General features: G+C 41.8%; 1 protein-coding gene and 1 long non-coding RNA gene across 7 annotated transcripts; one reads left to right on the forward strand and one right to left on the reverse strand.

Annotated features, from left to right (window-relative positions):
* Positions 1–535: 535 nt before the first annotated feature.
* Gcnt4 (glucosaminyl (N-acetyl) transferase 4) lies at positions 536–23,946 on the forward strand. 5 transcript variants are annotated; one of them, XM_087203168.1, is made up of 3 exons: positions 967–1,171; positions 2,440–2,527; positions 19,462–23,946. In XM_087203168.1, the coding sequence occupies exons 2-3, from the start codon at positions 2,523–2,525 to the stop codon at positions 20,828–20,830; spliced, it is 1,374 nt and encodes a 457-aa protein (XP_087059294.1). In that variant the 5' UTR covers positions 967–1,171; positions 2,440–2,522; the 3' UTR covers positions 20,831–23,946. The 5 variants fall into 5 exon arrangements, with proteins under 5 accessions (XP_004875119.1, XP_004875118.1, XP_087059294.1 ...); XM_004875062.4 differs by lacking the exons at positions 967–1,171; positions 2,440–2,527 and adding an exon at positions 536–686; XM_004875061.4 differs by lacking the exons at positions 967–1,171; positions 2,440–2,527 and adding an exon at positions 736–863.
* Positions 23,947–24,840: 894 nt separating this feature from the next.
* On the reverse strand, positions 24,841–42,316 carry LOC101714547 (uncharacterized). 2 transcript variants are annotated; one of them, XR_015448057.1, is made up of 4 exons: positions 42,147–42,316; positions 33,558–33,708; positions 27,177–29,085; positions 24,841–25,225 (listed from the first exon to the last, which is right to left on the reverse strand). It is a non-coding gene; the product is annotated as an uncharacterized LOC101714547 (long non-coding RNA). The 2 variants fall into 2 exon arrangements; XR_015448058.1 differs by lacking the exon at positions 33,558–33,708 and having other exon boundaries at positions 42,147–42,298.
* Between the last annotated feature and the right edge of the window lie 29,773 nt (positions 42,317–72,089).

Here is a 72,089-nt window from a genome sequence, read left to right on the forward strand (position 1 = left end):
TTAATCTGCATAAATGGGTTAGAACTTTAAGCTAAAGGGGCTACCAGAACCTTAGTTCTCTTCTTCCTTCTCTGGAGGGAGACCTAGAAAAGTAACCTTACTGACTCCTCCCGAAAGAAGAGGTCCCCTGGGAGAAGGGGGATGAGGGCAAAGCGGGCTGTCGGCTTCAAAATAAGTCAGTAAAATGGATATGAAAACATGTGCACCCGAGCAGGAGAGTTCTTTTAAAAAGGCAGGGTTGACTGAGAGTCCCGACTGATGTGGGCTGACTCCAGGTACCCGGAGTAAAGGACACATGGGTCCCACTTGAGGCTCCCTCTTTAGGATTCGCTGGGTCCTACCTAGCTCCCCATCAACCGGCCGGGCATACGGCTGTCCCTGAACCCAAGGATGGAAGGAGGAGGTAATGAACCAGCAGGACTGACTCACCTGGTGCACCGCGACCCTGGAGTCCCAGGAGATTCCAGGAGGCGAGGAAGAAGCAAGCACAGCAAGGATCCCCACTTTAGAAGTCAGCCAGTTACAAGCGCCCCCTGAGAAGGTCCTGGGTCAGATTCTGCCCGGCTGGGAACGTGCGCCTTCTCTCGGGCCGGGCCAGAACTCGGCGAGCCGAGTGGGGCTGGATACCACGCCCGCCCTGCCTCCCTCACCCCCGCTTTGGGGTAAAGAGGAAGCCCAGGTGGCAGGTAGGCACTGATTGAAAAACAACTTTGTACCCTTTTTATTGGCCAAAAGGCTCCACCTTCCCACGCTGTTGATAACACTCCGCCCGGCTGCGCAGGGCAGTCGGGGTCTCAGCGCCGACACCCTAGGTGCCCGAGCCGCGCGCAACCTGGCCCTCAGGGCGCAGCCGAGCCGCAGAAGTGAGTCCGTCTTCCCCCTGCCTCTCCGGACCCCGGGTCTCTCGGCTGTGGAACGGGGAGGGAATCGAACCCGGTGGCACTCGGGCAGCGGCTGGGACTGGGGGCTCTGCCGAGCGCACAACTTGCGGTGGGCGCGGCGGGACAGGGCAGGGCGGGAGCTCCTCCTGCCCACGTCACAGACCGGCCGCTCTCCCACCCCGGCCGCGGGCGAGCAGCTCCCGGCAGTGCGCGGGCCGAGGAGGAGGACGCGAGTGGGCCGCGGGGCCGGGAGCTCAGCCCGCAGCCGCGGAGACCCCGCCGTTCCCTTCGTGAGTCGCCGCGGCCGCGCAGGCCCGGGGAGCGGGGGGCCCGCACGGCCTGGGGTGGGCCGGACCCGACCCTTCCCGCTCGAGACTTTCACTTTCCCGCAGGGAAGGCGGGGGCGCCGCGTGCGTCGTCCCTCCCAGGGTGGGGGCCGGGGTCTCCGCCTGTTCCGGACCTGGCTTCGCCCCGCAGCCAGCGGGCCCGGAGGGCGGGGAGGCCTCGGAGCGCCCCGCGGCACCGCTGCAACTTCGGGCCGGCGCGGGAAGTTCCCGAGGCCGCGCTGGGAGACTCCGCGCTCTCCCGGGCCCCCGGCACGCTGGGAACGCGGCTCCTGAGCGCGCGCCTCGTCAGAGCGGGGCCCGACGGTTTGGACCCCGGTGTCCGAGGGCCACCCCCCCCCCCCCCCGTGGGCTTCGGGGCGACGCGGGGAGCTCGGAGCAGGAGTCTCCTCGCAGTTCCCAATGTCCGCGCGTCATGGGGCGCGCACCCCACAGGGTCATTTTCCTGCCGCAGAGCGAGCCCGACCGACCCCTCTCCAGAGGGCCGGGAATGCCGGGGATCCGCGCGGGGCGCTCCGAACTTGCCTTTACCGCCTTTACGTGGGCGAACGGGCCAAGTGGGTGGGGGCTGTTTTGTAAGTGGAACAGCCAACTTTTCCCGGATGGGGCAGCCTGGAAATGATGCGCAGGGGCCTCCTGCCTGGAGAACCCAGTGATGTTGGCCCTGGGGCGCTCCTACACTTTTTCTTATTTCTAGATCGGAAGAGTAACAAACTAGAAGACTGAGGGGGTGGGGATAGTGTCAGTTGTTTAGAGCTCTCTTTTTGATCTTATGTATAAAACATGTCCTGATTATTAAACCATGTATATCAGCCTAAGACGATTTAGAAACTGATAGTCCATTTTGGCAGTTTCTGTTGAATGTCTTGAGGAAGTAAAATCTTTAAAAGTGAATTATTGCAGAGAGCTGATCTTAGGTTGCACTTTCTGAGGATCCAGTTCTATGCGAGAAATAACCAATTAAGCTTTTGAATTATTATTGCCAATAATCTCCCTCAAAATATTCCCCCTCTTCACACACACTCATCCCATCATCCTTGCCCCTTTCTGAAGCAGTTCTGGAAGTCCTCTTTCATGAGTCTCTTTACAAGGTGCGATCACAAATGCAGTGAATGTTCCTACCAAGTAACATCCAATGGAAAGGCACCATGTAACTTCTGCTTCTTCCCCAAAGTCAAAATGACCATGAAAAGCAAATATTTTGAATGATTTAGGACATTGAGGCAGCCCCCACAATGCAACCAAAGACATTCATGGAAGAGGACTTTGAGAACTGCTTTGGCAAACAGCAAGAACAATGGGGTAAGTGTGTTCAAAACAAGAGGAGGGGTTGCGGATATTAGCAGCAATGTATCTTTTACTATAATTAAAAAATTTAAACAGTCACCGTATTTGCTGATCACACCTCAGATGCATCACACGGATGCAATGCGTGCGTCATGTGTGCCTTGTATCTGACATAGCAAGTGCTCAGAAGCCTTGCCCCTGCTTGTGTTCTTACAATGAGGTTGTTTCCGTGATGTCATACCTGTCATTTCCAGTCGCAGCATCTGATCCCTGAGGAATTCCGAGACTTGTCCAAGGCCATAGAGCCAGAGTAGTAAATAAAGGCCAGGATCCCTCTCACCCCACCTCAAGAGTGTCAGCAAGTGTTAGGTGCTAGATGCCGTAAGAGATCAGCTCAGATGAAGGGTTGAGTGTCTGCTCGTCAAAGTGCAGTGAAACGAAGCAGATAACATCAGCAGCAATGCTTCCAGACTTTACCGGAGCAGTTTCAAGATGTATGTTGATATTCATTTGCATTGCTTTGCATGTCATTTTATACGCATTCTCATATGCTAATAAGGCTGAAGATTCAAGTATAGGAGAGAAAATCAATCAAAAGTTGAATAATGCGGCTGTGGGGATGTTGAACTTATTATGGGCTTTGGGGGTAAAGGATCCTACTTTGAAAGGGGCTGGGGAGCCAGATATCATTTGATGAAAGCAGGTCACATCTTAATATGTCATGAAGCTTGATGTGTTGAATGTAATAAAAAAAATACTGGAAAAAAGGGAAAAAGACTAGAGAGCAACATATAAAAAGCCAGAAAATGAAGCAATAGCAGAAACAAGAGTCTGCTTGATGAAGGTGAACAAACAAGAAATACTAAGGATCAGAAAGTAAAGGTTGAATTTCTGCTAAGCAATATGAGGTTTTAGAAAGAACATAATCTTAAATACAAATGTGTAAAGCTTCACAACCAGTAAATTCATCTTAATTTGGATTTATTAGGAAACTTCCCATTGTGTCTTAAAAAAAATCTTAGGAATGCAGAGTATCAAAAAAAAAACAAAACAAAGACACAAACTATAGATTTGTTATTTAGATCAGTGATGCTCAAAACATGGTCACTGGGCCAGCTATATCAGTTTCACCTGGGATTTGTAAGAAATGCAGATTCTAGCTGGGTGTGGTATAATTCCAGAACCCTGGGAGGCTGAGGCAGGAGAATCACAAGTTCAAACCCAGCATGGACATGATAGTGACTTAACAAGACCCTGTGTCAAAATAAAAGAAAAAAGCTGGGCGTGGTGGTGCATGCCTATAATCCCAGCACTCGGGAGGGTGAGGCAGGAGGATCTCTGCAAGTTCCAAGGCCAGCCTGGGCTACATAGCGAATTCAAAACCAGTCTGGACTACATAAGAGACCCTGTCTCAAAAAAAAAAAAAGGGTTCAATCCTCAGTACTGTGAGGTGGGAGGATCACATTCTGAGGTCACCGAGATCTCCTGAATGAGAACCTCTGGAAATGGGGCCCAGCAATCTGTCTTTTTAAAATATTTTATTTTATTTTATCTTTCTATTAGTTCATGTTTGTAGGACAGAATGGTTACGTTCCTTGGGAGGTGGTCCATGTACATAACACATCTTAATTCTTTCTTCACCCCCCCCCCCCCCGCCCAGTCTGTGTCTTAATAAATTCTTTAAATATGCAGCTTCCATCCCTCTGGATTCTAGCTTCTTTGCCATTAATCTTCCTGTTGCTCTCATCCTGGCTTCTCACTGTGCTTCTGTACTGACCTCAGGGAGACATCCTGTTCACCCTGTTCCTCTGCATGTCTACTCAGGACAGAGGAGAGCAGGGCGACTCTTCCCTCCCTCTATCCCTAGGTCTAAATGGAGCTATGCAAGAGGTTCTCCAAGTTCCCATTGGGCTTCAGCTGCTCCGCTGTTCTCACCCTGTCTTGGGCTGTGTTGGTTTTGTTTTTCCACCTTTTTCCTCTTTGGCAGTCTCATTCCAAACACTGTGCCTGGGCTACTAATGGAGTTCAAGTCCAGCTTGAATGCACAGTCAGCTTCAGTGCCGTCCCACTTTCCACAGATACTGCTTCGAAGCCACGTTCCTCCAGCTCACGTGAGTGAGTGAAGTTCTTGGGCCTAAGTGTGCATCTTTGCGTTTATCTTTGTTGAATGTCGTCTTACTAGATCCTAGTATGGCACCATCTGCTAGGGTCCTGTTTCTGTCAGCTCACCTATTGGCTGAGCCTCACCTTTGTGTCCTCTGCCAGTGCAGCTGCGAGGTCTTGCCAGGAATCAATACAATGTGGGTATTTTTGTTAGAGGCTGCCTCACAGCTGGTGAGGAGGCATCATTACCATGGCCTCATTTGCAGTTCAGTGAAGTTGCAGCAGGAGGACAGGAGTCCCCACACCCAGTGTCCTTTGCACTGGAGCTACTCTTACCCTAAAGACCTCTTTTGTTTAGCATGAGAGGCCATCTTGGCATCTGTCACAGCACAGCCATTGCTGGCATGTGGTCTGTGACCATGAAGGTGGCTTCCTGTCCCCTCCCTTGTTTAGAGGATTGGCTTAGGGTCTCTGTTTTAGTAGACCACATAAAGGTGGGTTTCTGCTTGCTTATAGTCAGATTAAGATGCATTCTAAAATTTAAGAAGTAAAGGTTTGTGTCTTGGAATTTCTCTGTTTTATGCAATAGAACTCAACTTTAATGTCTAAATTTAGCCAGGAAATACAGGTTATCTAATTTTTTTAAATGTGAAAATTTTTAAATACAAAATTTCTGTTCATAAATTACTCTTAAAGGAGTACAATTAGATAATGTCATTGCAGAAAAAAGGTATCAAAGGCAGAAAGCAGAACATTATGACAAGAATGCTTTGAAGAGGTTGCTAGAGCATGAAAAAGTACCTGGATCCTACACTGCTGCAGCAGGAGCCTTATCCAGCCCTAGCCCAGCCTCTTGCAGTGGAATTCCCACTGTAAAGCAGAGTTTAGGATCCCTAAATCCAAGCTTGTTTTCCTCCTATGAGGTACTAGTATGACCTTCTTACTGTTCTTCTGCTGGTGCTGGGAATTAAACCCAGGACCTTGTGAATGCTAAGCATGCGCTCTTACCACTAAGCCACACCATCAGTCTGTTCCTTACTATGGTCTCCCTTACTATGAAAAGAAGAAAGTGCCTGCTGGTAATGAAGTTCTCCATAATCTCAAGTAAATCTCTGTGGGGGGGGGCACATTTTACCTCTGTCCTCTTAGGGTTTTTTGGCCAGCCCTCAGAATTGAATTGACAGAAGATCAACAGAAAAGCATGCAGATGTATTTAATATGAGTCTCATGTGACAGGGAAGAAGATCAAGAGAGGCACTCACTGCACACTTAGCTCCTGGATTGGACAGATAGTGATAAATTATGAAAATGAGAAAAACCGAGGAGACTGGGTGAACTGGGTGGAGAAATGACCAGGAAGATGAGGGTTGGCATAACAAGGAGGGCCTCAACTTTCTGTCCGAAGCGATAATTGTGTCACATGAAAATTTCATCTCCTACTTTTAAGACACAATAGGAAGGTCAGAGTGATCACGCCCTCTCTCTGTTTTAAGTCAGAGTACTCCTGCACATGAACACTCTGTACTTCTGCTTCTTTCATTGCTTCTTTCATTGCTCCAATCCTCTCTTTTGGTTTGCTATTGTTTTTGCTAATCTAGTAAAGAGAAATTAGATGAGGTTGTCCCTTTGGGGAAGGGCCTCTTGACTGTGCTTGGGCTTGTCCACTCAGTGTCTGTTCTTGGGAGGGTAGACCTGTTTCTGAAGTCTGTCAGCCAGCATTTTTCCTGGGGACCAGAAGATCCAGACAGGGGAGGGAGCAGCTCTGGAGACCTGGGGGGGGGGGCTGCCCAGACTCCAGGTCCAGGAAGAACAGCTCCCAGCACAGCTCCTGTATGGCGGGGCCTCCTTTTCCTCTTCCTTCTGCCCCTCTGTGCCCGGCAGCATATATAAAGTATATGTGGCAGCCACATCCCCACATCCCCACATTTCATCTTGGGTGATCAGGAGGGGCTGGCTCTGCCCAGCCACCAGTTTCTACCAGGTTCCCTCTGCTTTTAGCCTTTCCAGTACCTTCCTGCCGTGCACAATTCAGAAGGGTCAGGAGACAGACATGGATGATAACAAGTGGAGACAAATTAAGCTGGAAAGACAAACATAAAAAAGCATTAATAGAATGGTGAGGAGTTTGTGGGGCTGTAGGAAGGGATGTGGAACTGGAGAGGAGAGTCAAAGAGGGAGGAACAGAGGCATTTCCAAATGGTAGCTAGTGAGTCATCTTTTCTGGAAATGCTCTCCGTATAAACAAATTCAAATATAACAAAACAACTAGGAATTTTTAAAAAAATTTGTGCTACCAAGACACCCAGGAGTTCCCTGTTTATTGCCTTGTGCTCTTGAGGCAACACAGTGTCTTGATTCTTCCCAGAAGCTAGCACAGAGCCTGCCTGGCACTTGTACAATAAGCACACAGTACACGCTTATTAGATGGGTGGGTAGCCAATTGAAGTGGGATGGAAACAGGATAGAGGAGAATATAAGGTGTATGCTCAGAAGCAGTGAAGGCATGAACTCGCACAGGTATTGGTTCACCCATGTTCACTGAAGCATTAGTCACCACAGCCAGAGGTGGAGGCAACCCAGTTGTCCATGGACAGATGCATGGACGAGTGAAATGTGGCCATATACACACAACACCGTATTATTCCGCCTTAGAAAAGAAGGAAATCTCAGCATGTGCCACAACAGGGATGAACCTTGAAGACATTATGTTAAGTGACATATACCAGTCAAACATTGGACAAATGTTGTATGACTCCTGCTGTACACATTCCTAGAATCTTTCAATTCATAGATATGGAAAAGTAAAATTGTGGCTGCCAGGGCTGGAGATAGGGGAGAATGCAGAGCCAGTGATTAGTGGGTACAGAGCCTCAGCTGGAAAAGAGGGAAATGTGGGTGGGTGCTCATGGTTGCACAACATGAAGTTACTTAACATCACAGAGCTGCTCACTTAGCAATGGTTACACTGATCAGTGTACGCTATGTGTGTGTAAAAATCCCGTGGAACACCATTGATGTGCACAATCAATACATGGTAATAATTCCTAAAATCCTTAAATTGGTAAATTTTACATTATGTTTTACTACCATAATAAAATATTTTTGTCATCATCAAGTCATAAATATAGAACAGAAAAGTTATTTTTAAAACAAAGATGTGAAAGTGTAGATTATAGGAAGAAGGCAGCAATAATACTAGGCTTACAATTTGGCCACCAAAAATGTGTTGTTTAGATCTTAACACAGGGCAGGGACTTTCAAAGAGTTTTAATTCTGTCCACTCTCCATTATCCCTATGATTCTCTCAAAAAAACAAAGAACTTGTTATTTCGAAAAACATCAAACCTGCAGGCAAGTCAGAACAGCACTGTGGCTGCCCACCCATCCAGCTGTGAGAAGTGTGGACACCTCTGGTGTGGCCCTGACACCAGCCTGTCCCATGGTACTCCATGGCTATCACCCCATGGGAATGGTTTCTGAGTGCTAAGTTGGGGAGGCACAGTGAGCATGAAGCCTGTCAGTGTTACCCCACTGGTTTACATAAATGCCTTTGATCCTGACCATGCTGCCATGTGGAGGTCTAGTTTCCCACCAGAACCTACCCAATGCAGTAGCTTGTCAGTCAAATCGGGAGCCTGTGATGCAGTGAGTGTCCTTGTTCCTGCCTCACTGATGAGGCAGAGGCTAACTGGATTGGTGACATCTTGTGGTTGGCTGAGGCATCAGTTCAGAGCCATTCCTTTAAGTTACAAACCTGTATGTAGGATGAGGATATGGGTAAAGCAGGAGGGTCAGACAGAGCGGATGAGTATGTGGGCAGGAGAAGAGGAGTCAGATCAGGAGGAAGGGAGGGAAGGGAGACATGCACAGCTCAGAACTGCTCAGCCTGTTTTGAGTAGGTATCTGACATCTTTTTACATATGTGTGATGGTGCTAACATCTTTTGCTTGAAAACCAGGCTCTAAAACCCCTGCCATGTAAGAAGCTCTCAAGAAGATAGCCCACCTGCATGGTGACCTTCAGGGACCATGTGGGCTGCCCCCACTGTGACTAGAAGCCACATACCCAGAAGGTTTACCATATGTCCAAAGGGGTGCTTAACCGAGGTGGGGTGAGCCGGCTGCCATGCTTGCAGCATGGGAATTAATTTGGTGAATTGCAGGCTGCCTTCAGATGTTTACCTAGAGCTTCTGTCTTCCTCCAGATATAGACAATGAGAAGTTCAGCATATTTGAGACTCATTTTCCACTTGGCTATATACAGGATTGTACTGCTGTACAAGTAGACACTTTAATCTGATTTAAATTTAAGTTTGCTCTTTGGGGTGTTGTGTGTGTGCATGTGTTAAGCATTATCCTTTTCCTTTGGGCATCTTTCAAAGTGCAAGTAGCCTAGCATATAAGGACTCAGTTTTTTTAGGTAGCAGGAATTCAAGAGTGGATGCCTGCTGCTGCTGGCTTGGTGGCTTGAGGACTTGGGGACCGAGGTCTCCAACAATATCTTTGTCTGTACCTCATGGTTCTGCATCATAGAGTTGCAGTGGGAGAAAGGGGGAAGGGGACAAAATGGCATACTTCCCACCCCAAAATCAAGCTCCTTCTAAAATCTCTCCCAAAATATCCCACATATAATTCATTGACTGTTCCTCTACAATGGAAGTTGAGAAAGTCTTTCTAGAGGCACATTTCTGCCACCAGCAGTACAGCAGTGCCCTTAGTAAAGAAGAAAGGGAACACAGGCGTTGGAAGGCAAATGGGGGAGGGGGCGGGGAGTTCCCCAGAATCAGACCTGTGGGTCTGTGTCTGAATCTGTCTGTTCTGGCACCGAAGCACTGTTTTAATATCATAATCCACTGGAAAATTTGGGTCTGGGTTTTCCTTCGAGTTCTCTACAGTGGGTATATAAGCTTGTTTAGATGGCTAATAAGCAAAGCCATCTTTTTGCTCCTCTGTTACACTGCCTACATGTTGAAAGCTGCTGCTTCATCAAAGCCCATGCCAAAAGGCATCCTCATAGGAGGTACCAGCTACAGGGCCTCCTGCAAGCATTTCTACAAGGACTTTCAGGAAGATGAAGTCTCTGCTTTTGAAATTCCTAGTGTGGCAAAATGTACCCAACCATCACATACTTTTATTTCTTTTACTCCTTGGTTTAATTTTGAATTCCTGGGTCTTAACTTTCTTGTATCTAAGAACTGAAAGGAATATGTAAAATTTAAACCAAGAAACACAGATTGTGGCCAAATGATGAAGTCATGCCAGAGTAGCCAGTCTTGGGTTTTTTTGGGAGAATGCAGAAGCATATTGAACTCTTGGGCTGGGTTCCCATCGTATTGGCAGAACCCAGAAATAAATGAATGAGCTCTTCTGCTGATGTGAGACCCAATATGTCTGATCCATTCATGAGCAGCTTGGCCTGGCCTTGGGCCGTTTCTGATGTTGGTACTCTTGACTCACATGTTTGTCCCTATGCTGCTTCTGTAATGTAGGTATCTAAGGACATTAAAGATCCTACTTCAAATGCACATACATGCTAAGTGAAATAAATCAGACACACAGGCTTAACTATCACATGGCTTCTCTTATATGAGATCCTCAAAGTATAAATAATTTAAAGAACACAATAAAAGATATATAGTAAGAAACAGAGAAGTAGGTTTTTTGTGTGTTTTTTTTGGTACCAGGGATCAAACTCAGGACCTTGCGCTTAAAAGGCAGGTGGCAGCACCACAGAGCTAAATCCCCGGCCCAGAAATAGATCTTTTATAAATGGGAAGGGATGAAGGGAGGTGAGAAGGAGGGAAGAGGAAGGAGATGTAAAAAAAATTGAGACATGTTATGCACATGTACATTTCCCCCACAATGAATGAACGGTAATCATTATGTACCACAAATGTGTAGTAATATAAATAAATAAACACACATACGGAAAGCAGGTACTCATACCTCTTCAGCTGGCCAAAGAACCATTGAGGAATTAATTGTGGCCAGGATAAAATATGGAATTAGCTGTATAATATCAAATTACATTCTGCCAGAGATTTCTGGGAAGGAAAGAAAAATTCATACCTTTATAATTTAGGTGGGGGAAGTTACTTTCTTTCTAATACAATAAAGATACATTTAAAAATAGTTATAAATGTTTATGCATTCAGTATTTATAATTTGTAGAAATCCCAAATATGCTCAACTTGCATTTTAAATGTAGAATACAAAATTTAAAATCTGTTTCAATTTGTTATTGTTCCTAAGGTGGATGAGAAGGACAGAGAAGGGGAAGCTGAAAAGGAGAGAAACAAAGTAGCCGCTTCTAGTGAGTTTAAATCACTGCACTGCTACAGCCCTGTTTGAGGGTGTTTTGTGTATTCACATTGCTGGCAAATCCTCAGTACTGCTTTGTAGGGTACATGGACCTTACAGTTGACTTTGCCAAACAGGCATCAAAAGTGAGTTACTGAAGTTTTGCAATGCTTAGAGGAGAATTGCTCCTAAAAGATTTTGAACTTGGGAAAGAAATTTATAGCTTCCCCAATCCAGAGCACTACAAACATTTTGCAGTTCTGCACGGAACAGGTTATGTATGCCCTTGGGTGTTGTTTAAGGAAAATTCTTTGGCTATCAATCTCTCCACAAACATTGAGCACTCTGGGGAAAAAAACCAACTCTAAAGATTAACTAAAATAACTATCTTCCTTTGGCTCAGAATCTGACACAGGTGTATGTACATAATTCTGAAACTCCAGAAACAATTTTGAAACTTCATTAAAAAAAAAAAAGAATGCTGTCATATAATGAAAAACAAAGTGTGGTAAAAGTGTCAGAATGAAGGGAATAATAATGGATGTGCCATTTTAGAAAAATAAAACTAAAAATAAATTGACTCATGGAGTTTTCCAAGAAATCACTCCTGTTTTTACAGGGTCTCATTTTGTAATTCAGGCTGGCCTTGGAGTCACTATGTAGCCCAGGCTGGTCTTAAATTCTTGGCAACCTCCTGCTTCAGCCTCCCAAGTGCTGGGATTGCAGGTGTGCACCACCACGCCCGGCCAATCACTCCTCCTGTGTATCTGCCATATGTATACCAACATCTGTTTTCCTATAGCTCCTTTCTGTGAATCAGGGGTGTCCAACCTTGGTTAGGAACTGGGTTGCACAGCAGGAGGTCAGTGTCCGGTGAGCAAGGGAAGCTACTTCTGTGTTTATAGCGGATCCCTTCCCTTCACTAGCATGACCACATGAGCTCTGCCTCCTGTCAGGTCAGCACAGTGTTACATTCTCGCAGGAGCATGAACCCTCCTGTGAACTTCGAGTGCACATGTGCGATCCTTGTAAGCATCTAATGCCTGATGACCTGAAATGGAGCTGACAGCAGAATGCTAGGGCTGAGGAATGTAATTATTGTGTATCACAAACCTATACTAATAATAAAAAAAAGAAACCAAACAAGAAATAAATAATTTTTTTATACCCCACTCTCACTAGTCCATGGAAGAATTATCCTCCTTAAAACCAGTCCCTGGTGCCAAAAAGATCAGAGACTGACTTCACATAGCATTGTGGGACAGAAAAATCATTATCTCATGTAACACATGGGAAATAAAGATTTCCAAGCTTAGCAACTTGCTAGGGTCCCTTGTGTTTTTGATGACAGAGCCCAGACTACAGCAAAAGTCTTCTGCCTCTGTCCCGTCGAGCAGCTGCACCATGCCAGGTATGGATGTCCTTGGTACAGGAAGTGAGTAGTGAATTAAGGCTTTGAGGGCCTTATGTTCTTATCTGGGAGACAGATAATAAATGAGGACAGAGAGATGACTGCTTATGTCAAGTGCTCAGAAGAAAACAAGCATGTGATAGCAGAGATTTGGGACGGATAATCAGAGATCACCTGAAGAAAGGATTATCTTCTCTAAAAAAATGAGGACCTAAGCAGGCCAGAGTTCAGAACAAAGTGTTTTAGATTCAAACACAGTAAGTGCAGAGTCTACAAGGCTACACATAGATGGATGCCCTAGGGATCTTTAGAAGGCTGGTGTTACTTAGAGCTTCTTGAGAAAAAGTAGAGTTAGATGAACTTGTAGAGAGAAACAGGCCTGGAAACTGCAGGGCCTTTCTGGCTATAGAGGATTCCTGATTTTATTCTCAGTGAAGTGAAATCCCAGTAAAGGGTTTTACATGTAGGAAGTGGGGTAGGGAAGGAGGATGATGTGATTTATGTATTTGTACATCACTTTGACTACAGCACAGAGAATGAGAGGCCAGTTAGGAGGTCACTTCATACACTGGCAAGGCCTGGCTTGAATTAGAGTGAATTCCTCTGATTGGGATGCTCTGAAATTCATTTTGGGTGTAGAACCGGAAGAGTTCTATTATGGCCTCAAGTTGTGGTTCATAGTGAAGGCTGTGCGATTGGACCATAGTTTAAAATCCTGGTTCCTCTACTTACTAGCTATATGATCTAAGGTAAATTATATGTTTTCTGTGACTCATTTTCTCAGTCTAATAAACATAGATAAGGATAGTATTTACCACACAGATTCATTGAACAGACTAAGTAAATGCACATCACTAGGAAGAAACTGGCATGTGTCCATGGACTCTGGCGACATGAAGACTTTGGCCAGTGCAGTGTTGGTGGAAAAGAATGAGGAGTCAACTTGGACTGATTGGCTACATGAGAAGCCTGGATGGAGAGGTTGGAAGTCCTTCCTCTTTCCAGTCTCTTGCTGGGGAGCTGTTGGATGAGCACATTGTTCAGTGGTCTGAATGTGTCTTCCCAGAATTCAGCAGTGGCAACTTAATTGCCAGCGCAGTGATACTCAGAAGTGGGGCCTTTAGGAGGTGATTAGCCATGAGTGTGGGGCCATGATGAATGGAGTTAGTGACCTTATAAAAGAGGTGTGAGAGAGCTGCTTCCCCATTCCACTCTCATCCTTGTACCCTCCACCAAGTGGGGACATGGAAACCAAGTACCATCTTGGAGGCAGAATGTGTGCCCTCACCAGACACAGATGTGCATTTTGATCTTGGATTTTCCAGCGTCCAGGACTGTGAGAAATTTGTTTCTTATAATGCAATGGGGGAAATGTGTTTCCAGTGTCCCAAGAACAGGGTTAAGTGGTGGGTAGATAACTTTAGAGAAGGAGGAATTTAGACTCAGTTATCTTTAAAGTTCTTTTCAGTTTTAGAATTTTGCTTGTAGACTTCTTCAAGAACTATGGTTTTATTAATTAAACATTAATGGAGAAAAATAAATTACTTAGGTATTTTTAGTTTTTTCCTATTGAAAAGTATATTTACCTCTGTTAGAAATTGTTTACCATCTAAGAATTTACAGACCAGTTTAAGGTAGGGCTCATTCACAGTATATTGTGAAATGAAAGAAACAGATAGGATAGTGCCTACATAGTGTGAAAAAAGAAAGCAAACCAAAAGGGGGAAAAAGGTGTTTATTAAAAACACTCTGGAGGAACAAGCTGTCCACACAATGTCATTGCCAGGTGATGGTCACTGGTGAGCTTTATTTTCTTCTACAGACTTTTCTGACTTCCTTAGTTTTATAAAATGAAAGCGTTTACTTTTGTAAATGAAGAATGGAAAACTTTTTTTCTTTTCCTTGTAGAGACTAGCCTTCTGTTATTTACTTGTATTAATGATCCCGTCATGCATGGCCTTCTTGCATTTTGTATAGTTGCTGTTTACCCACTCCCACTGTAATAATTATTTGCCTTTGCAGTCTTATCCTTGAGAACAATGAGGATGTAAGGTCATCAAGAAACTTGTCTTTCTACACTTTGCACAACTCTTGGGGTGCTGTGGGGGTGTCGAGGAAATGTCTCTGGGCTGAGTCATCCTCCTACCTAATGGTTTTAGTCCAAAATTTCCTCCACGATTGGTGATCAGCAAGTCATCAAGGGGAGAACAGGTGACCTCACTGAAATTAAGGCACTACAGTAGAAGGATCTTAGCGTTTTCTGCCAGATCAGGCTTTTGGGGTGCGTGCGTGCGTGCGTGCGTGTGTGTGTTTTAATGAGTTTGTTTTCTTATTTTCTCAAGTGCTACTTCTTCGTAAGACTTTAGAAAGAAACAAAATCATGGCATTTCTGAATGAATAAGCTCTTTTTTTCAAGCTGTCATATAATAAAACAAAATTTAAGAACTTTAAGATTGCCCTTAGAGGGAAAAGACTCCAGAGAGAAATTTCACCAAGGAAATTTTAAAAAAATAATTGGTAATTCTCAGACAGCCCAAACTATGTCACAGATAACTACAAGAAGAAATGACTCAGTAAGTCACTGATGACAAATTAGGAGACAGATGTCACCGAGGGTAGAATCTTCTACAGTGAGCTTGCTCACCTTCCTACTGGCTGTTCCCAGGGCTTGGAGACGGATTCATTTCCTCATTGGCTCACTGGCTGCCCCAGCCTCTGGCTGCAGGCAAAGATGTGACTCATCGCCCAGCTTCCCACCAAGCTTGCTCCCCATGTCAATTCTCTCCTCACTGGGTGGAAGGTCTCAGGGCCTCCCATGGTGGGAAGTTCACTTTTGTTTCTGCTTCAGCACAGTTTGATAAGATACAGAGTGAGAAAAAGTAGTCAAGGGCTAAACTATGGCAGAAAATATGGGGAATTTTTTCTTTATATTCCAAGAGACAGTGCTTCACAGAGGGCTAAGTGTGTCTGCAACAAGACTCTGTGTTCAAATTCCAATGGAAGCACTTTCCACATATGTAACCTTAGGCAGTTTCTAATTGCCTTATGCACCTCAGCTTCCTTTCTCATAAAAAAGGATTTTACCAGTGCTTACCTCTTTATTATGAGTGGAATACTTAAGACAATGCCCCTAGGAACTCATCTTTAATGAATGATTCTACATTAATAATAACATTAAGTTATAAAGAGTAGGCTGCAGATTTAGCTCAGTGGTTCTGCCACCTGCCTTGAAAGCTCAAAGTCCCAAGTTCAATCCCGGGTACCCTGCCCCCCCCCCCCCCCAAAAAAAAGTTATAAAGAGCATGGGATAGAAATAGTCAAGCAGTAATTCTAAAATACTGAATTTATGTTGAGACTTTTGGGGGAAGTAGGAGGTAGATTAAAAAATAGGCTATTGAAAACTAGGCTGGGGATGTAGCTTAATGGTAGAGCACTTGCCTAGCACAAATGAGGCCCTGGGTTCACTCTCCAGTACCACACATACACACACAAAAGCAAAAACAAAAGGCACTAAGCCCTAGGTGTGGGTAGGATTTGTTGATGAGTAGGAGTAGTAAGGTGGTTTGAGAAATAGTGGGAATGGGGTTGAGGAAGGCACAGCTAGCATCCCCCAGGGGGCCTGGTCTGTGCTCAAGAGCTTTGTAAGCATTACCTCATCTAACCTTCAGAATTGTTTCTCCCAGGCAATGCAGAGTTGTGGAGTGGTTGAGGGCCCTGTCTGAGGTCCAGGTGCTGGACAGGCCAGCCCTGAACTGAGTACAGGGCTTCCTTTGGGCTGAAGGACCTGTTGCTTGGCCAGGACAGGTCATGGTAGGAGCAAGTGCAGCCTCCTCTTTTCCTGCTCAGCATCCGAGCAAGGTCTTGGTTCTCAGCAGCTTTGTCCTTCTTTACTGCCACCTCCTACTCAGCTCTGAGGAGCCAAGGGCTGTCATTATTCCTTAATCAGTCTGCATCAGACTGTCTCAAGGGTTCTTTTCTTTGAAAAATAAGCTCAGCACGCCATGTCTAGTGTACAGGAGAGCCCCAAGAGTCGAATCAGATGAGCTAGGCACTGAAAAATAGGCCCCTTAGATGTGCTGAGCTTCAGTCCTGCAGATAGGGGATATGCTTTCCATTCTTGTTTTGAAAAAAGAAAACTGGTCTTTTGAGAGGTTCCCTTGTTTAATCAAAGTCCTAGAGCTACAAAGTACTCCTCCAGAAGCTCAAGCCCAGGTCTGTGGCATCCTGAAGCCTAGCTTTCTTCTCTTTCCCCAGTGCCCCACAACCTATGAGGTACTGGAAAGAATTCCAGGTGTGCTATTCTTGGTGCCTACTCTAAAACATAGTACTTTTCTTCTCAATCTCCCTTCTGCCCCCATTTTTCCTCCACTACTGAGTATTGAACCCAGGACCTTTGCACCAAGCTACAGTCCCAGACCTTTTTATTTTTTATTCTTTTAGTATTGAGATACGGTTTCTCTAAGTTGCTAATTTTCCAGGCTGGATTTGAACTTGCCATCCTCCTGCTTCAGCCTTCCAGAGTGCCGGGGTTACAGGTGTGCCACTGCCCCAGGCTTCCTTCTGCCCATTCTCCATTTACCATTTCCCTTCCCTTCAAAAGGAAGCAACTTATTTCACTGACAGTCTTGGCCGTTAAAATTGCTAGCTGAGGAAGAGCTCGTTGGAAAGCTGCTGATGGCTGTAGCCTTTTAGCCCCAAATGGAATTACTGGCACTTAGCTGCTGGGGCTCTCTGTGCTCCTGCTCCCTTGGAGGCTCCAAGCCTGGGAGAGCTGGGGAAAACGGTGGATTGGAGAAAAGCTTTATGCAACATCCCTGTTGGGACTGCAGTGAGCAGCAGGGGGTTTTTTGGTACTGGGGATCGAACTCTGGTCCTTGCTCTTGCAAGGCAGGCGGCGGAACCACCGAGCTAAATCCCCAGCCCCAAAGCAGCATCCACCTTATTTTCACCTGAGCTGTCAGTCCTGCAAACCTTGCTCTCATTTTCTTTCTTCAGTTGTCTTATCTTTGGGGATTTGTGTGTTGATGGCAATAAAACCCTCAGGTCAGCTTCCTTGTCTGGCTGAGGAGGAGGGAGGGGAATCCTTTTCTTCCAAGGGAAGTTGCTGGTAAGGTAACCGTGAGAGCACAGCCCCTGGGAGGGCCAGACCAGCCTGGTCTCCCGGGAGCCCGGCCAGCTGGAGGACTAGCCCAGCCCGGGAGTCTCCGCAGGCCTGGCAGGCGGCAGGCGGGGGGCGGGGCCATGGCGGCTCCGCCCCCACCCCAGTGCCCTTCCCGATGCGAGAACCCTGCAGCACCAGGCGCTCCCTGCAGAGCCCACCCCAAGGTGCCACACGGGGTCCTTTTCCAGGAAAGTCCCAGCCAAAGCAAGGTTGGGAGTTTGGTCCTCTTGTCTCCTGCCGGGGGCGGCCTTTTGGATGATCGCTCAGTGCCGAGGCTGAGACGCGGACTTCTCACCTCAGCTGGAGAAAGGCCAACAGCCCCAGAGCAGGATTGAGAGAAAGAAGTGCTTTTTCAGTGAAAGGACTTTCTGGCCATGGTAAGCAGGTGAAAGGTGTTATTTTGTCTTGGAACAGACAGTACTGCAGGACGGATCCTTTCAAAGCACTGCAAAGGCTGACCCCAGGAGAGGCACAGATGACCTGTGGAGAGGGGAGTGGTTCAGAATGGCAGGTGCAGGGCTGCTCCGGGCGTCCCCTTCTGCCTCCGAAATGCACCCTCGTCCCTGCCTTCTCAGTCTCCCTTCTTCTCCTGCCCAACTCAGATTCCCCAGGATCCAGCCAGTCTGGGAAGTGAGAGCCCAGCCTTTCTAGCGGGAAGGGCAGGTGCGGGAGGGTGCGGCCCTTGGGCAGGAGCTGGCCTCGCCTCTGTATGTAAGGGCGAAGGTATCAGTTAAATGACCACTCTGGGAGACTTTGCAACCCTCTTTTCATTTTACGGGGTGTGGGGGGGGGATTCACTTATGCTCATTAGAGATTCCCCAAACCAATAGAGAAAAGAAAAAAACAAAAGTTTACTTTGTGTAAGAAAGCCCTTTATGTAAGCTGCTTCCTATTTATGCCTACTTAGCATGAGTAGGACAATGCACACAACTCTGTTGGGAATTGATTGGGCGTTCTCTTGTCACACCCCCTCATTCCACCTGTGTGCCCAGTCTTCTGGAACCTCGCCTTGGTGACCTTGAGCCATGCTGCCAAATCCTGTTCTGGCAGCCACACCTAGCCTCTCGTCTGAGGTGGACCCGGGCTCTTTCCCAGCTCACTGCTCTGGTCATGCATACTGGCCTCCCTCTCTCTGGACTTCAGCTTCCACACTTTCAATGCCAACGCCTTTCCCTCCAGTCCTCACTTCTCACCAAGTTTCAGAGGTGACAGTCGAGCTGGCTGTGGTCATCTCCCCTTGGACATCCTGTAGGCGCTCAGCCTCGAGGAGGCCAGAACTGGGCACACATTCTCTGCTTTACTGGGTTTCTGTCTGTACATGGTGAGACCATCCACTTACCTCCTCAGCTTGAAACTCAAGAGTGGTCTCTGTTCTCTTCCTCACACCCACATTTGCAGAACACTTCATAAATATGCCTCAGATCCATCCTGTCTTCTCCACCCCACTGTCAGGCCCAGACAGCATCTGTGGTAAATGAACAGCTGGGTTGAGGGATTCCCAGCCAGCTTAGGGTTCTTGGTCCCCTCCGAGTCCCAACTTTCTGGTCTTCCTAGATACATCCAATAGGGTTCTGTCCACTGGATCTCAATGTCAAGGTTCCCACCCCAAGTTACAAAGCTATGGAAACTGATCCCTGAAGGACAAGGCAACATGTCACTCCAAGGCCAAAATTAGGTACAGTTGGGCTGGGGATTTACCTCAGCGGTGCTGGCACCTGCCTCGAAAGTGCAAGGTCCCAAGTTCGATCCCCGGAACAAAAAAAAAAATTAAGTACAGTTAATACAGATTATCACAAAATACTACTGCTCCACATATCCCTATCTCTTATTACTGAGTTCTTTCAAAGGCAAAAACTCTATTTGTCTTTGGACAGCATTCTGATGGCCATGTGGAATATATCCAATAAATTTTAGAGTAACTGATTTTCTCTTAACACTTAATATTCCTTAATTAATTTTTACTTTTTTCTCACAGAATGAAGATATTCAAATGTTGTTTTAAATACATCCTCCAGCAGAAAGTTTTCATCCTGTTTTTAACCCTATGGCTGTTCTCCTTGTTAAAGCTTCTGAATGTGGGAAGGCTCCTCTTTCCTCAGAGAGGTATTTACTTGGTTGAGTACTCCTTAAGCACCTCGCCTTTTGTAAGAAACAGGTACACCCACATTAACGATGAAGTCAGGTGTGAAGTTAACTGTTCTGGGATCTATGAGCAGGAGCCTTTGGAAATTGGCAAGAGTCTGGAGATACGGAAACGAGATATCATTGACTTGGAGGATGATGACGTTGTGGCAATGACCAGTGATTGTGACATTTATCAGACTTTAAGAAGGTACCATCATAAGCTCGTGTCAAGGGAGGAGAAGAGCTTCCCCATAGCTTATTCTTTGGTTGTCCACAAAGATGCGATTATGGTTGAAAGGCTCATCCATGCTATATACAACCAGCACAATATCTACTGCATCCATTATGACCTTAAGTCACCTGATAGCTTCAAAGTGGCCATGAACAACTTAGCTAAGTGCTTCTCTAATATTTTCATTGCTTCCAAGTTAGAAGCTGTGGAATATGCCCACATTTCCAGGCTCCAAGCTGATTTAAATTGCTTATCAGACCTTCTGAGGTCCTCGGTTCCATGGAAATACGTCATCAACTTATGTGGGCAAGATTTTCCCCTGAAGTCAAATTTTGAATTAGTGTCAGAGTTGAAGAAACTCAATGGAGCAAACATGTTAGAGACAGTGAAACCCCCTCACAGTAAGATGGAAAGATTTACTTATCACCATGAGCTCAGACGAGTGCCTTATGACTATGTGAAGCTACCAATAAGGACGAACATCTCCAAGGAAGCACCCCCTCATAACATTGAGATATTTGTGGGGAGTGCCTATTTCATTTTGAGCCAAACATTTATTAAATATATTTTCAACAACTCTCTCATTGAAGACTTTTTTGCCTGGTCTAAGGATACATACTCCCCTGATGAGCACTTCTGGGCTACTTTAATCAGGGTACCAGGAATACCTGGGGAGATTTCCAGGTCAGCCCACGATGTGTCTGACCTACAGAGTAAGGCCCGCCTTGTCAAATGGAATTATTACGAAGGCTTTTTTTATCCCAGTTGTACTGGCACTCATCTTCGAAGTGTGTGTATTTATGGAGCTGCGGAATTGAGGTGGCTTATAAAAGATGGACATTGGTTTGCTAATAAATTTGATTCTAGGGTGGATCCTATCTTGATTAAATGCTTGGCAGAAAAGCTTGAAGAACAACAGAGAGAGTGGATTGCTTTGTCTTCAGAAAGGGTATTTGTGGATAAAAATCCCTCAACCACATCTTCATAGTAAAATGATGAAAATATGAGGATCTGTGGTACATGGGAGTTAATATTAGAAGTGTTTACTATGCTATGTCCAATACCATTTGAACTTAATCTTCTCATAGTTTGAAAGTTGTCTCAAAATCCATGCACTGAAGAAAGCCTTCTAGACTTTCATGTTATGAGCTTGGAGTTGATTGGTTCTTTTAATGCTTTGTTTTTGCTTGTAATCTTGGTGAACTAAATCAGAGGTCTTAAATATTCAGTCAGTTAGCAAATATTTATTGAGCACCTACTGTGCACCAGGCACTTTTTTAGAAAACATTCAGGAATTAAATCTAAATTGTAATGACTTGCACATTGCCATCAGGAAGCCATGGCTTACCCTCATCACATGGTGATCTCGATATCTTCTCCATGTAACAATGAGGATTCTGCTCAAGACACGTATGGAGTATGTGGTGAACCTGGGTGAAACCGCCCAGTTCACAACAGTGTGTAGGTTTGGTGCCAGCATTCTGCTTGTCTCTTAGTTCAGCTCTGTAGATGTTTCTTAACTATTAAAATTTTAGGAAGAGAGACTCCACTACCTCAGCAAAGCTCAAAGAATTGTCCGATTGCCTGCTTGCCAAAGCTTCATTCACCTTTTGGGGCCTCACTTGTTCAGTTCAGGGTTGAGAGGACTGTGCCGATGTGGTATTTACAGGATGTGGGTGGCAGGTACAGTGGTGGGACTGGTTGTGATGGGGGGTCGGGATGGGTGTGCCTGAGGAGGAAAACAGAGTTTATTCAGCTTTTGGACCCTGTCATACATTGTCGTTAAAGGCTTCTTTTTTTAACTCAACTGTTTCAACACATTTACTGACAAAAAAATAAGAACTGATAAAAGAGTTGAAAGGGTCACACACCAGAACCTTAAACGTGTGTCACCCATTTCATAGGTTAGCATTCTAGGTAATGATGGAACACTCCCTATGGAATTAGTCCCACTTACAGAACCATCAAGTCATCAACGCATCTTGAAAAGGTTGTATGAACTGTGACCGCATTCTGGCTAATCATTATGTTCATTTAAAAATTTTTCTTTTCTGACCTTTGCCTAAGTGGAGTGCAAATTTCAGATGACAGAAGCTCTAAGTTTACTGTGGTCTTCTTCACAACTTAGATTCAAAGAGAAAAAGGTAAATTTCCCTAAGGACACAGCAAGAATATTTATTAATGCTATATTGTGAAACCCACACCTAAGATAATAATGTTGAGTGTGTATATAAATGAAATACACAGTATAATATCTATAGTATGTATTAGTATATACAATATAAACTAATATGTTAGCATATATACTACATGTTGTATATGTATCAATGGCTTAACACACATATATATACTAATATATACTAATACTATATGACTTTATTTACACACATAAACACATGCATGCATGAGTGTCTGCACACAATGACTATATTGTGCTGGAACAGGGTCCTGAAAATAGACAGTAATTTTTTTCACCAGTCTCTGGGAAATTGTAGAACTCATATAAAGATGCTTACGTTTTGAAGTCACCCTCAGGAGCTACTTAGAGATGTACTCATTAGTCAAGGCCAAAATAAGACTATTTAGAAGACTGAAGAATCTAAATATTTTTAAAATTCTTTATTCTCCATGTAAAATGCACTTTGCTTGTTTAAGAAGTTTGACACTAACTGCCAAGTGGCACCATTTTGTTTCTCCCATCTCTTTCACTTGTTTTCCACTTTTTAAATTCCCTTCAAGTTGCTTCCTTCTTCAGGAAACAAGTCTTACCAAGCCCATTCTTAAGCAGAAGCTGGCTTTTTCAAGAGGGGGTTCTGCAGAGGCCCTGAGCCAGTTCTTCGGTGTGTAAGGCACCAGACAAGCTAAGTTCCCTTGGTCTCTGTGAGCCTCAGGTCTGGTCTTTGTCATAAGCACTTGGGTGCCTATCCTGGCTAGGATCCTCACAAGTATTGTTTTGTTTTGTTTTTGTGTGAGAATCAGTTGAAAATGGCATATGAAGTGGTTTGAAAATGAGGACATACATTTTGAAATATGAGACTGTAGTAAGTATAAGGCAAACATAGAACCAGCTCCATTGTGGGACTTGGACAGTTACCTTTCTAAGGGAAATTCCATAGAACGGAGCCCACAGTTGTGATGCAACTTCTGTCACCAATTCTGTCAGGATCGGAGAAAAGCCCCATTCCCCACATTTGGGGTTTCTTTTGAAGCCAGTATGATTAGCAACTTGGTCCAGTGGCTTAGCTTGGGAGTGGGGGCAGAAATATTTTGCCCACCATCCACGATGTAATACACAGACAGGGTCCTGTTGAAACGTTACTTTTTATGCCTTTGGGCTTCAGAGTAGATGTAATGCTAACAAACAAGTGTCAGCCTGCTGGCCCAGTGTCTTGTCTTCTGGTGAAAAATGATTCTATCCCCAGGTCTTATGTAGTGTCCAGGGTGCTCATCATTTTACTGCTACATCAAATGGAAGAGGAAAAGACGCAGAGGTGGCAGTGCCTCCTTCCCCTCTGACACCTCTCCCTGCACTCAGTTCCTTACATTTCAGGGAGCTTTTCAGACCATGGTCTTTTGCCTTGCGGACCCTGCTGTTTCCCAGAGGCCTTCAAACCTTGTTTCTTCCCTAAAACCTTGAGGTATGATTCCCTCTGTCCAGAAATGTTGTGCAGTCTGTGGTGCAGAATTATTCTTTGTATAGTATTTATTTGATCTAGACTCCTAAATTATTAAGAGATGAGACCAGGACCTTCAGTTTGTAAATTAGATGTGGATATTAGATAACATTAGTAATGGAAGAGCTACCAAAATATATCTATATTATGTGAACAATCTACTGTAATATGTATTTAAAGACCAGTATTGCTCTTTTTAATGTTTTGCTTATTTTAAATGAAATATATACGTTTAAATTTGAAGGTTTCTTTTGCCTTCCAGAATGTGAGGATATATGTGAGTTGTATATGAGCGAGAGAAAGAGACATATTTCATGAAAAAAAAATGAAAATCTGTTTTGGGAATGTAAAGTGAATGTGTCCCTATGTTGCTACTACTATTTTTGTTTGTGTTAATGATAATAAAATGAGAATTTTGATTTTTTTCAAATATTTTCATCAAGTGGTCTCTAAAGTTTGTTTTTGTTACCATTTTAGAAATAAATTTCCCATTATATGAGTTTTAAATAGATTGAGGATTCATTTTTGTATTATGCTGCTAGTACATGTTAATTTTCTGGTATTGTCAAATAAAATCTGCTCCCAAGACCAATCCCCTGGAATTTATGAGCTTTCCTTTCTCTGGTTGTGCTGGGTCCCTATACAGATTCTTTCAGTTTATGGCACTTGCCCAATAGTGAAGAGCAGAGTTAATTTTGCCTCATTCTAAAAGAAACTCAATGTGTATTACATAGAGAATATAAGCACAGGAGTGTAAATTGTTTATTTTGAAAAAGTCTCACAGAATCTTCCAGGATTTACCTGTATCCATTTTTCACTAAGGCTAATTATCTGGGAAATATTCTAGTTTGCTTGATTACTTGGTGGGAGTTAGTTCTCAACACTGTAGGTCGAGCTCAACTCCCTCAATTGCTAGAAAATTAAAAGACTTTTCTTGGTTGAAAGGATTCCTGCCTAGATTTTAAGCCCATGGCCCACTGGGACCCACCTGTACCAGAGGCCCCTGGCCTTGCTGAGAGTCAAATACCTTTTCAAAAGCCATACCAGTTACCTGCCTACCTGGCACACAGAATGCAAGGAATGTGCATGCTATGCTCACAAGTCAAATACATCTCAAAGAGTAAGGGCATTTTAGGAATCTTCAACATAATAAAAATTAATATTCTACTCAGCCCAAGATTAATTCTAACTCTTGCCAAACTAAGCAAGCTTGAAAATCCATAGTAATTTCAGAAAGCATTTGAATTTACTTAGCAGTAGTGGTTGGGTACACAACATCATATTAAATAAAGACCTATAGCAGGAAGTTCTGTGTATGTATGTATATATATATATATATATATATATATATATATTTTTTTTTTTTTTTTTGTACCGGGGATTGAACTCGGGTCCTTGCACTTATATTTTTGTGTTCTTTTTGGGTGTCCACAAATCTACATCTTAATTGGGACAATTGGCTTCTAGCTTCATGACACTGATTATGAGGAAACTTTGGCGAAGGAGAATGAGAAGGTGGTTGTAAATGTCCCACTGCCAGGAAGACGTTACTGTGTCGATGCATAGCAGGCTGAGCTTCCCTCCAGAGACGCACACAGAGTAGGAGCCCATCTTGCAGGGAAAACCACAAGAGGGCCATTTGCCTGACCCCAGTCTCGCCCTCCTCCTTACGGGAGCATCTTGAGTTCAATCATCCAGAAGACCAGCATCTGAGGAAAAATCATAGAAGCCTGGGGTAATATATTTAATTTTTTGGTTTTGCCATTGTTATTACTTCCTTTAGAATAATAAAGGAAATTAAACAGAAACAATTTATATGCATAATCCTAACATCCTGACAAAACCATTATAGTTCTCAGAATGCTCTTTTATCTTATGTGCATACACATTATACCTTTTGTCTTTTTTCCCATCGCCAGCATATTTACAATCACTTTGCCATGTTGGTACTTCTCTATGGCTATGTAGTGGCCATACTATAATTCACTCAGCCTTTCCTTTACTGTAGGACATTTGGGTTGTAAACTGCTTAACTTTCTTTTGTTTCCTTCCTTCCTTCCTTCCTTCCTTCCCTCCTTCCCTCCTTCCCTCCTCTATTTATTTATTGTTGTTATAGATAACAGTCATTTCACCTTTGAACATAGTTTCTGCCCTTGAATCACTTCCTTAGCATGCATTTCCAAGACAGGAATTACACTCCTGTAGAGAATGGATGTTTGGTTTTTGTTTTTGTTTTGGTACCGGGAATCGCACTCGGGTCCTTGCATTTGTGCAGCAGGTGGCAAAACCACTGAGCTAAATGCCTGGCCCTGGATGTTTTTATTTATTGGTTTCATATACATTACAAATCATCCTCTTTGGGAACTGTGTATGACACTGGTTGCCCTCTATCTATGTGAGATAAACTGCATGTATTCCAATAAATGGCAATTCTGATAATAAAAGTAAGCAAAGACGTTTGCCTACAGCAAGGATGTAGACTTTCATCTAACAAATCAAAGATGGTTTTTTAATACATGGTTAATAAAGAGCTATTTCAGAATAATGTTCTCAAAGGTTTTTAATTGATGACTGATTCCATTCCAGGAAGCTTTAGAGGCTGCTAGTTCTTTCCAACATCCATTCTCCTTGGCTTCTCTGGTTTTATTGGGAGTGACGATATCACCCACTGTTAATTCCCAACCTCCCTTTCAACTAGGGGTGGCAGATGAATTGTAAGCAGAAGCCACTGGGCATCTGCGGATGTGTTTAGAAGGTGAGTCACCTACTTTGCTTTTCCTCACCTCCAACTTTTCCCTCATGCCCAGAATGTAATAACAGGAATTTCACCAGTTATTTAAAAAAATAAGCCTGAGGTTTTATGGCAAGGATAGAGTAAAAGTGACATTTGAAGCATCCAAGACCTCCCACCTCTAGTCATCTTTGGTGGAACAAAAAACTTGATATGTACTTTAACTGTTTATCTTGGGTCTCGGTTACTCGCAGCTAAACCTGATACCTAACTGTATACCATGTTTTTCTAGGACAGTGGTTTTCAGACTTTAGTCTGCATGAGAATCACCTTGACACTGTGTCATAACTGCCATGCCATTATCATACCTCACAAAATCAACAGTCCATTTTCAAAATACCCCAATTGTACCACATATTTTTGCATTCTCTGTTTAGATCTACATCTACACATTGACTTGGTTTATTTTACTTTTCAAGTGTTCTTACTCTCATTTAGCATTGTGCCAACACAGGTACTGGGAAGCTGAACAATCCTCAAAGAAAGAAAGAATCAGATCTGGGCCAGGGATTTAGCTCAGTGGCACCATGCCTGCCTTGCAAGCACAAGGTCCTGAGTTCAATCCCAGGTACCAAAGAAAAAAGAAAAAAAAAGAATCAGACCCAACTCCTTATATATAGCCTACCATATACATATTAAATAATATCTGAATATGTATGGTATCTCAGTGTGATGTAACACTCTTTGCCTCACAGGCTCTTGGCATTTATCCTTATAAAGTGCTTTCTGTTCTTATTTTGTAGGTTAGGAAGGACCCCAAGGGGATCAGCTGATTTGCCCAAAGTCACCAGCTAGTAAGTAGCAGAGCTGAGAATGGAATTCAGCTCCATGGGACTACAAAATTTAAGCATTTAGTTGCCATACCCTACCTGCACTTTCTTTGTGCTCTGGTCTTGGAGAATAGTAGTAAAGTTCCAGAAAAATGCCTATGCATATTTATTCCACAACTGTGTTGGTCAGCTCAGAGTACTTTAACAAATAGACCATGGATTGGCTTGAACTTTCATCTCTCACAGTCCTGAAGGCTGGCAAGTCCAAGATCAAGCCGCGGGAAGATCAGATGTCTGATGAGGGCTGTCTTCCTTTTGTGCAGATAACTCTTGCTATCTCCTCACATGGCAGGTTGAAGATAGTGACAGCAAGCTCATCTGGCTCTTCCTATAAGGGTATTAGGCCCTTTCATGAGGTCTCCACCCTTCTGACCAAAGTCCCACCTGGTGATACCATCCCACTAGGGGTTAGGATTTCAACATAGAGAGTTCATGGAGGTGGGGACACAAACATTCAGTCCATAGCAACAGAGTGCAGAGATCAGAGATTGTGTGGGGGAAGGAACCAGGCAAAGCTTTAGAGGTAAGGGATAAGCCAAGGTGAGGACAGCATCCAAATCGCCCAGGGAGTCGGTCTTCAGGACCACCGGTTCCACTTCCTCTCCAGGGCTCTGCCCTTGGCCTTCCTGTCCCAGCCACCAGCCCTCACCACATGCTCCTCTTTCCCCAGACAGGCTTTATCTCCGGTCTCCTGCATTTCATCACTTCTAATGTTCATTCCACCTGCTGTAGTATTTTTTTTTTTGGTACTGGGGATCGAACTCGGGACGTTGTGCTTGGGAGGCAGGTGCCAGAACCACTGAGGTAAATCCCCGGCCCTACCTGCTCTAGTTTTAACTGCTTTTCAGCCCAAGTCCCTTTGGCCTGCTTCAAACCCTACCTCTTGGTGCTTGCTCAAGTTTACCTTGCTGTTTTTTTTGTTTTTTAAAAATACAGGGCGGTATGTTGCCAAGGTGACCTTGAACGCCTGGGCTCAAATGATTCTTCTTTGCCTCCTAAACAGCTAGTACTGTAAGTGTGCACCACCATGCCTAGAAAGTATATCCTCTCTCTCTCTCTCTCATTTGTGGTACTGGGATTGAACCCAGGGTCTTCACACTGAGCTACAGTTCCAGCTCCCCGGGACCCCCACCCTCACCTTAAAAATCTTGTATTTGGAGACAGGGTCTTGCTAAGTTGCCAGGTTGTCCAGGCTGAGCTCAAACCTGCAATCCTCCTCCCACAGCCTCCCAAAATTCTGGGATTACAAATGTACACCACCGTGCTCAGCTCAAGTACAGCCCTGGGACTCATGACCCCAGTATATACTGTGTTGGGCCCAGGCTGCTTCCTTGTCAGAAGACCTAATTCTCTCCCTTGGAAGCACATTCCCCTCAGGGAATCCCAGTGGGGGCCTCCATGCTGGTGCTGTGGACTTTGCTACCAACACTGCTGGTCACTAGGGTGCCAGGCTCAGCTCACATACTTCCCAGGGCATCATCTGCTTCATGAGGCAACCACAGTTGGAGGCACAGGATGGCAGGAGGGCCAATCATCAGTGCTTCCAAACTTTAGAAATCACCTGGGCACCGTGTTAAAGCACAGACTGATGGAGCGGGTCTCCAAGGGCCGGTTTCTGCAAGCTCCCAGTGTTTCCAGCCGCTTAGGCGCACATGCTGTGGTTCACCTGCTCACCCTTGGGTAAAAAGAAGAAAGGATTCATTCAAATTACCTCTGAGGAGATGGAGGGGCCCATTTGCCTCAAATCAACACCTCATCAGGTGCAGGTGGGGAAGGGTCTTTCCCAGCAAGGAACAGAGGGGAAGGGGAGAGAGTGCAGAGATAATGCAGATTTCCAGGCTCACTGTGTCACTTGTAGTCATCTTCAGCTCACTGTCCCCTTTCTTGTGGAGAAGAAACTGGGCTCCAGGCCTCCTGCTGCCAGCATCTGCATATTCTGTTTGTTCATCTGGAGTGAAGAGGGGTGGGAGTGTTTATGCCCTAGGCCTCAGGAAGCCACTTGTCTCTGAAGGAAAACTAATGTAAAGTTCTCGGCTACACTTTAGATCCCCTAGGGCAGTGGTGGTGAACTATGGTACATGTTCAGCCACAGCAGCTGTCTGTATCATTGAAAGCTCTAAAAGGTTTGCCATCACTGCTCTAGAGTGTTTTTAACTGGGGCACACCTGGGTACAGGCAGTTGCAGCAGCTCCCCAGCAAAATCTGGTGAACAATCAGAGTTGCTCACCACCAGGCTGGAGATGGAAGCAGGATGTTGCTGGCCAGTGGAAGGATTCCTTGGCCAGAAACAAGGCCTGGTGTGAACACAGGAAAGCGCAAACTCCTGGTTCTTGAGCCTCTTTATTCCTCTGTGGGCCCTGTGCTTCCTTACCCTCCCTCACCTTTTCTCTCTTTCTATATTTCCCCATCCCAGTCTACCCCCTTCCTAAATATCTTCTCAACAACAGAAAAGGCCAAACAAAATCAAAATTGACAATTCCTCTTAGAGCTATGTGTGAATTGCAACCATATAGAAAAGCACTACCCTGAAAATTGGAAAGACAGGCAAATACAGGGAATCACAGCTTCCCAGGAGTGATGCCTTCACCTGGTGCTGAACATGTGGGAATACTCAGTGAAAGTGGAAAATTGCTAGAGGCTCAAGGTTGAAATTGGGAGTTGATAATTCAGGACATGGGTGTGTGTGTGTGTGTGTTTCTGGGAGATCTCCACACTTTTGTTTTATTTCTAGAAGATGCACCAAGTTTTTCTAGTGAAGGCTGGAAAAATCCCCAATGCTTTCAACAGAGCAGTGGGAGGAAAGTATGGCTATTAGGAAATAAATCTAAAAATGATGTTGAGATTTGAAAACAACCTTAAAATTGAGCAAGTGTGTAATTCAGCACCATCAATGGTAAGTCATTATATGCTGGGCATCAGGCTAGGTGCTGGTGACAGATCATGGATAAGACCAGTGCCCTCACCTCCAAATCTACTAGGAAAGCACTGTGCAAGTGACTGGGTCAGGGGTCCATAGTTACGGCTCCTCACATCTGTCCCTCCTCCTACCACAGTCCTAAGCTCTGTTTAGTTGATCCCACATTTCCCTAAAGATGGTAAATCTCGGCCTTTCTTGTAAGATAGGTGAGCTCCTGTGAGGAAGAACTGCCCAGTAGGATGTAGTAGAAGTTTTATGTGCAACTTTCTGAGAAGTACTCTTAAAATGCAGGATGTCCAAGTTCTAACCCCTGGTACTATAATGTGACTTTATTTAGAGAGTTTTCTGCAGATGTCATTGAGGACCGCAAGATGAGGTCATCCTGGATAGGAAGGGTGGTGGGTCTTCTCCTCCTCCCCTCTTCTCCTTTCTCCTGGCTGGAGAGAAAATACAATGGCTTGGAAAACGAGGTGGAAGTCTCAACAGGAGCACAGTCTCCTGGTGATGCTGAAGCCACCACCTCAGCCTGCCGATATGTGACCTGAGAGAGAAATTACTCCACATTGAATTAAGCCTTGGTTATATTTTATTTCTGTCTCTTGCCATGAATCTTTTGCTAACAGATACACTACCTAACCATAATGCAGTTGTTTTCTTCTTGGGCCTCTCATAAATATTTAAAATCAAAAGCAAAACATTAAGGTTCTATTTTACTTAGAGGAAAAAATAAACTCCATAAAATGTGAGAAAGGCCCTGTGTGATCTGACCCTCTGCTCCTTCTTCCATCTTGTTGTAGGCTTCATTTCTCTAGCTTGATACCCATGCTATACTGAGCCCCGTACATTCATTCCTTCATCCCACAGATACCTTGTGAGGAGTTACTATGTGCTAGGGCCTACCATGTGTTAGGCACTGGACATGCAGCAGCAAATTCAGCCACAGGACCAGTCTTTAAAGCCAGCCTTTCCTGTTCATTTTAGGAGCTGATTTTTTTCCAACTCAGTCTTTGCCTTTGTATTTCCTCTGTCTCAGGGAGCCTGTCCAGTAGAGCCTTCTGCCATGATGGAAATGTCCTGTATCTGTGCTCACCAATACGATAGCCATGAACCCCATGTAACAGTGAGTGCTTGAAATGTGGCAAGTGTGACTGAGGTACTGAATTTTGCTTTATTTCATTTTAATTAATCTAGACGGTCACATGTGGCTCTGCTCTCCTCCCTCCTCCAAATGGCTCACTCCTTGAGGAGGTTGTAAAATATGACTATAAGTCCCTGATGTGTCTGTAATGGACAGATGGGGTCTTTATCCCCCTCCTTGAATCTACATGGTGGCAGTGACACTGCCTGACTTCTGAGGCAAGGAAAGCAGAGGCCTTGCAGCCTCTTGCTTGGTCTCTGGAAGGCTGTGCCTATGGACACTTGCTCTTGGGGAGCTGCAGCTCAGAACCCAGGTGCCAGGCTGTGCCAAGCTGGAGCTCAGAGGCCACCTGTATCACTTCATCTGGCCTAGGCCTCACTTCTGTGGCCAATGTCAAAATTACCACAGACTTGAGGGCTTAAAAGAACCAAAATTTATTCCCATGCAGTCTGGAAGCCAGAAGTCTGAAATCTGGGTGTCAAAGGTGTTGGTTCATTCTGGGGCCTCTGAGGGAGAAACCATTCCATGCCTGTCTCCTAGCTTCTGGTGGTTGCTGGCCATCCGTGGCCTGCTTCTGAAGTGGACCAGGATGTGCCTCCTTGGCATAAGGATACTCGAGCTAAAGGCAATTCAGAAACAGAAGATGTAAGAGAAGCCCTCTCCCTGTCCTCTTTCTGCCTAAAGGCAAGATATGAATTTCCCTTGGTGAAGTGGTTCCCTCTCCTTTTTCCCATAGTAGGAGAAGAACAGCAACCATTGTCCCTGGAGACCAAAAGTGAGAGCTAAATCTGGGCATGATAGGCCATGATCCTTAGTGCTTCCGGAGATAGACACAGGAAGATTGCAAGTTTACGTCTGGTCTGGGCAATGTAGTGAGACCCCATCTCCAGGAAGCAAAGGGGGATTGGCAGGAATGTAGGTCAGTGTGAAGGCCCTGAGTTCAATCCTAAGTACTGCAAAGAAGGAGGGAGGGAAGGAGGAAGAGAGGGAGCAACTGGGAGAGGAACTGACTTGGATCCATATAAACAAATCTTGCTAAAACAACCCTTCCCCCTACAAGTTTCCTCCACATGTAAACTGTTTTTCTCTTCATTTGTCTTTTACCAATTTGTTTTGAAGCCTCCAGCCTCTGAATCTAAGTGGGTAGGGGAAGGGTTTTTGCTCCCACACATTTGTCCTCTGGATATACTACTTCAATCTCTGTAGCCATCTCCCCCTGCATCTCCTCTACTTACATTTCCCTCTCTTATAAAGACACGGTTGTTGGATTTGAGGCCCCCTATAAATCCAGGATGACCTCATCTTGAGAACCTTAACTGAGCTGCATCTGCAAAAACCCTTTCTCCAAATAAGGATTTCATATTCACAGGTACCAGGGTTAGGACTTGGACATATCTTTTTGGAATCACTTTTCAGCCCCCTAGAGTACCATAAATCTAAGTGAGGGAGACTAGAAACGATTCCAGGCCCCAGCTGTTTGATTTTTGTTTTGGAACTGGGGATCAAACTCAGGACCTTGTGCTTGTGAGGCAGGCGGTGGCACCACTGAGCTAAATTCCAGGCCCTTCAGCCCCCAACTGTTTGACATTCAGGTCTTCTTGGCTGAGACCCTGAACATTGTGGAGCACAGATAAGTCATCCCCGCCATGCCCCATGTGCGACCTATGGAATTTGTTTTAGCATAATAAAATAGCATTGTTTTATGCCTTCCAGTTTGGGATGGGTTTACAGCCACAGATAAGTGGGGATTCCTACTCATTGTTGATGTCCCAGTTCTAATGACATCTTCCAAAAGGCCTCCATAGATGCTTCCTCTGTGGTCTAAATTATATTCTCCTCTTTTCACTTTGCCCCTCTGATACTTAGCACAATTTGTAATTATGTAAGAAGTTGGGTGTTTTGATTTGTGTTTTGGAATATCATCCTCAACTGGCCTAATACATCATGAGGCCAATCTAGTATGTTTCATTCAGCACTGTGTCCTCTGCATGTTAAGTAAACAGCAAATGCTCAATGAAGATTTATTGAATGAGTGAAATGTGAAGCTTTCAGTTATGGAATCTGTGACTGACAGTGTCCTTTTCCTCCAGAGAAAACATTGCTCATTTTACCAGTTCAGCTCTCAGCAGATTAAAGAAGCTAGAAAGTACAAAGGGAAAACAATATTTTCCCTTCCCAAGATTCAAACATTAGTTCTTGCTGTTCCTACTCCTTGCATCTGAGTGACTGCTGTGGTTTTCAGTTATGGTGAAAATAAGTGAAGAGAGAGAGAGACAGAGAGAGCTGGTCAGCTGGCTAGCTGTATGATAGACTCTTCAATCGTTGCAAAAGCATTTGTAGGTGTGTAAAATGAACTTTAACTCACCCTTGTACATGAGTAAGCAACAATCTCTTGAAACCTCCTTCCATGCAACGAAAGTTTAATGACAGAGAGAAACAATGTCTCTCCTTGACATCTTAGCAGTTGAACATCTTTTTCTAGAAAGTCCCTTGGCACAAGTTCTGCTGTTGTTTTTCTTGGGAGAGTAACAAAAATAGGATTTGAATAAAAAGGTAAAACTTGTTAACACTAGAATCAGTCAGATTAAACTTATAACTGTTTATACAAAATGCCACAGAGATAGGGCCAAAAGAAATGAGGACATAGTTAGGAACTTTAACAAAAACTGTCCACACAGGGTGAGTGCTGTGACCATCACACCAGGCCCTATGGTTGGTGACCTGGTCTGTGATAAGGAGAGGATTTCTGCCTCATCCCAGGTACATCCTGCTTGCACAGAGCAGGAATTTTAACTTGATCTGAAAGGCCCTGTATGGTCATGTTCTATGTTTTTTTAGGTCCTGGATTCTTCTCTATTTAACATTTGCCAATCACAGAGACAAATGGTCAAAGTTCCATTCCTGTAGCGAACCAGATCCCATACTGCTGAGGTGTGGATCTCCAATGTTCCCCAAGGGCCCACGGTTCAAAGCTCAGAGCCCAGCTTGGCACTGTCGAGAAGTCATGGAAACCTAAGGGGTATGGTCCAGTCTTTTGTTCATTGGCAGCAGGTTCTCAAAGGGGATGTTGGGACCTGGCCCCTTCTTTTCCTGTTTTTTTTCTTTCTTCCCATAAGATGAGCAGCTTTGCTCTACATGTGTTCCTCACCATAGCTCCAAAAGCAATGGGCCCAACTGACCACGGACTGAAACTGTGAGTCAAAATAAACCTCCTCTCTTTATAAACTGATCATCTCAGTTTTTTGTTATAGTGATGGAAAACTGGCTAGCACTTACACTCTGAACCATCTTCTTATCTAACTTGCATATCCTGAGCCAGTATTTATTTCCCCTGCTCTAAACCACCCATGGGCATGTAGTGGCAACTAGAAACACCCCCTATATCCCAGGTTCCACTGACAGGACTCCAACTCACCAGCCTCAAGCCATTTCCCCTGTCCTGCCTTGTCTTTTTGCAGAAACCCCAATGGAGGCTCTGGACCTTTTCGCCTGCTTCTGCCTCCTGATCAGCAGAGTGCTTTCCACATGGCCTGGCCTGGCCAGCCCCTTCCTCCTGGGAACTCTAACAGGCTCTACTTTTAATGGCATTCACTTCTCCAAGTCACCACTCAGTCACCTCTGTGGATCAAAGTCCTCTGGGTACAATTGAGAAGCACCTACCCTTAGAGCTCCATGGTTACTGTTTCTTCTTCCCAGAGTGCTCTGCCCCTGTAGCCACCCCTGCATCCACATGGCTTCCTCAGCTCCAATGTCACTGCCTCTGAAAAGCCTTCCCTGACCACCCTGTCCAACTGATGGAGCACCCACTCCTGCCTCTGTCTCTGCTCCATTGTCCTACTTTATTTTCTTTACCACTCTCAACACCACTGATGCATTATATATTTGGTTTTTTTCTATGATTCATCATTCCCCATCCCACATAAGCTTCATTACTGGTTTTGACTGTTGTTGTTACAGTGTTCCTAACCCTAAGAACAATGCCTGGCACATAGGAGGTGTGAAATATATATTTCTTAAATGAATAAAATTCATTTTTCCAGAGCACCTGGCTCAATAATAAGCATATGAATAGCTTGAGTCCCTTTCAAATTTATAACTTTCATTAGGGCTGGAGATCTCAGAGAAGCTAATCCTGTGGATCAATATGACATGAATTTCTAAAAGAGAATAAGTGGTTCAAAAACATCATGGGTAACCCCAGGCTAAAGTTTATGAAACCCCAGGCAAGCAAGTTTGTGAAATCAATAGTAAGGACTCCTGGGGGCCAAGGAAAAGTGAGTGACTATCATTCTTGAATTATCCAGCCATGTGTCATTTCTCTGAACCTTTGCCTGGTATGGGGTGTTGGGCTCTGAGATGCTGAGAAGAAAAGGAAAGTACTTTGATCTATCATCGAGAAAGAGCACATGCCCTATCATGAGTACAGTCTGGGAAGTGCTTTAGTCAGTCTGGTACAGATGCCCTTTGGTGTGGCCAGGATGCTACCCCTAGGGGTGTTGCCCACTTCTCGCTCTGTGAGTGCAGCTCACTACTTGCAGGCCAGCTCCACAAGGGAGAAGCTGGCCAGCCTTGCTCCCAGCACTTGAGGCATTTTTCTTTTTACTCTGAGTATGTGCTTGTGGTACATAAGGATTAAACTCACTGTTGGGAGTTGATACATGTACACGATACATCTTAATTCTTTTTAGTGCCCCCCGACCTCCATCTCTTGGTCCCTTAGATCTATCTCTCTGTTTCATTTCATCTTTTTGGGGGAGGGGTATTGGAGACCAATATTTTATCTACTTTTAGTTTTGCCTTTTAATTTATTTATACTTTGAATTTCTCACTTAAGAGAAACCATGTGATATTTAAGCTTGTGTGTCTGATTTATTTCACTTAACATTATGGTCTCAAGATGCATCCATTTTCATACAAATGACTCTATTTATATAGCACAGTAGTACTCAATTTTGGAAAAAAAAATCACATCTTCTTTGTCCATTCATCTGTCCATGGACATACAGGCCACTTCCAAGATTTGGCGATTTTTAATTATGCTGCTAAAAACATGGGCATGCATATATCACTGTAACATGATATTTTTAACTCTTTTGGAAAGCTGCCCAGGAGGGGAATCACTTGGCTGAATGGTATTTCTATTCTTAGTTTTTTGAGGAATCTCCATACTGATTTTCATAGTAGTTGTACTGGTTTGCATTCCCACCAACAATGTAGAAGTGTTCCTTTCCCCCCCCAGTCTTGCCAGAATTTGTTATTATTTGATTTCTTGATGCTAGCCATTCTTTTTGGAGTAAGATGGAATCTCAGTATTGTTTTGATTTGCATTTTTTAGTGGTCAGCAATGTTGAACTTTTTTTAATGTATTTATTGCCATTTGTACTTCTGAGAAATGCCTGTTCATTTCAGTTGCCTATTTTTAATTTAATCTTTTATTTTAGGGGAGTCTCATTTTTTTTTTAGTTCTTTATATATTCTAGATATTAGTTTTCTGACCTATGAGTAACTGGCAAAAGAATTTTTTTCCGTTCTGTAGTTTGTCTTGTCACTCTTTTCGTTGTTTACTCTGCTGTGCAGAAGCTTTTCAATTTGATAGAATTCCGTTTGTTGATTCTTGATGTAAGTTTTTGTGTAGTTGGGGTTCTGTTCAGATAGTCCTTGCCTTTGCCTGTCTTCAAGTGTTTTACCTATTTTATCTTCTGGCAGATTAACTTTTTTGTTTTCATATTTACTTTTTTATCCATTTTGATTTTAGTTTAGTATATAGTGAGAGATATGGGTCCAGCTTTAATCTTCTGCTATCTTTCTTCCAGCATTGTTTTTGGCCCCTTTGTCAAAAATTGGATGACTGAATGTATCTGGGGTTGTTTCCACATCCTCTATTCAGTTCTATTGATCCACATGGCTTTTCTTTTCTTTTCTTTCTTTCTTTCATTTTCTTATTTTTATTTTTTGCCAGTACTATACTGTTTTCTATCACTGTAGCTTTGTAATATAACATCCAATCCAGGATTGTGACACCTCTTACTTTGCTCTTGTTACCCAGGATTACTTTTGCTATTCTCAGTCTCTTATGGTTTCATAAGAATTCCATTTCCTGATATCCTCTTCGATCTCCTTTTTCAGAGTACTGTAGTTTTCATTGTAGAGGTCTTTCACTTCCTTGGTTAGGTTGATTCCTAAGTATTTTATTTTTCTTGATGCTATTAGAAATGGTATTGTTTCCCTAACTTCTTTCTCAGTGGATTCCTTATTGGTGCTTAGGAAGGCTACTGAGTTTTGTGTATTGATTTTGAATCCTACTACATTGCTGAATCTGGTTTTTAATTGTTGAGGTTTTTGGTAGAATTTTTTGAATCTCCTATGTAAAGAATTATATCATTGGCAAATAATATTTTGACTCCTCTTTTCCTATATATATCCCTTCTATTTCTTTCTCTTGCCTAATTGTTCTGGCTAATGTTTCAGAGTAGTAATAGTGGACATCCTTGCCTTGTTCCTGATTTTAGAGGAAAAGTGTTTAGTTTTTCTGCATTTAATATGATATTTCCATGGATTTGTCATAAATGACTCATCAGCTTGAGATGAGATCCTTCTATATCTATTTTCTTCAGAATATTTTTTAAAGTCGTGAATGGATGTCAAAAGCTTTTATTGCTTCTATTGATATGATCATGCCATTTTTGTCCTTGCCTCTGTTTATGTTTTGTATTACATATATTGATTTGCATATATAGAACCATCCTTGCATTCTTGGAAGGAACCCTGCTTATTCATGAACCCTACTTTGTGATTATTTTTTGTAATCTATTTGCCAATATCTTTTTGAGGATTTTTGCATCTATGTTCCTTAAAGAGTTTGGCCTGTTATTGTTGTTGTTTTGAGTCTTTGTCTGGTTTTGGAGACTGAGTGATCCTGGCTTCCAGAAATGAATTTTGCAGTCCTCTTCCTCTTTCAGTTTCATTAGTTTGAGGTATACTGGCATTAGACCCTCCCTGAAGCTCTTGTAGAATTCAGTGGTGAATCTATCAGGTCCTGGGCTTTTCTTGGTAGTTTTTTAAATTATTGCTTCAATTTCATTCTCTGTTATTGGATTGTTTAGATTTTAATGTCTTCTTGGTTAAGTTTTTATAATTCATATGTGTCTGGGAATCTATCTGTTCCTTCAAGATTCTCCAATTTGTTGGAGCATGGTTTTTCATAGTAGTTGCTAATCTTCTGGGTATCAATGGTGTCTACTGTGACTTCACTTTTTCATTTAATTGCATTGATGTTGCTCTTTCTTTTCTTCTTTTGGTAAGTTTGGTAAAGGGTTTGTCCATTTTGCTTATTCTCTCAAAGAACTAGCTCTTTGATTCTTTTTATGAAAATTAAATCAAAATTTTATAACAAAATAATGACAATAATAATAGTTAATATACTGTGTACCATTATCTTTGAAGGAGTTACTCAGAGTACAAGATACAGAACAAAAAGACTAATGAAGAAGAAACAAATGATAATAGCATGAAACTTTCTTTTCAATGAACTAACATGTATAAATGAAACAAATTAGCATATAAAAATTAAAATATTTCTGAAATATCATAATATGTAATTTGGGGAAGTATTAGAACTTCTCCCTACTTCTATTTATGTTCTTCTACTTTGCTTTTTATTTGTATATATACATACACACACACACATACAATAAAACCTTGGATTGCAAGTAACTTGCTCTGGTAGTTTCACAAGACAAGCAAAGATTTCTAATACATTTTAACTTGATAAAAGAGTAGTATCTTACAATATGAGGAGTATCTGAGTTGAATGTCACATGATCACAACTGAGCCAATACTTTCTTCCTCTTCCTCTCTCCCCTCTCCGCCCTTGGGATTGTGGGTGATACCTCCCAACAGCAAGAGTTTATGGAGGGTGTCTCATCTGCACAAGAGGAAGGAAGAAAGTAGAGGAATCCCTCACTTCAAATGAGGTTAGGGAGATGTGTAAAGTGTGGGAAACAATGCAAAATTTTATAGAAAAGTACTACCCAAATAAGACTGTAGTAGTTTGAATGATGAATCTGTTTAGTGACAATTTAATGTCATATTTCCATGAGTCCTCAAAAGGAGATAAAAGTAAGATTCATTGGATAGGCCCCTTGTTAAAGTTGCATGAACAAAGATTCCACTGAGCCAATAGATAGCAGTGATTCTGTTAGTGATAGTGAAAGTCATTTTACACAATAACCCTCCTTTCTCTCTTCTTCCTCCTCCTCCTCCTCCTCCTCCCGGTTTTTGAGATAAGGTCTGTAATTCAGGTTGGCCTTGAAGTCACTATGTAGCCCAGGCTGGCCTCAAACTCACTGTAATCATCCTGTCTCAGCCTCCCAAGTGCTGGAATTACAGGCATGCACCACCATGCCCAGCAAACCCTCCTCTCTCATCTCCTTTGCACCAGACACAAAGGTTTTCAAAGGTAAGTGCAGGTTAATTTGATTATTTTTCTTTATATTTTGTATCATATTATAATATTGTAATTATTTTTATATGAATATTTTGGGGTTATGAGCAAATCATCTGTGTTTCTATTATTTCTTATGGGGAAATTTGCTTTGATCTACAAATGCTTTGGACTACAAACATGTTTCCAGAATGAATTATGCTCACAAACCAAAGGTTTGACTATCTATCTATCTATCTATCTATCTATCTATCTATCTATCTGTCTGTCTATCTATGTTTTTCATGTAAGGGAAACCATGCAATATTTAAGCTTGTGTGTCTGATTTATTTCATTTAACATATTCTAAAGTTGCATCCTTTTACCCATGAATGCCTATCTTTATGGCAGTGTAGTATTTCACTGTGTATAAATAACACATTTTCCTTATCCATTCATCTTTTGGTGGACCTATACACCATTTCCAAGATCTAGTTATTATAAATTGTGCTGCTACAAACATGCGGATGCATGTATCCCTGTAATCTGATGTCTTTAACCCTCCTGGAAAGATACTTAGTAGGCTAATAGTGGGTTAAATGAAATTTCTGTTTTTAATTTTTTGAGAAATCTCCACACTGATTTCCACAGTAGTTGTACTGTTTACATTCCCACCAAAAATGTAGAAAAGTTCTTGGTGCATAGATATTTATGATTGTCATCTCTTCCTCTTGGATTCTTCCCTTTATAAGGATGTAGCGTCCTTCTTCATCTCTCTTAATTAGTGTTGGTTTGAAATCTACTTGATCTGTCATGAGGATAGCTACTCCTGCTTTTTTTCGGGTTCCTGTTGCATGGAGTATTGTTTTCCACCCTTTAACTTTCAGTCTGTGAGTTTCCTTTTGAATTAAGTGTGTTTCTTGTATGCAGCATATTGTTGGATTTTGCTTCTTGACCCATTCTGCCAGTCTATTTCTTTTGATTGGTGAATTGAGACCATTAACATTGATGGTTATAACTGAATCGTATTGACTTGTCATTGCCATGACTTTTTCTTTTTGTTGGGTTCTCCCCCTCTACATTTAATTTCTTGGCATGCCAGATGGGTTCATTCTGCTTTGCTTCCTGGGGTTGTCATCCTCAATGTCTGTTCCTAGGCTATTGTGTAAAATTCTTTGGAGTGCTGGTTTGGTATTCACGAAGTTCCTAAGGTGCTCTTTGTCATGAAAGTATCTTATTTCTCCATCAATTTTGAAAGATAGGTTTGCAGGGTACATCAATCTGGGTTGGAGGCTGTTTTCTTTTAGGGCTTGGAATATGTCACTCCAAGCTCTTCTTGCCTTGATGGTTTGTGTTGAGAAGTCTGCTGTGATTCTGATGGGCTTTCCTTTGTATGTGATTTGTTTCTTTTCTCTGACTGCTTGGAGAACTTTGTTCTTCTGTTGTGTTTCTGGAATCTTAACAATTATATGCCTATGCGTAGATTTTTTTTTTATCAAGGCTATTTGGAGTCCTATATGCCTCACTTATCTGTATGTCAAGCTCTTTTCCCCTGCTTGGGAAGTTTTCTCCCATTATTTTTGTGAAGAGATTTTTTTATGTCATCTGCACTCTCTCCTGTTTCTTCATTGAGCCCAATCAGTCTTATGGTATTCTTTTTTGCATCATCTAGAAGCTGCTGGATTGATTTCTCATGTTCCCTTATAATTTTGAAGCAATTTTTCTTTTCCTGGTCACTAATTGCAATCTTATCTTCTATATCTGAAATTCTGTCCTCATATTGGCTCATTCTGCTGTGTAGACTTTCAATGGAGTTTTTCATGTCCTGGAAATCTATTTGCATCTGTTTTATGGATTCCATTTGTTTCTTATGTTGGGATTCCATCATGTTCCTGAGCTCCTCTCTAGATTTATTAATCATATCTTGCACTAGGGGCACAATTTCTCCTGTTATCTGAGAAATTATTTCTGATTTCATTTTTTCCAGATCCCCTTTTGTTGCCAGTTCAGTGGGTCCAAGTGGTTGAGTATCAGAGGGTTCCATCTCATTTCCCTTTGGGGTTGCTGTAGGTGATGTGGAAGTCTGGTTTTGAGACTTATTTATGTGTTTTCTCATTTCGACTGGGGGGGGGGCTGTTAGCGCCTGCACGGATTACCTCCTCTGAGCGGGGTGAGGTGGGACAGGGGCCGGGAGCAGCGGTAGGGATGGTGACCCAAAAGCCCTTTCCTGTGGGCTGGGAGCAGTGGGAGGGATGGTGGCCGGGAATCCCCTTCCTCTGGACCAGGAGCAGTGGGATGGTGGCTCAGAAGCCCCTCCCTCTGGGCCGGGAGCGGTGGGAGGGATGGTGGCCCGGAAGCCCCTTCCTCTGGGCCAGGAGCAGTGGGACAGGAGGTGGCCCAAAAGCCCTTTCCTCTGGGCTGGGAGCAGCGGGAGGGATGGTGACCGGGAAGCCCCTTCCTCTGGACCAGGAGCAGTGGGACGACGGCTCAAAAGCCCCTACCTCTGGGCCGGGAACAGTGGGACTCAGTACCTTGGTCTGGTGGTCTGATGTCCTCTGCGCCTTGGTAATGTGGAATCAGGTGGCTGCCTGTCTGCAGTGGGCTGATTCGGTGTCTTCCGCGTGACTCAGGACCTCAGCAGGGCGTGCACAGACCTGCCTGTCTGCAGCGGGCTGATTCGGCGTCTTCCGCGAGACTCAGGACCTCAGCAGGGCGTGCACAGACCTGCCTGTCTGCAGGGGGCTGATTCGGCGTGTGTTCCGCGCGACTGGGGACCTCGGCAGGGTGTGGGCAGACCTGCCTGTCTGCAGCGGCGTGATCCGGCGTCTTTCGCCTGACTCAGGACTTCGGTAGGGCGTGCACAGACCTGCCTTTCTGCAGCGGGCTGATTGGGCGTCTTCCGCGGGGCTGATTGGGCGTCTTCCGCGGGGCTGATTGGGCGTCTTCCGCGTGACTGATTCGGCGTCTTCCGAGTGGCTCAGGACCTCGGTAGGGCGTGCACAGACCTGTCTGTCTGCAGCGGGCTGATTCGGCGTGTGTTCCGCGCGACTGGGGACCTCGGCAGGGTGAGAAAAGTTCTTTTTTCCCAACATCCTCACCAGCATTTTTTTAAGATAGCCATTCTCTCTGGCATAAAATGGTATCTCAGTGTAGTTTTAATTTGCATTTCTCTGGACAGTAATGATGAGCATTTTTCATGTATTTATTGGCCATTTGTACTGCTACTTCTGAGAAGTGTCTATTCATTTTGGTTGCCCATTTTTTGATTGGGTCTTTTATTTTGGAGGAAGTCTAATTTTTTGAGTTTTTTTTACATATATTCTTGATATTAGTCCTTTGTCCAGTGAAATGCTGGCAAAATATTTTTCCCATTTGGTAATTGTCTCTTCACTCTTTTGGTTGTTTCCTTTGCTGCACAAGAGCTTTTTTATTTTTTTGTACTGGGGATCAAACTCAGGACCTTGCCCTTGTGAGGCAGGCAGCAGAACCACTGAGTTAAACCCCCAGCTGTTCTTCTAATGTTAGCTTTCACAATAATCAACTCTTGGACTTGCTTTCATTGTGTCTCATAGGTTCTAGTATGTTGCACTGGCAGTATCATTTGATTCTAGGAATTATTTGATTTCTTCTGTCCATTAAGTGTTCACATATTTAATGTCCAGGTGTTTGTAAAATGTCTGTGATTTCTTTTGCAATTGAATTCTAGTTTCAACATGCTATAATCTGATAGTATACATGGAATTATTTCAATTCTTTTTATTTTTAAACCAGGTTAAATGGATTAGTGTTCTATTTTGGAGAAAATTCTGTATGGTGCTGAGAAGAATGCATGTTCTGTTGTAATAGGGTAGAATACTTTGTATATATCTATTAAATCCATTCATTTGAAGGTGTAGTTCAGCTCTGATATTTCTTTGTTGATTTTTTGTTTAGTTGACCTGTATATTTGTGAAAGTAGGGTATTGAGGCTACCCACTGTGATTGTGTTGGTGTCTATTTGATCTTTTATGACCAGCAGTGTTTTATGAAATTAGATGCACCAATATCTGGTGTATATATACAGTAAAATCTTAGTTTGTAAGAGTAATTCTTTCCACTTTTAATCCAAAGTACTTTGTATCAGAGCAGAGAGAGAGAAAGAGAAAAAGAACTAGTTGTGACCATGCGATGTTTGGCATGATATACTGCTCGTATTGCAAAACACTGCTCATTTATCAAGTTAAAATTTCTTAGAACTATTTGCTCATCTTGTGTAACACCCACAGACCATTACTCCCAATCTGAGGTTTGACTGTATATTTACAATTGTTACCTTTTCCTGTTGGATTGTCCCTTAACTAATATGTAGTGACCATCTTTGCCTCTTCTGATCAGTTTTAGCTTGAAATTTACTTTGTCTTAGAATAAAATTGCTACTTCTTCCTGCTTTTGGGGTTCTGGTACATGGAACATTGTTTTCCATCCTTTCAATTTTTTTTTTTTTTTAGTCTTTGAATTTCTTTTTGGATTAGATGAGTGCCCTGAATGAAATAGACTGTTCAGTTCTGTTTTTCATCTGGCCTGCCAATCTGTGTCTTTTAACTGGGGAGTTGAGGGCATGTATGTTGAGTTATTACTGAAAGTTATTGACTCATTCCTGTCATTGCATTCTTTTTCTGTTATTGACTCCTTTATTTTTCCCTTTTTGTTTAACTGCTCACCTTGTTTGATGTATTTATTCCAACTGACTTTTTGGCTTTGTTGGCTATGTTGTCTCTGTTTGGGATACTCTTGAATATTTTGGTGCATGCTGGCTTTCTGTTCCAGAGGCTCTTAAGATGTTCTTTATTGTGGAATGACTTTATTTCTCTACCAAATTTTATAGAAATTTTTGCAGAATATATTATTCTTGCTTGGAAATTGTTTTCTTTGAAACACTTCACTCCAAGCTCTTCTGGTCTTTAAACATTTCGTTGAAAAATCTGATGTAATCCTAATAGGTTTACCTTTATAAATGGTTTTTGGGTTTTCTATGACAACTTTAAAAATTCTCTTTGGACTTCAGGGGTTTTGACTCTGATGTGTTGTGAAAAGCTTCGTTTTTCATTGTAGTTATTTGGTATTCTGTAAGCCTTGCTTACATGTATGTTGAGTTATTTTCCCATACTTGGTAAGTTTTCTTCTATGGTTTCTGTAAATAGATGTTTTATTTCATGTCTGCTGTCCTTTAATTTCTAACTCCAGTTAGCTTTAGGTTAGTCATTTTAGCATCATCTAATAGTAGTTGCTTGAAATTTTCTTGTTCTTTTTGTTTTTAAGGCTTTTCTGAGTAAATCATTGTGTATTTCCATTTTTCCCTTGATTTCTGAATCCCTATTTTTACAGTGGTCATTTCTGATGTTTATGAATTTAATAGAATTCTTTATCTCTGGGATTTTTATTTGGCACCGTTTTGTGGAGTCTGTTTCTTTGGTAAATTTGTCATTCACGTTTTGAACCATTGTGGTCAGCTCTTTAAATTTTTTATTGCTCCACTATCTTTTGTGAAACTTACCAAATTTCTTTGCTTCCTCTTTAATTATTTTTTACAGCTCAGTTATCTGATATTTGCTTTCCTCTCCATTGGTTCCCCTTGGATCTGCTGTGAGAGATTTAGGATGATCCTTTGATCGTTTTGTTCATTTGTTTTTTCACATTCGTGTGTGTGTGTGTGTGTGTGTGTGTGTGCATTTGTGTTTGTGTTTCTTTCTGTCTGTCTAAGGGTTGAGGGGTTGAGGTCAAATAGAGTCAAGAGAGTGTTTTGTTAATACAAATATCTCTTTAGTTAGGTTCTATTTCCCAGTCATGTATTCTTGGCTTTATTTGTCAAAAGGTATTGTTTACCACTTCAACTTATTCAATTTAATTGGGTTGGACCATGCCACCGTGTTGTTAGGAGAGAATTTTTACTGATTGTGACAGCATCAACAGATCCAACCGTATATCAACCATAAACTTTAAAGTTTATTTTGTCAGTATCCCTAACAGACTGTGCTATACTGTAATTTCTGCCTCATTTGAGATGTGGAGGGTTGGAGGAAGGATGGAAGAAGGGGAAAGAAAGGGGCCATGTCAATGGGAAGAGAGAAATAAAAGAAATTTGAATAGGTAAAGAATAGACAGGAAGCTGGACTCTGTTGGAATTATTTTTACAACTGGGGTAAAGTCTGCTGTTGAGTGAGTTTGAGAAAGCATTTGTGTAGGCAAGGGGAGGCATGAAGATTGGTGGGAGTATATTTAGAGATTGAGGAAGGCTGTGAGATTGTCAGAACCTGTTAATATATTTGTAGGTCGTTTTGTTTGGACCTTGTAAGTCCAATTTTGTTAAGGATTACCCTGATGTGCCCTTGAATGATTCTGTTTGGTTTATAACACTGGTTAATTTTTATTCTCCAATGCACTTGTACAGGCCCTTGTTATATTTATGCAGTTAGGTAGAGAGGAGGAGGAGAAGGCAAGGAGGCAAGATAATGAGGAAGAAAGGAGAAAAAAGAACAGGAGGGAAGAGAGTCAAAAAATAGAAGACAAGAGGCACTAAAAGAGGGAGCAAGTCAAAGGAGAAAAACCTTGAAAAATGTACTAACCAAACAACACCAATGAAGAAGCAAGAACCAGACGAAAAGAAAAAAGAACCAAGATGACCCAAATCAAAGAAGGGAAGAAACAATGACTACACCAACCAAAATGGAACCAGAAACAAAAATAAAAACCTTTGCACAGTTGCTACAGCATTAATCCACAGCATTGACACAATTCCCACTACATTGCAAGCACAATCTGATATGAGCACCCAAGCAGTTTCCCCCTGTGAGCCAGACAGTTGTCTGTCCAAAGCCATGAGGGCTGTTTCTCCCTCCAAACATGTGTCCTGCTTGCAAGCTATGCTCCAGGCATGACCCACTGAAAACCTCCAAGAATTTGATTGCCTTAATTGATTTGGGAGGGAAAAATATCACAGGTATATCCATGTCTCCCCTCCACAGGCTTTCCTTGTCTAATATATGACCAAAAGGCCACTGGCCCATGTGTCATTCACCATCTTTCAGCCCACAGGTGTCCATCTGTCTCAGCCTTGCCCACAGAGCCTGTCAGGCAGCCCTCTCTTCTCCCCATAGTCCTGTTGGTTGCTGGTGCTGCAGCCTATTGTTTACAAGACAAGTGGATGGTGATTCAATCTTGCCTTGTGTGCCTTCAGCCTCACTGGATTTGTCTCACTTGCCATGCCTGGTAGGGTGGTCAGAGTGTTTGTGAGTCTATTCAATCAGCCAGGCCATCATTGAAGGTCCACTCCCTCCATCAATCCCATCCTCTCCCAAGATGGCCAGCATACCAGGTCTGGGGTGGGCTGAGGTGCCATGATTCAGGAGTAATCTGGCTCCCCTCAACACCCTCTAAACACCAGATTTTAGTCCAGCTAGATTTCCTGTTCATTTTTCCTCCCATATCAGTGTGTATTACACTTGCTATAGCCCCATAGACAGCTACTGTCTTTCCTCTCAGGCAGTTTTTAAAACAAAGGTGGACGTCACCTGGTGCTTGTACTGCAATACTGTATCTCCAAAAGATCAGTTGGGGTAAAAATGATGTAACTAGAAATACAGAAGTTTAAGAAAGTGACAAAGAAGAAAGGAAGAGAGGGAGGATGGAAAGAGAAGGACATTGGTATCCATTGCTCTACAAAAAAAATGCTTCGTTAAAACAAAAATCCAAGTAGTTGTCCAAACAAGGAGATTTGAAGGCTAATTAATTATGTGCTTTAAGAGAACCTTAACCCCATCCAGGTGTGGTGGCACACACTTATAACTCCAGCACATAGGAGGCTGAGGCAGGAGGATCAGCATGAGCTCAAGGCCAGCCTGAACTACATAGTGGGACCCTGTCTCAAAAAAAAAAAAAGATAACCGTAATGCAGGTGCTGTTGTTTAAGTCTAAAATCAAGTGAATCTTTTTTTCTTGTCTTAATGATATAACATATTATAAAAGATTATTGGGGCCCAGCGCCTATAATCTCAGCTGTTCAGCAGCCTGAGGCAAGAGAGTCCCAAGACTGGCCAGTTTAGAAAAACCCTGTCTTAAAATAAAAACTAAAAATGGCTGGGGTGTAGCTCAATGGTAGAGCACTTACCTAGCATGTATAAAGCTTTGTGTTCATTCCTCAGTGCTGCACAGACACATGCATGTGAGTACATGTGCGCACATGCACACACACACACAATTATTGAAATTCAGGAAGTTAGAGAAAGGGGATTCAGGATTCAGAGAGTAAGAATGTGTTTCTAGACTGCTGGGAGAGAGCTCGGGCAGCCAGCCCCCCGCCCCCCCCCTTGAGCCTGGTTTCCGGATGAAGTCCTATAGAAGGAACATCACCACATTGTTACTGTCTCTGCCTGCTCTGTAATAGCACATCCCGTGATCAATAGTTGCCTCAGAGATGACCTGCAGAGCTGAAAATACCAGATAACTGCTCCTTTGCAGAAAAACTGCGGTGATCTTTATAGCTATCAAGGGAGGAGGGTGACCCTCCAGGCTAGTGTGGTCTAATTAAAGTGTTTCTGAGGGCTATGTAATGCTCATCTTCACTTTGACTCCCTCTTTATCACACAACCATCCAGATATAATCAGACTTCCCAAGCATGTTTTACTATTAAGAAGAGAATATGCCTTCTTGCTAATGAGACCCTCCAATTATCCTTGAAAGTTATATATTTCACTGTAAATTACTACATTTGTCTTCCAGTACAGTTCCATAAATTCATACAGGCCTCTTCAATTTTGAGGAACTCTAGTTGTACCTCTGGTATTTTCTACTGATTTTTAAATTTTTGCTAGCATATTTTCAATTTCAAAAGCGTTCTTATTATCTGTATTTAAGAACAATTTCATGACATTCTGTTCTTATTTCAGGGTTTAGTAACTTCTCTTACCTTTCTGAGGATTTTAATTACAAATTTTAAAAATGTTTTCTTCTCTCTATATTTTTTGAGGTGCGGAGAGGGGCCTTTTCCCCATTTGTTTGAGTTTTCCTTCAGTCTGGTAATCCATTGCTGGAAAATCAAATATAACAGTAAAGTAATCCCAGCATTCTGGAAAGCTGAAGCAGGAGGATTACAAACTTGAGCCCAGCCTGGGCAATTTATTGACTTAGCAAGACCCTGTCTCAAAAAAAAAAAAAAAAAAAGAGGGGCCTATATGTTACGTGAAAGCCATAGGCTCAATCCTCAGGGCCACAAGAAAAAAAACCAAAAAACCAAAAACCAAAAACCAAACAACAACAACAAACTAGATCAGGTATTTATATTCCCATGATAAGAAAGCAAGATGATCCATTGGCCAGTGAGTCACACAGAACCCTGATCCTGAGAAGTGAGGAATAAGTAAAGTGATACTTTCCATCACCCAGGCTTTCTGGTCGGAGATAATGCCTAGACCATGGCTCATGGAGGAGAAACCCAACAGAGATTGGAGTTTGCAAAAGTTATACTGAAGCTGGGTGTGGTGGCACACACCTGTAATCTCAGCACTCAGGAGACTGAGGCAGGAGGATCGCCTCGACTTTGAGGCCAGCCTGGGCTACATAGTGAGTTCAAGCCCAGTTTGAACTACATATTGAGACCCTGTCTAAACAAATCAAATAAATAAATTAAAACAAAATAAAGTTATATCAAGCTCTAAAAATCTTCAAGAGATTTTTCTTGAGATTTAGTCTGAAGCCTAGCCTGGTTATGTATGTAGTAAAATTTCCTTAGCTCAAAAAGAACAACTTCCAAAAAAGCAATCACCAAGGAGCTATGAAATAGCTGTCTCTGATCTCAGATGGGACTGAAGATCATTCAGTTTTACACCAGTCAGAGTGGAGAGGTCTCACTGATTACCTGGGGCACAGAGAGGAGACCCTGGATGGGCCATTCCTGAAAGGTGGAGGTAAATTTTTCTAGGGTAATAGCTATATGAGAACTTCCTTAAAAGTGATGGCAAATGAACTTAGAAATACAAAATAAAACAATAAAACCAAATTAACCCCAGGTCATTCAAATAGCCGGACAGGAACCATTCAATACTCTTTGAAGGAAAACAAAGTCCAGCACATGAATACATAAAATTCACATTTGACACACAGTCAAAAATCACTAGCCATATGAAGCAGGAAAATGAACCTGAAAGCTAGAAGTAAAAGCAGTAATTAAAAAGAGACTTTGACATACACATAAGTGAGACATATAGGACTTCAACTAGCCTTGAACGAAAAAAATCTACACATAGGCATATAATTAAGATTCCAGAAACCCAGCAGAAGAACAAAATTCTACAGGCAGTTAGAGAAAAAAAACAAATCACATACAAAGGAAAGCCCATCAGAATCACAGCAGACTTCTCAGCCCAAACCCTCAAGGTAAGAAGAGCTTAGAGTAATGTATTTCAAGCCCTAAAGGAAAACAGCCTCCAACCCAGATCGATGTACCCTGCAAAACTATCTTTCAAACTGGATGGAGAAATAAGATAGGAACTTTGTGAATACCAAACCAGAACTCCAAAGAATTTTACACAATATCCTAGGAACAGACATTGAGGATCACAACCCCAGGAAGCAAAGCAGAATGAACCCATCTGGCATGACAAGAAATTAAATGTAAAGGGGGAGAACCCAACAAAAAGAAAAAGTCATTGAAATGACAAGTCAATGCGTTTCAGTTATAACCATCAATGTTAATGGTCTCAATTCACCAATCAAAAGAAATAGACTGGTAGAATGGGTCAAGAAGCAAGATCCAAAAATATGCTGCATGCAAGAAACGCACGTAATTCAAAAACAAACTCATAGGCTGAAAGTTAAAGGGTAGAAAATAATACTCCATGTGACAGGAACCCAAAAAAGCAGGAGTAGCTATCCTCTTTGCAGATCAAGTGGATTTCAAACCCACACTGATTAAGAGAGACAAAGAAGGACACTACATCCTTGTAAAGGGAACAATCCAAGAGGAAGAGATGACAATCATAAATATCTATGCACCAAGCACTAGTGCACCCAACTATATAAAACAAATACTAATGGACATGAAAAGTCATATATGCACTAATACAATGGTAGTAGGGGACTTCAATACCCCACTGTCACAAATAGATAGATCAACTAGACAAAAAATAAGTAATGAAGTACTAGAACTCAATCAAACTCTTGAACAAATGAACTTAGCAGATGTTTACAGAGTGTTCCACCCACAAAATCAGAATACACATTCTTTTCAGCTGCACATAGATCATTCTCCAAAATAGACATCATACTCACTCATAGAACGTGTTTAAGTGCAAAGGAATTGAAGTTATCCCCTTTATATTATCAGACCATAATATGATGAAATTGTAGATCAATAGAAAATGAAACTGCAAAAATTTCATAAACACATGGAAATTGAACCACACACTTCTGAATAACCAATGGGTCACAGACGAAATTCAAGAAGAAATCAGACAGTTCCTTCAATTAAATGACAATGGCAATGCAACATATCAAAATCTATGTGACACAGTAAAAGCAGTCTTATGAAGGAAAATCATAGCAGAGAATACTCATATTAGGAAAACTGAGTGAGCCCAATTAAACAACCTGATGCTGAACCTCAAGCTTCTAGAAGAAGAAGAGCAGGACAAAGCCAAAGCTCATACAAGAAATTATAAATATCAGAGCAGAAATCAATGCAATGGAGACTAAGAGAATGATACAAAAAATCAATGAAGCCAAGTGTTGGTTCTTTGAAAGAATCAACAAAATTGACAAACCCTTAGCCAACCTTATCAGAAAAAGGAAAGAAAAGGCCCAAATCCAAGCAATTAGGAATGAAAAGGGTGAAATTACAACGGACCCAACAAAAATCCAGAGGATCATCAATAGCTACTTCAAGAACCTACATGCCTGGGGCCAGGGATTTAGCTCAGTGGTTATGCTGCCTGTCTCAAAAGTACAAGGACCCGATTTCAATCCCTGGTACCAAAAAACAAAAAAGACAAGAACCTATATGCCAATAAGATGGAAAACACAAAAGAAATGGACAGATTCCTAGATACATATGAATTACCAAAGTTGAAAAAAGAAGACCTAAAAATTCTAAACAGCCCAATATCAATCAATGAAATTGAAAATGTAATTAAAAACTTACCAACTAAGAAAAGCCCAGGTCCCTATGGCTTCACTGCTGAATTCTACAAGACGTTTAGAGAGGAACTACTGCCACTACTGTTTAAACTCTTCAATGAAATTGAAAGGGAAGCAATACTCCTGAAGTCATTCCTGGAAGCAAGCATCACCTTAATCCCCAAAGTAGAGAAATACCCAACCGAAAAAGAGAACTATAGGCCAGTCTGACCAATAAACATAGATGCAAAAATCCTTAATAAGATACTGGCAAATAGAATGCAGAAGGTCATCAAGAAGATCATACACCCTGATCTAGTGGGATTCATCCCAGGGATGCAGGGAGGGTTCAACATATGCAAATTAATAAATGCAATACACTATGTCAATAGAGGCAAGAACAAAAAACATACAATCATCTGAACAGATGCAGTAAAAGCATTTGACAGAATCCAACATGCATTTATGATAACCCTACAAAAAATTGGAATAGATAGTCTCTACCTCAATCTGATAAAAGCCATCTATGAAAAACCAACAGCCAATATCATACTAAATGGTCAAAAACTGACATTCTTCACATTAAAATCAGGAACAAAACATGGATGTCCACCATCGCCAGTCCTGTTCAATATACTTTTGGAAATATTAGCCATGGAAATTAGACAAGAGAAAGAAATAAAAGGAATAAAGATAGGAAATCAAGAGGTCAAATTGTCATTATTTGCAGATGACACAATACTCTATATAGATGACCCAAGAACGCCACCAAAAGTCTTCTAGACTTAATAACCAAATTCAGTAAAGTAGCTGGATACAAGGTCAACACACAAAAATCAATAGCTTTCCTGTACGCGAACAACAGAGTCACTGAGAGAGAAATAGGGCAAAGAATTCCTTTCATAATAGCACCCAAAAAACTGAAATACCTAGGAATGAACCTAACAAAAGAAATCAAAGACCTCTTTTCTGAAAACTATAGCACTCTGGAAAGAGAGATTAAAGACGATATCAGAAAATGGAAAGACATACCCTGCTCTTGGGTAGGAAGGATCAAAATAGTGAAAATGGCCATACGTCCAAAACTGCTATATAGATTCAATGCAATTCCAATTGAGATCCCAGCAGCATACTTCATGGACCTTGAGAAAAAAATCCAAAAATTCATTTGGAACAAGAAGAGACCCAGAATAGCAAAAGCAATTCTAGGCAACAGAGACATGGCAGAGGGTATCATAACCCCCAACTTGAAACTATACTACAAAGCTACTGTGATAAAAACAGCATGGTACTGGCAAAGAAACAGACCTGAGGACCAGGGGAACAGAGTAGAAGGTCCAGAAACAACTGCAGACACACTCACCACTTCATCTTTGACAAAGGAGAGAAACACTCTCACTGGAGGAAAGATAGCCTCTTTAATAAATGGTGCTGGAAAAATTGGGTTTCAACTTGCCAAAGATTAAAACTAGACCTATATCTCTCACCATGCACTAAACTAAAATCAAAATGGATTAAAGATCTAAATATTAAGATAGAAATGCTGAACCTGCTGGAACAGAGATTAGGTAGAACTCTTGAAGACATTGGTATAGGAAAAGATTTTATGAACAAAACCTCAGTTGCCCATGAACTAGCACAAACAATCAACAAGTGGGATCTCTTCTTATTAAAAAGCTTCTGCATAGCAAGAGAAACCACCAACAGTGTGAAGAGACAACCTACAATGTGGGGAAAAATCTTCACCTGCTGTTTCTCAGACAATGGTCTACTATCTAGAATCTATAAAGAACTTTAAAAAATCAGACCTCCCAAATTTAAAGACCCAATCTAAAAATGGGCATCTGAAATGAACAGATATATCTCAGGCAAAGAAGTAGAAATAGCAAATAAACACATGAAAAAATGTTCAACATCACTGGTCATTTGAGAGATGTGAATGAAAACAATGCTGAGATTCCACCTCACACCAGAAAGAATGGATGCTATCATGAAATCAACCAATAACAAATGCTGGCAGGGCTGTGGGGAAAGAGGAACCGTGCTCCACTGCTGGTGGGAGTGTAGACTGGTGCCACCACTGTGGAAATCAGTATGGAGATACCTCAAAGAACTAGGACTGGAAGTCCCATTTGACCCAGCTATCCAATTGCCCATCAACTGGAGACTGGATTTTAAAAATGTGGTTTTTTTAAAATAAAATGGTGTATTACTCAGCCATAAAGAATGAGAAACTAGAGACATTTCTAGCTAAATGGATGCACATTGAGACCATACTCTTAAGTGAAATAAATAGTACACACATGTGTAAATACTGAATAGTTTCTCTAGTGTGAGAAACTGAAAGTATATACAAGGACTAAAAGGTATAATAGATAATGTGAAATAGGAAGAAACGGGACAAAGCAGAAGGGGAAGTGGGAGAGGTAGGGGAAAGGAAAGAAGGGAATGGAATTAATATGAGAAAATGAAAAAATGGAAACAAAGTCTTTGTAAATAGGGAAGGATGGAGGGGTTGAAGGGAGGGCAGGGGAAGGGGGAAAAATAAGAACCAAGAGAGATTATGTAAAGGTGCAAATTTCCAATGACAAATGTCATTATATTGTATACCTAAATTGTACCAATAAAATAAAATTTTTTATAAAAGAGACTAAGACCGCCACCTGCCTCACAAATGCAAGGACCTGCCAAGTTCAATCCCCAGTACCAAAAAAAAAAGTATGAAAAGAGACTAAGAAATGATACAAGCAATGGAATTAGCAGCAAGGACATTAAAACAACTATTATAAATATGCTCCTGTGTTCCAGAATATAATGGAAGACATGAAAATGATAAGAGAAATGGAAGATACGAAATAACAAACGGGTGAGGCAAGAGAGTTGCAAGTTCAGTCCCTCAAATGGAGTTTTCTAGAGTGAAATGGAGACTTCCAATTTGTGCTTCTTCATAGATGGATCTTGGAAATTGCTACTGTTTCCTAACAAGTAAAAAGTTGAAGGCACAGAAAAATCAGCTCTTTTTAGGCCAATAAGGCAGGTGAGGACACAGGGCAAACTGCTGCCTGAGACTAGAGAGATGGATGCATGGAGTTGCGGCTCACTGGAGACTCAGGAGTGGAAGCAACAGTGGGTACTGTTTCAGGTAGGAAGATCGGTAATGGATAAATTGCCAGAGGCTCAGGGTCTTAATTACTTTCAAGTAACTAAGTGACAAAATATCTGACACCCACATGTTGAGGAAAGGTTTATTTGGCTCGCAGTTTGTAGAGGTTTCAGTCTACAGTTGTCTGGGTCCAAAGCAGGGAAGAATGGCAGAGGAGAAAGAACTCATGGTTTAGCAGGCAGGAAGCAGCAGCCATCAAGGGAGGAGGGCTCTGCCTATCCTTCCAGGTCATGCCACAGTGGTCCACCTCTTCCCACCAGGCTTCACCTCCCAACATCACACCCAGAAATAAACCCATCAGTGGACCAATCCAATATCACACACCCATGATCCAATTACTTTCCAAAAGCCCCACCTATGAGTACATGAGGCTTTTGGGGGACATCTAGCTATAAGTCATAACATTCAGTATAGACAAGTCTGAGAGTTGAAAACTCCAGGGGACCAACCATAGGGGACCATCCACACTTTGTGGGTTTTACCTCTGGGAGCTCAGCGAGGTTCTCACAATAAATACTGGAGAAAAATCTTCTCATGCTTTGGCAGGAGAAAGGGAAAGGAACAATTTTGAAACTTGCCAGAGTACTCTGTCCTTCCAAACAAGGCCTGCCCTCTGGAGAGACTGTCCCCAGAGCCTGGCTGTCTTGGGCTAAAGGAAGTACCCAACTGTAGCCTCTTCTAGCCATCCTCTCCCTACAAACAACTCTGTGCTCAAATCTGATAACTTGGATGAGATGGACCAATTCCTTGAAAGACTTGTGCCTGCCAAAACTCAATACTCTGGTGTGTCTTGTTCACCCATAGAGTCACTAATCAAGAATATTTCCAATATGCTTCACTAACAAGAAAAAGATATTTAACTTCATCTCTTCTCATTAGAAAATCACAATAGTGATGTTCTTTCCTAGCTATCATGTCCACACTGCCCTACCCTCCACTGTGTTGTCTTAGATTCTTTTTTTTTTCTTAAATTCTTTGGTACATTTTAGGTATACAATACGTTTACATTTGTCATTGGGTGCTTGGACCTGTACATGATGTATCCTGGTTCTTATGTTTTCCCCATTACCTGTGCACCCTTCACCCCCTCCACCTTTCCCTATTTACAAAGACTTTGTTTCCATTTTTTCCTTTTCTCATAATTTTTCCTTTCTCTTCTTTCCTTTCCCCTTCCCCTCCCACTACCCCTACCCCTTTGGACCTGTTCTTCCTACTTCACATTATCAGTTATTCATTTTAATCATTTTGGTCCTTATTCACACTTTCAGTTTCTCACACCAGAGAAACTATTCAGTATTTACACACATGTCCTATTTATTTCACTGAAGACTATGGCCTCAATGTGCATCCATTTAGCTATAAATGTCTCTAGTTTCTCGTTCTTTATAGCTAAGTAGTACTCCATTTTATTAAAAAACCACATCTTCTTTATCCAGTTTCCAGTTGATGGGCACTTGGGCTGTTTCCAAGCTTTAGCTATTACAAATTGTGCTGCTGTAAACATGGGTGCATCTATATCTCTGTGGTATGATCCTTTAAATTCTTTTGGGAAGATACTCAGCATGGTAATAGCTGGGTCAAATGGGACCTCCAGCCCTAGTTCTTTGAGGTTTCTCCCTACTGATTTCCACAGTGGTTGCACCAGTCTACACTCCCACCAACAGTGGAGAAGGGTTCCTTTCTCCCCACACCCCTGCCAGCATTTGTTATTGGTTGATTTCTTGATAGCATCCATTCTTTCTGGGGTGAGGTGGAATCTCAGTGGTGTTTTCATCTGCATCTCTCAAATGACCAGTGATGTTGAACATTTTTTCATATGTTTATGTGCTGTTTTTACCTCTTTGTCTGAGAGATGTCTATTCATTTCAGATGCCCATTTTTGAATTGGGTCTTTAAATTTTCAGGGTCTGATATTTTTAAGTTCTTTGTATATTCTAGATAGTAGTACTTTTTCTGAGGTACAGCTGCTAAAATTTTTTTGTCATGTTGTAGGTTGTGTCTTAGCTCTGTTGGTGGTTTCTCTTGCAGTGCAGAAGCTTTTTAATAAGATGAGATCCCAGTTGTTGATTCTTTGTGCTGGTTCCCATGCTACTGAGGTTTTTGTTCATAAAGTCTCTTCCTATGCCAATGTCTTCAAGATTTCTACCTAACTTGTCTTCCAGCAAGTTTAATGTTTCTGTATTAATATTTAGATTTTTAATCCACTGTGATCTTAGTTTAGTTCAAGGTGATAGATATGGGTCTAGTTTTAATCTTTAGCAGGTTGAAATCCGGTTTTTCCAACACCGTTTATTAACTAGGCTATCTTTCCTCCAGTGAGGGTTGGCTCCTTTGTCAAAGATGAGGTGGCTGAGTATGTCTGGAATTGTTTCTGCATCTTGTAATCTATTGATCCTTGGGTCTGTTTCTTAGCCAATACCATGCTGTTTTCTCACAGTAGCTTTGTAGTATAATTTCAAGTTGGGGGTTGTGATACCCCCTGCCATGTCTCTGTTGCCTAGAATTGCTTTTGCTATTCTAGGTCTTTTCTTGTTCCAAATGAATTTTTGGATTGTTTTCTCTAGTTCTGTGAAATATATTGTTAGAATTTCAGTTGGCATTGCATTAAGTCTGTATAGCAGTTTTGGAAATATGGCCATTTTTACTCTATTTGTTCTTCCTACCCAGGAACAAGGGATGTCTTTCCATTTTCTTATATCTTCTTCTATCTCTTTTTTTCAGAGTGCTGTAGTTTTCTTTATAGAGGTCTTTTGCTTCCATTGTTAGATTGATTCCTAGGTATTTCATTTTTTTGCATACTATTGTAAAAGGAATCATTTCCCTAATTTCTCTTTCAGTGAGTCTGTTATTTGTATACAAGAGAGCTATTTTTTTTTGAGTGTTGACCTTATATCCAGCTACTCTACTGAATCTGTCAATTAAGTCTAGAAGTCTTTTGGTAGAGTTTTTTGGGTCTTCTACGTAAAGTATCAAATTTTCAGAAAATATTGACAGTTTAACTTCTTCCTTTCCTATCTTCCTTTTATTTCTTTCTCTTGTCTAATTGCCATGGCTAATGTTTCCAGAACTATGTTGGACAGGAGTGGTGATAGTGGGCATCCTTGTCTTGTTCCTGATTTGAGTGTGAAGGATTTCAGTTTTTGACCATTTAGTATGATGTTGGCTGTTGGTTTTTCATAGATAGCCTTAATCAGGTTGAGATAAATACCTTCTATTCCAGTTTTCTGTAGCGTTTTTATCATGAATGGGTGTTGGATTTTGTCGAAAGCTTTTTCTGCATCTATTGAAACGATCATATGGTTTTTGTCCTTGACTCTGTTAATATAGTGTATTACATTTATTGATTTATGAATGTTGAACCATTCTTGCATCCCTGGGATAAATCCGACTTGGTCAGGGTGTATGATCTTCTTGATGAGCCTCTGTATTCTGTTTGCCAGTATCTTGTTGAGGATTTTTGCATCTGTATTCATTAGGGAGATTGTCCTGTAGTTCTCTTTTTGGGTTCAGTTGTTCCCTGGTTTTGGAATCAAAGTAATACTTGCTTCCAGGAATGAATTTGGAAGTACTGCTTCCCTTTCAATTTCATTGATGAGTTTAAAGAGTAATGATGATAGTTCTTCTTTAAATGTCTTGTAGAATTTAGCAGTGAAGCCATTAGGACCTGAACTTTTCTTTGTTGGTAAATTTTTAATTACATTTTCAATTTCACTCATTGTAATTGGGGTGTTTAGAATTTTTAAATCTTCTTCATTTAACTTTGGGAATTTGTATTTATCTAAGAATCTGTCCATTTCTTCTGTGTTTTTCACTTTATTAGAGTATAGGATCTCGAAGTAGGTATTGGTGATTCTCTAGATTTCTGGTGGATCTGTTGTGACTTCACATTTTTCATTCTTAATTACATGGATTTGAGCCTTTTCTTTCCTTTTTTGATAAGGTTGGCTAAAGGTTTATTGATTTTATTTATTCTTTCAAGAAGCCAACTCGTTGATTCATTGATTATTTTGTATCATTCTCTTAGTCTCCATTGCATTGATCTCTGCTCTGATCTTTATAATTTCCTCTCTTGTGTGAGCTTTGAGTTTGTTATGCTGTTCTTTTTCTAGGAGCCTGAGATTCTGTATTAGGTTGTGTATTTGAGTTCTCTCTGTTTTCCTAATATGGGCATTCAGTGCTATGAATTTCCCTCGTAGATCTGCTTTCTTTGTGTCCCATAGATTCCTTTATGTTGTACTGGCATTGTCATTTACTTGTAGAAAAAACTCTCTAATTCTTTAATTTTCTCTGTGACCCTTTGGTTGTTCAGGAGAGTGTTATTCAATTTCCATGTGTTTGTGGGGATTTTGTGGTTTCTAATGCTATTGATCTCCAATTTTATTGCACTATGGTCTGATAATATACAGGGTGTAACTTCAATTCTTTTACATTTACTTAAACATGTCCTATGAGCTAGCATGTGGTCTATTTTGGAGACTGACCCATGTGCAGCTGAAAAAAATGTGTATTCTGATTTTGTGGGTGGAACACTCTGTATACTTCTATGAAGTCCATTTGTTCAATAGCTTGGTTCAGTTCTAGAATTTCGTTGTTGATTTTTTTTTTGTCTAGATGATCTGTCTATTTGTGATAGTGGGGTATTGAGGTCCCCCACTACAATTGTATTAGTGCTTATTTGGTTTTTCATGTCCATTAATATTTGTTTTATATAGTTGGGGGCATTCGTATTTGGTGCATATATATTTAGGATTGTCATGTCTTCCTCTTGGATTGTTCCCTTCACAAGGATGTAGTGACCATCTTTGTCTCTCTTAGTTTTAGTTTGAAATCTACTTTGTCTGCAAATAAGATTGCTACCTCTGCTTTTTTTCTGGGTTCCTGTCACATGGAGAACTGTTTTCCATCCTTTTACTTTCAGTCTACGAATTTCTTTTTGAGTTAGGTATGTTTCTTGTATATAGCATATTGTTAGATTTTCCTTCTTAATCCATTCTGCCAGTTTATTTCTTTTGATAGGTGAATTGAGGGCATTAACATTGATGGTTATAATTGATGGATATTGACCCATCCTTGTCATGATGTTTTACTCTTGTTGGCTCTTTTATTTTTTAATTTTTCCCCCTTTCCATTTAGTTTCTTGCCTTTCCTGGTGGCTTCACTATGTTGGTCCTCCTGGAGTTGTGATCTTCATTGTCTTTCTCTAGGATATTGTTTAGAATTGTTTGGAGTGCTGGTTTGGTGTTCGTGAAATTTCTCGAGTGTTCTTTGTCGTGGAAGTATCTAATTTCCCCATTGATTTTGAAAGATAATTTCACAGGATACAATAGTCTAGGTTGGAAGTTATTTCCTTTTGGGGCTTGAAATGCTTCAGTCCAGGCTCTCCTTGACCTGAGGGTTTGTGTTGATATGTCTGCTGTGATTCTGATGGGCTTTCCTTTGTAGGTGATTTGTTTCTTTTCTCTAACTGCTTGTAGGACTTTGTTCTTCTGTTGGGTTTCAGGGGTCTTGACTATTATATGTCTAGGTGTAGTTTCTTGGGGGTTTTTTTTGGGGGGGGGGTTGGTACCAGGGATCAAACTTGGGTCCTTGCCCTTGTTCAGCAGGTGGTGAACCCACTAAGCTAAATCCCTGGCCCCAGGTGTAGACTGTTTTTTATTGTGGCTAGTTGGAGTTCTATATGCCTCAGTTATCTGTATGTCCAATTCTCTACCTCTGTCTGGGAAGTTTTCTGCTATTACTTCTGTGAACAGTTTTTTTTAATGTCAATTGTACTTTCTCCTGCTTTTTTGTGGACTCCTATCAGTCTTATGTTATTCTTCTTTGCATCATCTAGCAGCTGCTGGATCGATTTCTTGTGGTCCCTTACTATTTTTAAGAAATCTCTGTTTTCATGGTCACTAACCACAATCCTGTCTTCTATATCTGCTATTCTGTCTCCATATTCCCTTAATCTGCTGTGCATACTTTCTTTTTTTTTTTCCTTTTTCCATTAAGTTTATTGGTACATTTTAGGTATACAATACAGTTACATTCATCATTGGGAACTTGTACCTGTACGTGATGTATCTTGGTTCTTATTTTTTCCCCATTCCCCTGCCCTCCCTTCAACCCCTTCACCCCTCCCTATTTACAAAGACTTTGTTTCCTTTTTTTCCCTTTTCTCATATTCTTTCCTTTCCCCTACCCCTCCCACTTCCCCTACCCCTTTTATAATAGCTTAAGCTTGGAAACAGCCCAATTTCCCATTAACTGGAGACTAGATAAAGAAGATGTGGTTTTTCTGTTTGTTTCTATATAAAATGGAGTACTACTCAGCCACAAAGAACAAGAAACCAGAGACATTTATAGCTAAATGGATGTACATTGAGGCGATACTCTTAAGTGAAGTAAATAGGACACACATGTGTAAATTCCGAATAGTTTCTCTGGCGTGAGAAACTAAAAGTGTAAATAAGGATCAAAATGTATAATTGATAATGTGAAATAGTAAAATTTATTTTTAAGTAAATTTTTCACTTATCCAGAACCATGAGGGTTGTACAACTCAACTAAAGTGATCTTGGAATCTTTTTGGTGATAGTTAAGTTTGACCTGTTATGTGTCCTTTGTTTTGTTTTTTTTTTTTTTTGGTACCAGGGATCAAACTTGGGTCCTTGCGCTTTGCTGTGCATACTTTCAATGGAGCTTTTCATCTCCTGGATATCTGTTTGAATCTGTTTCATCGATTCTATTTCTTTCTTAGGCTGGGCATTCTTGGCTTCCAGCATGTTTCTCAGCTCATCTATTTTTTTATCTGTTGCTGTTCTAGAGTCTCTAATCATGTCTTTCATGCTGCTCACTATCTCTGTAGTTATCTGGGAAATTATTTCTGTTTTGATTTTTTTCTAGAGCATCATTCATCTGTTATGTTACTTCCTGTGCTATCAGTTCAGGGTGTCCAGGTGGTTGATTGTCAGACTTTTCCACCTGGTTTCCCCCAGAATTTGCCTTTGGTGAGGTGGAAGTGTGAGTTTGTGCGTTGCTTGAATGTCTTCTCATTTTTGGTACTGTCCTTGGTTTAGATCCTGGGTTGATTCTTTGAAGTTGCTTATTATAAGTAACTTTCTTGTTTGTATTTAGAACCCTTATGGAATGATTGCTTCCCAGAGGTGTCTTCCAGATATAGCTGGTCTTTAGGTTTTGAGTCTTTAACAACTCTGAGGGTATCTCATTTTCATTATACCAGGAAGGACAACTGATTAGATCAATCACAACACCTTAGCCCAAGTGATACAATCAGCAACACAATAGCATCAAGCACAGCTTAGAAAATGACAGTTTGTGGTAGTTATTAATCTATCACTTTTAACTGTGTGAATTAAATCAAAATCAAGGACCAGTCCAGAATATGTTTATAGTGAATAAACTCTTCATTATAGCAACTTTACCTTTCAGGGTGGGATAGATAGGTAGAAGGATAGGGAAAAGCTAGCAGTGAGGCCAGAGGACACAGGAATATCATGCAAACTCTAAGAAACTGTTGAAGACAAGAGGAAAAGACAGGATGAAAGAACAAAGACAAGAACAGAACACCTAACAGCAATAGGGAGACTAGAAACTGTATTTACTTTCCTTTAAAACTAATGACAATAAAGAGAAGGAAAAAGATAAGAAAAGAAAAATAAGAAAGAAATCCAAATTGGGGCCATAGCAGGAACAGAAAGGGAGATGAAGAACAATGTGCAACAGTGAGAGAACAAGTGAGAAAGAGAAAAGAATGAAAAAAGAAAAAAATTAAAATTTGAAAAGAGTAGAGAAAGAAAAAAATTAAAAATAAGAGCAAAAAATAATTTTGAAAATAACAAATAAAAAATAAAAATGAAGAGCCTCCTTCAGGGTATGTCTCTTCTGTCACAATAGACAACATGGGTAGCCATATCCAGATATAAGTCAATGAGTCTCAGCAAGCCAGTAGCAGACCCATGAGATTCAGGCAGATTTCTGGCTGCAAGTCCCAAGTCGAGCTCCCTGTCCTCCTGCAGGGTCAAATGCTGCAAGGCTCTGCTGGAGGTTCCAGCTGCCCTTCCCCTGAAGATAGTCCAGGTTCCAATGGGAGGTGATGATCCCTCCAACTTACCGAGTACAGTGGTCTGGTGTGCCTTTATTGCAGAGATTCTCTTCACTTTTCCAGTGGGCTTCGGTTTTCATCAAGGAGCCTGAGAGAGGCCCTCTTTCTGTTCATTTCTGCTCTATCTTCTGGGGCTCAGACAATGGCCTTTATGACCCCCTGTGCCCCTGTATTGTGGAACCAGGTAGCTGCACAGCCAGGAGGCCAGAGGAGAGTGGGGGCTAAGCTGGTTGCTGGGGGTGTGGAGTGTGGGCTAGACAAAGTGGAGCTCCATGCGGCCAAGGTCCTCACTGTCCGTTGGATTCTTAACCTTGCATTTGAACAAATGGAGAAGCTGGTCATGGTAGCCATGAACATCACACTTCAAAACTACCAGCAGAGCAGTGGACTGAGTCTCTCCCCAGGAGGCTGTGCTCTTCTTTAACCTCATCACTCTGGGCAATACAGTCTACTTTAGGCTTCTGAGTTTTGTAAAATAAAGGAATAGTCCAAATAACTTCTCTGGATTTTTCTAGTTTTACACTTACTAAATCTACACCAATGTTTACTGAAAGTAAATATCCCCAGAGGGAAGTAGAAATATAACCTACTTATAAGAGAAATGACTTTGAAGGGTTGGGCCTGGCTCTCCTCCAGCCACCTCCATCACCAGTTCAGTCCTGAGAGTAGGGATCACTTTTGGCATGTCAACATTTATGTAGGGTTGGCAAGAATATTGTCTCCATCTTGCCATTTATACCAGCCCGGGGCTACAAAGTTTGCCTTGGGACCCTTAGGCTAGCTTCTAATCCCTGACAATTAGGCTTGAGGGTTGTTTCATTTAAACATTTAACCCAAACCAAAGATGTTAATTATATTTGGGCTTGAAGTCTTTTTTGAGGGTCTAGGGTGCTTCCCCACTCTGGTAACTAAGGCACAGTTTGGAGCCAGAGGCATTAAAGAGCTGCATAGATGGATCACATGAAGCTGTATGGATGCCACTTGTAAGGTTTTGAGGCTTGAATTGTGTCCCCAAAAAAGATATGTTGAATTCCCAACTCCCGTTACCTCAGCATGTGGTCTCATTTGAAAGTAAGGTCATTGCAGACATGATTAGCTAAGGTGAAGTCCTGCTGAAGAAGTGTGGGTCCTTAATCCAGTATGACTAAGTGTCTTTATAAGATGTTGAGAAAATACAAGAGAAGAACACTGTGAAGACGGAGGCAGTGACTGGAGCACTGCAGCTACAAGCCAGGGAACTGCAAGGGTTAATGGCTACCACCAAAATCTAAGGGGCACAGAAGGGTACTAGCCAGAGTCTCAGCAGGAGAAGATCCTGGCTGAAACCTGATATCAGATTCCTGGGCTCTAGAATTTTAAGAATGAGGTACATTTCTTTTCTTTTTTAACTTTACCCATGTATTTGTTACACATATTGATCACATTCATCATAGAGAATTTATACCTGTACATAATATATCTTAATTCTATTATTTCCCCATTCCCCTCCCTACCTGTTAAACTTTCCTCCCCTCCCCATTTACAAAAGCTTTGTTTCCATTTTTTCCTTCCATTCTCTTTCTTTCTTTTTCCCTTCCTCCCCTCCCCCCTCCCTTATTCCCCTTCCCATTTGAACATTTTCTTCCTTCTTCCCAGTATCTGTCATCCATTTTGCTCCTTATTTACACTTTCAGCTTCTCACACAAGAAAAACAATGCAATATTTAAATGTATCTGTCTGATTTATTTCACTTAAAAGTCTCATTTATCTAAAAATGTCTCAAGTTTACCCTTCTTTATGGTAAAGTAGTACTCCATTGTATATAAAAACCACATTTTTAAGAAGGGAATGGAATTAATATGAGAAAAAGAAAAAATGGAAGCAAAGTCTTTGTAAATAGGGAGAGGTGGAGGGGTTGAAGGGAGGGAAGGGGAATGGGAAAAAAAATTAGAACCAAGAGAGATTATGTAAAGGTGCAAATTTCGAATGATGAGTGTCATTATATTGTATACCTAAAATGTACCAATAAAATTAATTAAAAATAAATAAAATAAAAACCACATTTTTTAATCCAGCTATCCATTGCTGGGCATCTAAGTTGTTTCCAAGATTTAACTATTATAAATTGTGCTGCTATAAATATGGGTATGTGTATTATCACTGTGGTATGATGCTTTTAACTCTTTTGGGAAGATACCGAGAAAGGGAATAGCTGGGTCAACCTCTAGTTTTAGTTTTTTGAGGAATCTCCATACTGATTTCCATATTGGTACAATACAGTACATTCTTTTGTCTTAAGCCATCCAATTTGGGTGGCTTACTTTGTTGTGACAGGGAAGTAATTCATCAGACATGCCTGTAAAGAAAGTAAGATTGCCTTTGGTTATCAGTAATTATTATCTAACTAAAAATGCATCAACACAATGTTTAAGCTGGGTAAATTTCATATATAAATATAAAATGATCATCAATGTGTAAATCCTCAAGATATCCAGTGAATGAAATGGAGAACCTCACATTTTTCTATATGTAAAATTTTGTACTCTGTTTCTTGGGCTTTATTGATAATATGTCGATTAAATGATTAGGTGCTTATCATGCATCATGAATTGTGTGGGGTACTGAAATCAATAGGGAACAACATGGCCCCATGCCCTCTCAGAGTTGACATGCCTGTGAGAAACATACCATTTTAAATAGTGAATTAAAAGATTTTAACCATCTAAAGGACTACAGTAGAAAAGTCCACATGTTATTGATAGCATGTAATGGGAAATCTGACCAGTGGTGAAAATAATAACATCTGCCCTTAAAATAAAACAAAACCAAACCACCTGGTTGGTAGCCTTTGTTCAAATACCCCCACCATTGTGGATTTTAAGTTATTCGTATCACTGAACATATCAGGTACAGGGCTTGGCTTGATCTTGTGTCAGAAGTTTGGTATCGGGTGGCAGGCTTGGGAGCTTCTGGTCTATTCCCATGGTTAGCAAGTCTCTGCAATTGGCTTATGCCCAATTGCCCCAGCCACATTGCCCTGCCCCAGGGCAGGGGAGGCAAACCTCCATAATCCTTAATGGATTGTTGAGGAAGCGGAGGTCTCTGTCTTCATATAACTACTTCCTGCTGAAAGGGAGTGTAGGCCCTATCTGTTGGGGAGTATGTTCTCCAAACTACCTTATAATGATTTGGCTCACTGGTTGAGCTGAGGGAAACCTATCAGAAGACAATGATAAAGGAGTTAGTGTCTATATATGGAGAACTGTTGAGCTGTCTGTTTAAAGGAAGAGAGCTTGGTGAACCTGTCAGGATCCTGTAGAGGCAAAAAGATGCTAGATAGGCTCCTAGTGTCTCTTTATAGTGAGTCTACTTACCCGTCTTCAAAACAGAGCTGGAGTCTTGCTTTTTGAAGAGGAGCCTCAGGTCTTCTAGAGATTAACAGGAGTAGAGTCTTAGTCATTTGAAATCCAAATGACCCTTGCTCATGTAGGGTTTTTAGAGCTTGTCACTGCATCCATTGAGGAAGGACCAAAATCATTCCTAAGGAACTAGGAATAAGGTTAGAGTCTTGAGGAACTGCAAAGCTGCCTTTGTTGCCTTCCTGTCAGCCTTTTCATTTCCCCAAGAGACTTTAGGTATGTCTCCCTGATGTCCATTGCAAGGAATGACAGCAACCTGCCTGGAAAGATAGGCTACCTCTGGAGTTGTAGTTAGCATGCCCCTTTCTTTTCTTTTGTTTTCCCCAGTGTGCAGCACTAGAAAGTCATATATGCAACATTTGACCTTCAAATGGACATGTCAGAATCAGTGTAAAGAAGCTTTGACCTAAGGACCCCTCAACCCCAATTAGAGCTATGGATCTAGAGAAGAATGTTTTAGAGAAGAAAGTTAAAACAGACTAATTGAATTTGCCCCTGACTTCCAGAGTCACTCAGGGTTACTAGATGTCTGTGGACAGGGTATTGTAGGTTGCCCATGACCCTTTTCATTCTCTATCAGAGCAGGAATGAGGCTCTGAGCTGGCCTAGCCCCTCTCTGGAGTGGGGACAGTCAATCCTCCAGTGCTGTGAATCAAGCATGTCAGCTCCCTGCGACTCAGAGCAGGGCCCAGGCAGTGGCTTGGTACAGTCACATGCTCAGTGTCCAATCTTCTTGTTAAAGCAGGAGCTTTTCCCTTAGATGATGTGGATGTGTAAAGCATTGCCAATTGTGACAGTTATAGTTTTGGCCTGTCTTTTTTCTTCAGCCCTTGTCTTTTTATCTTCCTCTAGATCCTAATTGTTGAACCCCCCAAAAAATGCCATGTCCAGCAGTTGGGTCATAAGGGTCTGGAGGTCCATCTGCAAACCTATTGCCAGCCTCTGGTAGGGTTCCTGAGCATTTACTGCCTGAGGATTATGAAGAGGAGGTTGGGGGGCTCCACCCAGTGTGACTGTTTTCATTAATCTGGTGGGAGAAACCCATATCCCCCTGAGAGACAGGTGAGCATCTGAGACCAGGATCATCAACCACATGAATTTGTTCTTCCCAGGGGTCCCTCTAAGTACCATAGTTTCTGGGCTTTTCCAGAGATAAAGAGTCACAAAAGGCTGAACATAAGGAACTTCACTCCACCTCCATGTTTTTTGCAGAAACAGTCTAACTCCAAAATAGTACTGTGATTTAAACTGCTATCCTTTAACCATTTCTTGCCATTCCCTAGTTCGTACTGGACGCAAAACATATGGAAATAGTAGATAAGTTGTTCTTTCTTCAGATTAGCAGGGTCAAAACATTCCCAGTTTTGAAGGCTACTGCCTAATGGGGAGGTCACCGGGATCTGTGGGGTGCTGTTCAGGATGTTTCCCATGACATATCTAGGCCTGTGAAGTGAGAAGACTAGGTCCAGGGGCCCTCATAGGGCATCTCCTGCAGAAGGGGGCAGGACTATGAGTTCACAATGCATCCCTTGTCATCCTCAAGTCCTTACTAAGCAGACATCTCTCCTCAAAGCTCTGGCAACAGGACCAGTGTCTTCACATCTTTTCCTTAGCCTTAGAACTCTGCATACTGCTGCCCACTGATTCCTTATACTTTGGCACTTTAAAACACTAGAGGTGGGAATCTAAAGTAATTACCTGAATTTTGAAACAAGGAGGTGATCTAACCCAAGTCCCATATGTTCCCTGAAAGCACAGGCTCTTATCTAGAAGAGTGCCCAAAACACAATCCATGCGCATTCACAAGACTTACCAAAATAAAATAACAAATTTTTCTTTAAACTCCTTTGTACCTTCACATTGCAAGAAATCAATAAATACAGTGGCCAAAGGAATCTGCAGCAACTTTTCAAAATACTGTTATCTTATTTTAAGATAAGTCCTCCAGGGCTGGGGATTTAGCTCAGTGGTTTCGCTGCCTGCTGCACAAGCCAAAGGACCCGAGTTAGATCCCTGGTACCAAAAAAAAAAAAAAAAAAAAAAGATAAGTCCTCCAGATTTTTTTCCCAAACTCCCCAAAGCTGAAAAAACCTGGTGTCTTAGGACGCTAATGTTCAGACCTCTCCTCATTGCCCATTTTCTCCTCCGTTCCTAACTATTCCTTGTTTTGGGTTTGTGAACAAAGTATTTTTGAACATTTGCTTTGAGATGATTTCATCTGAAAGTGTATGTTTATGTTGATTTGACAGTTGGGAGTTGGCTTTGCTTCTGGTCTAGATTCTGTCTTGTATATAGATTTATCTTGACAAAAAAACTTTCACAGCATTTTTTAAGGCATACTTTTACTTTTTAATTTTTTTCCGGTACTGAGGATCCAACTCAGGATCTTGCACTTGTGAGGCAGGCTCAGCACTACTGAGCTAAATCCCAGCCCCTCTCAGCATTATTAAAAAGCCCTAGATGGTCACAGTGTACATTTAATCTCTTAGCACATTTGTATTTCTGGTCTTTTGGCTTCTGACATTTATTCTTTTTAACTGTCCCATGTACTGGTCTCCCTGCTTAATTGTGAGCTATTGAACTGTCTTCTTGTCCAAGACATTATGTGACACACAGATTACATATAAATGGGTATTTGCCCTAACACAAAAATTTCAGCTTGCATAGGCAATTCTGACTTGCTGTTGGGAGGCGGGATCTGGTAAGAAGAGGCAAGTCACAAGAGGCCAGACCCAGAAGTGTATATATCTCCCTCCCTGGATCCTCCTTTCTCTCTCTGCTTTCTGGCCACCATAACATGACCAGCTTTCCTCCACTCAGGCCTTTTTACCAGGCCATTTCTGTGTTTAAGCCTACCCAAATTGGACCAAAACTTCTGAAATGTGAGCCAAAACAATCTTCTCCTTCTTTAAGTTGCAGTGTCAGGTATTTCATCTCAGTGATAAGAAAGTTACTAAGACACACTCTAGGTGGTTGGGAACATCAGGGCTTGGCTTTTTAAAAGGCTTGGCTCTTTTAGGCTGGCACTTCTAGGGATGGGGCCTGAGGTGTTAGCAATGATACAAGTGCTTGGTGAGGACTTTTCATATGAGGGAGAGGGAGGTGGAAATCATTTCTATTGAGAGTCTGTAGTTTTTGTTGTTGTTGTTCTTGTTGTTTGTTTCTGTTTTTATTTTGGGACAGGGACCGAACTCAGGACCTCATGCTTGCAAGACAGGCAGCAGCACCACTGAGCTAAATCCCCAGCCCAAGAGCCTGTAGTTTTTATAGGCCAAAGTTTAGGCCTAGTCCAGAAGAGGGCTCAGAGAATACTGGCTAGAGTTAGGTGAAAGTGCGAATGTTTATCAGAACATCACTGCTCCTGAATAAAATATGATTCTGCCCCATGAGAAAGATGCTGGGGCAGATACTAGGCTGGCAAATACTGGTGTCTCCTATACCATGTATGAATAATTCCATGAGAATTTGGGCAAGAAGGCTTGAAAATAGTATTAGGGAGCTGTAATACCTTTTTAACTTGTCTTTGAGGCTGAGCAATTTCATTTCCTTTCATCTTTCCCCTTAATTTATTCACATTTTTAAATGCAATCACATCAGTTGATTTTTTCCCCATTACTTTGACTTTTATGACATCTCCTCTGAGTCTTAATGTGGGGGTCACTCTTTTTGAAAAGGAAGTGGGTAGTAACCCTGTTTCCCCCAAAATAAGAACTAGCCAGAAAATAATCCGCCTTGAAAAGTAGAGATCAAAAGGGCCAGGCCCGATCAGCCTATCCTTTCCTTAGCTGCCATGACTATTCTCTTGCTTGGTGGCTACTCTAAGGCAGGTGAGGCAAGGGTAGGCTGATTGGGGCTGACATTTTTTATCTCTGCTTTTTAAAACTGATTATTTTCCATTTTGGTCTTATTTTCAGAGAGATATGGGATTAGCCTCCTTTAGCTGGGAAATTCTATAAGGTAGTATGTTTTGTGCTCTGCTCTATAAAAGCCAGGTGACATAACCACACAGATGAGACTGTAGGGAAGTTGAAATTTTCCCTCTGAGGGTTTGATCATGGAGTCTGCTGACACAAATGGACAGACAGATTAACAGGAGAAAAAGACATCAGTGTATTAACATGTATATGTACATGGGAGCCATACAAAATATAAAATTCAGAGAAAGGCCAGATGGAAGAGGCTCATTTAATGCTCTCTTTATAAGATGTTTAAATGGAGGATTGTAGGCAATGTTGGACAGGTAGTAAATGATTTTTAGATGTTGGAAGGAGCCTGGAGAACAAACAGTGGCCAGGGACAAAGCTCCTCAGGGGTCTACGGAGTCTCTTCCTCTTTATAGCAATTTAATCTTCTCTGGTTAAGGAAGCTTCAGGAAAAAGATTTGAAGCTAATTGTGTAGTTCTTCAACATACTGAATCTTAGATGGATAAGTGAAATTCATAGAAGTAATTTCAGAATTCCTCACAGATCAGAGGACTCCAAAGAAAGCCCTTCCCAGTGTGTGCTGCTCCCAGGGGTTCTCAGTTTGAGGTCTACAGCAGCATATTTTGGGATATCATTTGCTGAGCACCAGCAAAAGCTGTATTCTGACAAAAACTCCTTGCTTGGCCCAACTTTAGTCAAGCTTCAAAAACTTCTCCTGTCCTGTATGTATACTTCCTGGAAAAAATTCAGTTTTAGCAAAAATCCCTGATAAGTCAGTTTAGCAAGAACTGTTCCCCCTCTATATCTGATCAGGTTCTTCATGCTCCCCCCTCCCAGTGCTGTCTGATCCCCATGGTCTGCCTTCAGCAAGAATCCTGCTAGGTTGGGTTAGCAAGAATCCCCCTTACTCCTGGTGTTTCTCTTAGTAATTGTCTACTTCCTAACCTCCCCTTGATCCTTGGCCATAAATTGCCACTCACTCATGCTATAATCTAAATTGAACCGAATCTGCCTTCCCCACTGCAAGACCCTGCTGTAGTGGTCCCTGTATCTATTGTGATGGCCCTAAACAGTCTTCCTCAACATCCCTTAACAAGTATCACTGAATTTTTTTTTCTTTAACAGTTCTTAACCTTTGTTTGACACAGGATATTAATAGCATGGGTTTCAGTTACCCATGACTCAATGGTATTAACTTTCTTATTCTTATTCCATCTTGGCTAGAATTTTCATTGCTTGGCTGTTGCTCAAAGATGGGAACATTTCAGAAATAAAACATTTCAGCTCCTCATGAGTAACCCTCATCTAAAATAAATTTAATTTTCAGCTATAAAAAAAGACATGTCATGTTTTAAATGTCAACCAACTCAGGATAACTGAATTTTTGCACTTCACTTTTAATGTGTGAATGCCCTGAAACATCAGGGATGCTATTCCAGGCACACGTGCATGCACACATGCAAGCACACATTCATGCACACACAAGAGTAGTTACTTACAAAGGTTGACATTAAGTAAGTCATGCATCCGGGAATTATTTAAGACAAGTGGTGTCATTTTCCTTTGCTTGCCTGATAAGGCCAGTGTTTAATGTTGGCTTTGTGGCTTTACAAAAATATCCTCTTTCTCTTCTTGTCCACCCTAAGGCTCTGCTTCCTCATTTATAAAACATACAAATTTCTCTAGGTCATTCCACTTACAAGCATTAAATTCCATTCTGCATTTTATCCTCTTTGC

Source organism: Heterocephalus glaber, unplaced genomic scaffold (assembly GCF_053883595.1).
Source record: "Heterocephalus glaber isolate CG9 unplaced genomic scaffold, H.glaber_assembly_v1.0 deba00001788, whole genome shotgun sequence".
In the NCBI taxonomy this organism is placed as follows: Eukaryota; Metazoa; Chordata; class Mammalia; order Rodentia; family Bathyergidae; genus Heterocephalus; species Heterocephalus glaber.